Raw genomic sequence first — 72,089 nt, forward strand, 5'->3', positions numbered from 1 at the left:
GGTGTCTTTATGTATCACGTGCAACATCAAGGTTGCAGTGTCTAGGAAGCAATGTGAGCTGCCCTCCTGCTTACCTCTGGAGATGGACACAAACATCTTCTGCACATCCCTACATGGTCTCCCAGAAAACAGGGCAGAGTCTGCGCTGTCCCGTGCTTAAGGTCGCAACTCAACCACCAGACATTTAAACCAGCACCTCAGAAGCGGATAGGAAGGATATTACACATTGACCCCCAAAACAATGGATTTTGGCATCCCTCCCCAGTGGTGTCCAGCTCCTTGCTTCCCCAACATTCCTTCCATTAAATCAGCAGATTCACTTCTCCTTTCCAGCTCGGTGAGCCCATGCCTCTCTTCATTTATATCTGCCCAACGCAAAATCCCAACATACAGTGCACATGCAGCTCTTCCCAGTCGTCAACCCAAAGTTGGGTCGGGAGGGTCACTGTAAATTTGGTGTATGTGATCCATCGAGGCTGGGCAGGGAATAAGATACTTCTCCGACTTGGCCTGGCTGGTTGTAGAAACCATTGCAGGTTCCTCACTTCATGCCGTGTTTTCTTTTGGGCTGTTTGAATAATTGAGCTGTCTGAATAATAACAAAAGCAGGTTGCTCTCCCAGACACATTCTTTCTGCAGCCAGCAATGCTCTTTGGGGTCCCCTTATCTTCTTGTCCACAGAAGAGGGACACACCCTGAGCCATATTGCAGAAAAAAAGGTGAAAAATATGGTATTTGGTTGCAGCATGTGAGGGTTTGGGTGCTGTATAGCAGCAATAATGGGTAAAACTGGCTAAAAAGAGATTAATTTCTATACGTATCAGTGACTTTAAGACATTTTTGCACATATTGAGTTTTGTATTACATGATGTTTCGTTGCAGATGAGGACATCATACAGCAGAACTGCTTTTCACACAGCTTTTTTTTCAAAAATAGCTTAATTTAGTTCTTTCTTTGCATTGGTTTTATACCACTGCATCTTTGCCAGACCTGAATATGATTTAAGCCAGCAACAATCACAAACTCTCAGCTGGTTGGAGAGTTACAGCCCTTTTGAGGTCAAGGTTGTGCCTGTTTCCCCCAGCTGAGACCCTGGCCTCAGGTCATTACAAGGTGTAAGCCTGGGATGAGCGAGGTTGGAAAAAGGCTTGTTTTCTTCCACGAGGTCACTTCAATGCACAGCTCAGGTAGAGCAACAGTGGGCCCAGACCCGCAGCAACACCTGGATTGCTGCAGGAATATGGTCACTTTGAATCTGGATGGGGATGCACATAGACAGCCAACACCAGGAGCACCACGTTGTGAAGTGCAAGCTCACTCTTGCAATGCTGTATGAATAGCGTCAAGCTCTGGCTTCAGAGGGATGCAAGAGGACATGGGCCACATCACATTGCTGGAGAAAGAGAAGGACAGGAGGAGAACAGAGTCTACAGTGATGTCCTCCATCAGCACCAAACTGCTCTACCCATACCTGCCTGAAGATCTGTTCTGCTCTTATCGCTTCAGAGCTGGAGCAGACAGGGAATTTAAAGATAAGACAATGCCCATAAAGACACACAGAGGTACAGTGTGGTGGCTGGTCTCTGCCCAGCTCGTTAGCTCTACCATAAAACCCCTCACTGCTCTGCAGGTCCCAGATTTACAGACATCAATGCACATCTCCTGTTCAGGGCTTAACTTACTATTGAAATGAGTGAGAAATCAGGTGCCTAAACAAGAAGTTAGAGACAGAAATGCCTCTGTGGAGTTGGTCATGCAAGTCTGGCCAATAAATATCTGAAATGTCCCATCCCCTGTGGATAGTCTGCTCACAAGTAGGTTCTCCAAGCCCTCAGTAACGCTACTTTCTGCACCAGCAGGGTCTGGGTACCAGGGCAAGGAGCATGATCCATAAATCCTCTGCTTAATGAGATACAGAGAGATTACTTGGCCCCTCTTTATGGTTTGTGATTATTTAACCTACATTTTCAATCCTGTTGCAAAGTCCACACGGCACAGCAAGGTTTGCTGTAAATTTTATCTAGTGAGTGAAAAGCAAGCAGGGGGCATAGCTCGTTTTCTGTCCATAGCTGTGGGGTTTTTCGATGGTTTGCATTTTGCTCATGCTGCCTGCTCTGAAGTCAGAAGGGTGGACTGAGGCCCCGTCTGGCTTGTCTGGATGTCAAAAACTTGCAATAGGGTTTTACAATAGGGAATGTTTTTCTCTTGAATAAATATGACTGAAGCGACGACCTCAGCTCCCAGGGAGGACTGCTACTGTATTAGCAGTGTTATCTTTTGGAGCAGACACAAAGCTGAGGTCTTGTTCTTTGAGGTCGTACAGAGTCTGTGCCCGTTTTCTTTGCTGACTTTCAGTGCCCCAAACGTCCTTGGGAAACTCCAGCTCCTGTAGGTACAGGGGACATGAACATATAATCTAAAATAGCTGCTGCAGGTGAAGATGCTCCCACATTCAGCCTTTCCTTTCCGCCTTTCCTTCTGACCGTACAGATTCCTAATCCATGACAGTGTAATGCCAAACCTCTTTTATCCCACCCTAAGTGTGCAGGGATGCTCTTGCCCAGGTAGCATCTCTGCTCTATGAAGGGCATTTCACCAGAGACATTTGTCTCTTGCGGCTGTAGTTTTGCAATAGCTTAGGTCTGAAATCGCTCCACTAACTATAAGAGATTAATCCTGGATTTATCCTGGTGTCCTCACTGAGGCTACACCAAAACCAGAGAACCCAGGGGCACTTCAGAGAGCAGGGGTGCAGGAACGGGCTCAAGACTTGCTCTGTAATACTGAAGTGTGACCCCTGCACATCGCCATCTCTCTCCCACATTCTTGTCTCCGTGGTCAGGTGCATGGACCAGGCAGGAGCCCAGGCAGATGAGGGACCAGGAGCCCGGCTCACGTCTCTAACTTGGTCTGTTCAACAGGATCCCAAGAAATGTATTACTTTCCCTCATTACCCAACTTCCCAAACAACTTTGAAACACAAGTCTTGAAAAACCAAGGTTTCAAGCTTAAATTTTCCTTAAGCCACTTGCGTTCCCCCATCACCCTCCAGCTGCATTCCTGCGATTTACACAGAATCACAGAATCAACCAGGTTGGAAGACACCTCAGGGATCATCGAGTCCAACCGCTGCCCCTACACCACCCTGTCAACTAGACCACGGCACTAAGTGCCATGTCCAGTCTTTTCTTAAACACATCCAGAGATGGTGACTCCACCACCTCCCTGGGCAGCCCATTCCAATGTCTAATAACCCTTTCTGTAAAGAAATTCTTCCTGATGTCCAACCTGAACCTCCCCTGGCGAAGCTTGAGGCTGTGTCCTCTTGTCCTATCGCTAGTTGCCTGGGAGAAGAGGCCAACTCCCACTTCACTACAACCTCCCTTCAGGTAGTTGTAGACTGCAATAAGGTCACCTCGGAGCCTCCTCTTCTCCAGGCTAAACAACCCCAGCTCCCTTAGCTGTTCCTCGTAGGTCAGACCCTCCAGACCCTTCACCAGCTTGGATTTAATTATTCTCCTCTCTCCTTCCTTTTGTATCATGTGTGTTTTGCAGCAGGATAAGGCACTGGTAGCTTATCACCGGATGACGTTACCTTTCAACTTTCTCTGCTCAGACCTTAGGAAAGAGCTCCCTTCCTATGGCCAGCCGTGACCTTTCTTGTCCTGTGTGGGATATGGCTGCCAATCTGTCACTAGGACACAAACATGCCAGATGGTGTGACTGAGAGACATTCTGCTCCAAAGACCCTTTTTATTGCTATTATGATTATATTAGAAACTAGTGAAGTTTATGGGTTGGAGTCTGATAGATCAGACTCCCCAGATCAGTTGCTCCCCAACTTTAGCCTCCTCTTCTCTGATGGTTTTTTTTTCGTTGAAAAATCAGGGCTACACTTGCAGAAGGAGGAATAAACAAAAGAACTAATGAGCAAACCATTTGTCAGCTTGTAGGATGAGAAGTCTGAAAGTGTTTCCCTTAGAGTCAACCACAAAAGTCCCATAAACTCCAAAGGAGAAGGCTGTTTCTGAAGAAATGGAGATTCCTTGAATTTATATGGCGTCCTCATAAGTCTATGTCCCAACTCCCTGCTTTACAGGGATGCCCTTTCTTGTTCTAGTTCCACTTTTGATGCACCTGAGTCATCTACTTGCCATACCTGGAGGTGTGTTTCTTTACACCCTCACCACCACCTCTGTGGCCTTCTTCTCCCCATCTCCTCAATGAGTTTGCAACCAGTGCATTATCCCATGTGCCTCCTACGAAGGAGTCCTCACTTTGGGATGAGAAGGTAAGGGTTCCATCAGTATCACAATATTGCTGTTCCCTTAATAAGGAGTCAGAGTTCCAATATTGCCATGTGTGGCCTTTGCTATACCATAAACCAGTGTTAGAATCATAGAATCATAGAACCGTTTTGGTTGGAAAGGACTTTAAGATCATCAAGTCCAACCATTAACCCAGCACTGCCAAGGCCACCACTAAACCATGTCCCTAAGCACCACATCTACTTGTCTTTTAAATCTCTCCAGGGATGGTGACTGCACCACTTCCCTGGGCAGACTGTTGCACTGCTTGATAACCCTTTCCATTCATGCAGGTTCGTGATTACTTGGGGTAATTAAAGTTTTCTCTTTCCACTTTTTATTGCATGGATCATCATAGCATCAGGAGCCTCAGGGACACAGGGAACAAGAGCAGGGAGAGTAGAAGAGCAGCACTAACAGAACCTTGGCGATCAATTGGTAAACCTCTGACTTACACTTGGAAAGTCCTGGAGGACACTCTCCCACTGCACGTTGGCATTTCAAATACAAAAAAAGGAATTCCATGGAGTTCAGAGCAGTTGGAAAGACACTTTAGGTAATGTCAGAGACAGGGGCAGAACGTGAGATCTCCAGAAGTCCTCTGTCTCTCTTGGAAAAATACTTGTAAAGAGCCACTCTGGACCAACGTTTGCATTTTGTTGGTGATGAATCCCAGCCCAGTGGCCAAATCTCCTTCCCCACCACCACCGCTTTGACTTCCATAGCACTGCTCTTTCTTGCAGTCATTTAGTCAAGCCAGGTATTCCAGCAAAAACCGCTCATCAGAAATGCAACATAAAGTGGAAGTGACCCCTGACACTAGCTTAAAATTAGACTCGATGAGCCTACAACCAGGAAACTGTTCCCCCAGCCCCCTTTAAAATGTAACAAATGAAAAACATTTGGTTGCTATTACCGGTGATTATGATAAGCTATGTTAAAAAATGAAGTGGGGGAATTTATCTTTATTTCCTGGGATAGCATTGATGAAAAATATGCGGCTCCATCTTGATTTTCAATCACTCGAATGAACTCTGTCGTGCATTTATCTTTATTTGGCTTGATGCGTGTAACTGATCTGGGGAGGGAGAGAGGGCAGGGAGAGGGAGGGCAGGACTGGCAATTTAATCTGATGCAGATAAGTTTATTAGCTGCCCTCAGATCTGTTCCTGCCTGAACACAACGAACAAGGCTGCATGTCGGATATCTCATCGTACTCCTTTGGGGAGAAGGCACAGCCTCTGTCGCGGCGTAACCTTCAGCAAATGGTTTACATCAGTTTTCATTACGCTTAAGGCCTCTCTCTAATCATCTTCTGCCGGAGCCTGGGGGTTGGGTGGGTCCTTCTGTCCATCGGGACTTTTCTTCTGCAGAATGAAAGTAAAGATTTGGACAAGAAATGAGGTCAAAGCTATCATTCATCCCTGCCTCCCCCTTTCCTGTAGGTGAGATTCAAATAATATCTCTTAGATTTGTTGCACCTAAAGCAGGGTTAGGAGACCAGATTTTGTCAAGATGAGGTGGAAGAGGGTTTTTTTTTTTGTCAGGCAAAGTTTTTGCAAAGTTTTCTGTAGCACAAGCTGGCTGCTGAATTGCAGTGCCACGGCTCAATGCTGCACCAGGAAGCCAGGGAAGACCTGGCGGAGGTTCACCTATGGAAAATACAAAACAGCTTTCTGGGAATAGCACTAAAGCAGAGGTAGCAAGTTCACACTGCCAGATTGCCCGTGAAATCAGTAGCTTTTCTATTGACTTCCATGGGAATGGACTGCAAAGAGTTAATTACATATATATGCACATATATATATATTTCTGATTCAGAATTGCTGTTTTTAAGCACTCAGAGTTTTTCAGCTGGTGCAAACTGTGGAAAGTTGTTCTGTAATCCTGAGGGCTATATTGAGTTTCACCAGCTAAGAACCTGACCGAGAACTTCAGGGACTTTGTGGCTGAAAAACCCAGAACCATCAGAAGAATATTACGTCTCTGAGCAATTAGCACTCATTGAGCTGTCCTGAAAAACATCTCTTTCTAATAACTCTTGCTGTCTGTGTTGTAAAGAGCTGAGCTGAAATTAGGACGTTTCTCCTGGAGCAAAGCATGACCCAGTAGAACAGATCGGTTCAGCCTATTTTCCCCCCACTTCTGTTTCAGACACTTAACTGAAGTGCATTACAAATTATAAATCACCCAGACAGTTCTCTGCCTTCACCTGAGTATATCCTGCTGGTCACACTGCTCAAGAAATCCACTCAATTTTCTTTTGTGTTTTTTTTTCCTTTAAAAGAAAATAAAAAACCTCTCAAGCAGTACAGCTCAATTTAACAGATGTTTGCTCATTTACGACAAAGTCCTGGTTACAAGATGGGGTAACTCGTCTGGTTCTTGAACAAAAGCAACTATATTACCTCAATGCAAAACCCTGCCCAGTCTTGGGAAGAGGAAACATTAGAAATAACAACAGGTGAGACCTGACAGAAAAGACGTAATGGCTCGTTTTGCAGAATGTGTCCAAAACCAGTTATTGCCCTTCTCTCTCAGCAGAGAGGAAATTTCAGGAATGATTTCTCTGACTTGACGTCTTGGTCCGTATTTTTATAGGAGGCGTTTGTATTTCCACCATTGGATGTTTGCCCCATTTGTGCCGGTGCTGCTTAGGAGCTTTTCTTCTCTGGGGTGTGCTTCATCCCATGTCTTTGCAGAGTCCTGCTCCCATGCGAAGAGGAAGGAATAGCAGGATGACTTCCATGGACAGACCTCAAAGTACCACAGGAAGGAAGTTATCTCCATGAAGCAAGGAGGCACTGATGCAGGAAGAGATTAATTTGAAGTCACCCCAAGGCTGAGCACCTAAGCTGCACATCCTTTGGGGACAGACTTTTTAACAGGGCCTGTTGCAACAGGACAAGGGGTAATGGTTTTAAACTAAAAGAGGGTAGATTCAGACCAGATATAAGGAAGAAATTTTTAACAATGTGAGTAGTAAAACACTGGCACAGGTTGCCCAGAGAGGTGGTAGATGCCCCATCCCTGGAAAAATTCAAAGTGAGGCTGGATGGGGCTCTGAGCAACCTGATCCAGTGGAAGATATCCCTGCTCATTGCGGGGGTGCTGGACTGGATGACCTCTAAAGGTCCCTTCCAACACAAACCATTCTGTGATTCTATGATTCTATGATCCTTGTGTAGGAAGATGAACAGATCTCCCAACTGCAATGTGAAGTGCCTGGCTCTAAATCAGAAATTCCCTTTAGCCCAAATCACCTGCAACAGGGTCTAAACTCAACTAGCAAATGCAACATCAGCTAGTTTCCACGAGATTATGCTCGTGGAGTAGAGATGTTTTCAGCCCCTGCCACACTGATAGAGGAATTTTGATGGCAATGAATGTTCCTGCAGTGAGGACAAATGCACCTGGTGAAGATTAGGGGTGAGAGGCTGGGAAAACAGTGGCCCGTTTGGTATCAAGAGCACTGCTCTTGTTAGTGTTAAAGGTCCACCTTGAGCAGAAAGTGCTTGCAAGCAGTCAGGCTCCTCCGGGGAGGGATTTAACATGTTTAAGTTTACAGGCAGAGCCCAGAGACTCTCTGGAGCACGAGCCCCCAGGTAGGAGAAGCAGAGATTGAGGGGGAAAAAGGGGGAGCATTAGTGCACAGCAATCTTGCAGTGGCCTCTCCAGATAAGTTATTCTCATCTTTTGCAGTGGTAAACCCACAGCAAGTGGATTAACCTGCTACATGTGTGCTTTTGCTGGTGTTTAGTCTTTCTCCCTGCCTACACTTGAAGATACATGAGCACATTCGCCAACCTCCTCTAAAAATAAATAAAACCCATTAAACTCAGAGTATAGTTTTTCCCATTTCTCTTTAAGATGCTGGTAGATTCAGTGCCTTGGCTGCAGGCTCCAGAGATTTAATGCAGCCTGTTCTCTCGGCCCAGCTCTCTCTGCTAATTTCATTGCAATATTGTATGTTTAAGTTGTAGTTTGTTTGTTTGGTTTTCTTCCCTATGTATCAGGGTGTTTTTAAAAGGTTGCATGTGTCCCAAGTGCTTATCAGCAAAAATAACGTGTAGGAGACTTAATCACAGGGATGTGATCCATGCACACAAACTGAGACTTAGATCAAGATGTCACAAACTGAGGGCTTCACCTCCAGAGACACAGATTTGGCACTTGCTCTGCAGCCCAGTGGCCAGAGCTGAAACCCAGGTTCAGGTAGGACAATGCACAACATCCCTCTCTTCCCTACACCCAACCTCCCAGTGCTGGAGGGCTGGGAAAGTCCCTTTCTGTGCCCATCAGCCATGCTCGGGACCTTGCTTCAGGATGTGCAGGACTTGGCAGCCCCGTCTCCCAATGTGTGGGAGATAAGGGAGAGGAAATCTCCCCGTGCCTCCCCTTGACATGGCCCATCCACCTCAGTGCTGTCCTGTGTGGTGGAGAAGAGACAACCTGAGAGGTCCAGCCAGACACCAACCATCTGGCTGGATTTAAGGAGCCCACATGATGTCAAGTAGTGTGATCTCTGCAAAACAAGAGTGCTGCAGGGCTCATGCCCAGCTGAGGAGCCAGGCTGTTTATTTAAAATAAAGTGATTGTTGCTTTGACATCTCCCACTACAGGTCTGCAGCCTGTCCTGACCACAGCTCTCCCTCTTACCCTCCTAGAGATAAACCATTTCCAAAAGGGCTCCCACCCAACCTGGCCCCATTTCACAGCTCTCTTGTCCAGCTGTGTTGCACATTTTGGATCCAATTCTTGTTTCTACTCAGGCTCGGTACAGTTTCAGTGTAAATGAGGACCCCAAATCCCTTATTCTTCTGTGTGCTTTTTCTTCATGAAAGTGGATGACCAGAACCAGTGAGCAGCACCTTTGTGTCCTTTGTAGGTTTCAGTGGAGGTTGCAAAGCCATCAGAAGTGTCACCAGATGCAACAACTGGAAGTAGAGACCAGATAAATTCAGAAGGGTGATCAGGCTCATTTCCCTTTTCACAAGAAGCATAAAGAACCTTTGGGTGGCTTATCTAAAGATGTGCTGAGTCCTTCAGCAAGTGAAGTCTCTAAATCAAGATCGAACGCCTTTCTAAAGATAGATGTTAGCCAACAAACTAGTTGTAGGCTTGGTGCAGGAATTGCTGGTGAAATACTTCTGTCTGTACTAACAGGACACAGATTGCATGACTGCTGTGATCCTTTGTAGGCATGTGATTTTTGAATATGTAGATGTAGCTAAGGGAAAAGATCAAGCCATTATGCAAATATGAATTAGAAAAGGACTAAATTGCTTTCTTGTGGTATCTATGGTTGTGATCTTTTGGTAGAAATCACAAAACTCCCTGTTGTTTTGGGGAGATGTTTTAGAGGGAATTTGAGGATGAAGAAGAATATTTGATTGCACTTTTCTATCCCTTGCTTTCTCCAAATAATTGTTCTTTGTCATTCTTGGAGTATAATGAACTCCAGAGCAAGGATCTGCAAGCAGGCTACCAACAGGCATACACCAAAGGTCATTGCACTGCTGGTTGCTCTGAGGGAGTAGGATGCACACGAACATCTCCTCCAAGAGTCACTGGTCCACAAGAACTACACAGAGCCACAGACAGGTCTTCCTCCCAAAGCCAGGGGGAATGTTACCTGAGGGTCTTGCTGCAGCCCAGAAAATGCTGCATGGAAAGGATGTATTGGCCAGAGAGGACTTTGGTTTAGAAAACTATGGGAGGGTTTGAGGTTGGCTCTGAAATGGCAGTGGCAGCAAGTACATGCAGCAGATAGCTCAGTGTACTTGCAATTCCTAGAAAACGAGCAATTGAAAAATTTAAGCATGAGAATGGCAGTGACGACTGAGGAAACTTCTGGAATGAGACAACTCAAGGTTTTTGCTGCAGGCAGCAGAGGGTCGTTACCCAAATGCATACCCACCCTAGCACCTGCCGCGCCTGCTTTTGAGACCAGATGCTGAGAGGACAACAGACAGACACACAAACCCATCACATGCTGCAGAGATTAAGGGTGCAGATCAGCGTGATTTGTGATGCATGGGCAATGGCAACACAGGCGTTCCTACTCCTCACCCATCCTTCTAGGGCAATGGTTAGACTCGATGATCCCAGACGTCTCTTCCAACCTGATTGATTCTGTGATTCTGTGATTCATATTCAAAACCAAGCATTTTTCTGGGCATTGAAAGAGTTATGCTCCCCCCCTTCCCTTTAGCAATTAGCTGTTTGATGGGTCTGCTCTGTGTTTTGTGTGGCAGGCAGAGGATGGAGCCTGCTTATGAAAGCCCCACTAAAACAAGGATGTTTGATTAAGGGGCTAGAAAAGATGTTACATAGAAATGGAGCGGGATGAAAGTTGTCTGAGGTAACTAAAGCATGACCTCTTCATTTTCCCACCCATACACTTGAGATTTTGGGCAGTTAATTACTTTTGTCATTCTCCCATGTCATTGTGCCATGTCATTCTCCACCTATCTTTAAGACCTGAAGGTGTCCACAGTGGTTAGTCACCCCCTGAAAGAGCTCCTCTGCATGCAACAGCCACAAACAGCACAGCCAAACCCTTTCCCAACAATCTCAGCCTCATTTGAAGGATAGGAGAAGACCAAAGTGACAGCTAAGGGAGCTCTTGACACCTTTTCAAGCTTTTATCTGAATGACTTGACTTGGCTTCATGTGAAGGTGATGGAGGTGCCCAGCTCTCCTGAAGGACAAGCATCTACCTGCTATACTTAGGCCATTTGTGATTGGGAAAGGTTTTAATATTGAAGCACCTGTAAAATTGAACCATGAAGCATCATGGCAATATCTGAGCCAGCATGGAAAACAGAACATGTTCCGACCATGGCACAGCCCTCATTTTCTAAATAAAACCAATGAATGCACCACCTCCCTCAACCAGAAAACCCTCCAAAATCTTGGCATGACTTTCCAGGCAAGTCTGGTACTCAAGGCAGAGACAATCCTTCAGCATTGACTGAAGCACCGAGCTGCAGTAACAGGCAGCCACAACGATGACTTGTGTGGTGCTGCCAGCAGTGGGGCCAGGTGTCCGAGACCTCTCCAGAGGGACAGGGCTGTGTTTGTATGGTCACTGATCCCGGGAAGCACTGGGAAGCCTGGGGACAGTAGAGACTGGTTCACTTCTCGTTGGCTCACTGTGCAGAGGGGTGAATAGGAAATGTTTTTTGCCTGCTGCTTTGGTATTGCTCTCAAATGTGGCTCAAGCAGGGGGAAGTAGGGAGAAGGAAGGGAGAGGTGGATGAGCCTGAGATTTTCAGGTCTGAGGTTTCTACAACTTCTCCCTGCAGGCTTTTGCGGGTTGGGTTACTGGTGGGTTCCTCCGAGATAAATAAAAGGGAAAAGAGGGGGAACTGGGTGTGCTGAGCCTTGCAAGTCTCTGCTTTGTGATGCAGATGGGATGAGGAGAGGGTCTGTCGTACTCAGTCCCTTCCAGAGCAGCTCCTCCTTGAGCAGGACCCATATGGATGGATGCCTACACCTGGGACTCCCCAATACCAACACAAAGCAAGAGGCAGGTCCAGAGTCCCCACGAGAAGGTAAGAGAGACCTAGAGGGCAGACGAGAAACAGAGGCACCAAGAGAGACCTACGTGTGGCAAACTGGGGATAGGTCCACATTTCCTGTGTTTTCCAGCCATACCTTGAAGATGCAACCAACATTTTAGAGCACTTAGAGGACACTAATGACCCACCTTCAAGAACATGAGGGTTTGCACAGGAGAGCTCACTCCCTCCATGAGGGACCTCAGTTGAGGCCCCTCAGTCTCTGCCTCATTGCTGATTTACCCCAAATATGCCCCCAACAGACAAATTTCCCCAGCCCAACCCTAGGGGCTGTGTTGTGAAAGACAGCAAGAAGTCACCTAGGGCAGCAGAAACCAGTGTTTTTTCAGGTTCACAGACCAACGATGCACATCACACTGATACAGCCGCTCAGCGAGGAGGACTTAGCCGGACGGCTACCTCATGTGGGTAATTAACACATTACAGCCCTGACCCCACAACTGCCTTAGAAACTTACTCAACTGCAGTTAATTCTTTACCAGGTCCAGTCATTAATGCGGTTATTTGCCTTTCCTGGAGTATGCGAACTGAACTGACTGACCTTGTATGGGATACGGGGATTTTAATAGGGAAATCTGCTTGATATTAGCACATTTTTCAAGCCCTGTGCGGGCCTTGACAAGATTATTTTTAACAGATGACACACGGCTATTTAAAAAGAAGACGAATGGTTTTTTGGCTGCACAAACCAGAGCAGAAATGTCTCATTTGGGTTAGTGGGTGGAACAAAAGAAAAAGAAAGGCTGCTTGGGAAAGGGAAACTGGAAAGTTAACCAACATGCTGTCATTTAGACACTTCTGTCACCCATGTGCGAGTCCTAATCCTACCATCAGGGGAGCCACATGGAGGTCTGAGTTTGGCTAATTCCCTTGCAATGAGCTAGGTGGACTTCCCTCTGGGGGGTCTGGGAGTCCATGGTACCTGGGCTGAGAAACCATCTCTTGGTAAAGATGTTACACATCAACTTCTGGGAGAAAAAGCAAGACACTTTAAATGAAAATTGCAAATCAAACCACTAAAAATAAAGGTGCACTTGTGCAGAACTTATTCAGATGAAACACCCCACCGCCTCTGAGACACGTTGTGGAGTATCATGCAGAAACATCCAAGTGTCAGCATTATCTTGGCACTGTTTGTGCCAAACCTGGGTCAGATTCTGGCACCTGATGCTCCCCAGCTCTCAGGCCTTGCATCACACAACATAGACCTGAGCTCTCTGCAACCATGGCCCAGGCAAGACCTGACTCACAAAGGAAAAAAAAAAAGGCTCATGCCTAAATGAGAATTAACAGTACCATGAAAACATAATGCTTTCTGCACAGTTTGCAATTTGCCTAGATAGCAGCAGCAGCTGGCCTAGGTGCATAGCAGCTGTGAACTGTAGACACCAGAGAATCAGACCATGTGAACTAAAAAAAAAAGGTAAAAATAAAAAGACATTGGCAAAGCCACTTAATGTTCACAAGCTGAGGGACAGGTTTTGTGAAAGCTTCACACCAAGAAATCAGCCCGAGGCATAGGAAATGTCAAGTTGAATTGCTGAAGTGTGGCAAAGTCACATGTGACTTAAAAGAGGTTTGTAATGGAACGGCAGAACAAACTACATGCTGTGTGTTATGCTCCATTGCCAAGGAACAGTCTGAGAGATCTCTGAAGTAGGGCTCAAGTGCTCCAGGGCTACGGGGAGCTGTAACATAAAGAAGGGCAGCGGTCTGGCTCCTCATCTTGCAGCATTGCATGTGTGATAGATGGGGCAGCGCTAAGAGGGAAAAGATGATGGATTTTCCCAGCCTACCCAGTAAATCCGCTCTTGCACTTACCAGCATCGTTTTAGAGACGTGAAAATTCCTCGAAGCCCCAAAGCTGAGCCAGCGCTCCTGCGAGGGAAGGCTCTTCCTGATTTCCTTTCATTGCCCCTATCTTGGCCCACCTTCCTTCCAGATGAGATTTAAAACCAGAAACACAAAGCTCTGTGAAGCTACCAACGTGATCAGACACCTGGAGTGCAAGACCAAGGAGAGCTTGAGGGAGCTGGGCTTATTTAAGGGGGGATCTAAAAAACAGCCTCCAACTACTTAAGGAATAGTTATAAAGATGGCCAAAGTCAAACCATTTTCTATAGTGGCAAATACAACAGGCAATATATTGTGCTGCTTTCATGCTTGTGTGGATAAGAGACTTCCAGAAGTCCCTTTCTACTGGTACTTCTTGGACTGTGTGAATAATATTGGTCTGATTTTGTTTTGAAAGTTAAGTGAACTTTTATTGAACACAAGTGAGAATTACTCTGTCAAATTGGAAGTGGTTTCTCAGCAGACCTTATTTCTCTATATTTTCCCTACTATTTATTTCTCTGATTGATTTGAGGTACTTTCACTGCTAATTGCCAGCATCTAGTCCTACAGAGGTAATTACAACTGATTAATAGTAAAGTCAGTGCTATCATCTGAGCATGCATCTAGCCAAGAGAGAAGGTAGGCAGTGCTGTATCCTTGAGAACCAAAGGCAAGGAGGTCACAGCCTGGCAGGGTGTTTTCAGGGGGAGGAGATCTGGGACCCAAATGGTAACCTATAGGCATTCAGATTCAGGAGGACTCAAGTGATGAAAAGGCTTCCTAAGGCCTATGGGCTACATTCCTGGTGGTAGAGAGGCAATGAGATGGTCTGAGATGTCCCCTGTTCTAGCCCCCAATGGCAGCACATCAGGCCAGTGCTTTTGGCTGTGTGACTTTCACCCAACAGAAACATGACCACCACAAGACAAGGACCAGTCAAAAATGCCTCTAGTTGGGCATTAACAATCTGGGACTAACACAGAAAGACACTGAGGTGCTGGAGCAAGTCCAAAGAAGGCCAACGAAGCTGGTGAAGGGTCTGGAGCACAAGTCTGATGAGGAGCGGCTGAGGGAACTGGGGGTGTTTAGTCTGGAGAAAAGGAGGCTCAGGGGAGACCTTATTGCTCTCTACAACTACCTGAAAGGAGGGTGTAGCGAGGTGGGGGTCGGTCTCTTCTCCCACACAGAAAATGATAGAATGAGAGGAAATGGCCTCAAGTTGTGCCAGGGGAGGTTTAGATTGGAGATCAGGGACAATGTCTTCACTGAAAGGGTTGTCAAGGATTGGAACAGGCTGCCCAGGGCAGTGGTGGAGTCACCATCCCTGGAGAGATTTAAAAGCCGTGTAGATGTGGTGCTGAGGGACATGGGTTAGTGGTGGACTTGGCAGTGCTGGGTTAATGGTTGGGCTTGCTGATCTTAAAGGTCTTTTCCAACCAAAGCCATTCTATGATTCTATGATTAACAAGACTTCACCAGTAGAATGTGGTGAAGAGATGGACTCTGAAGCCCTGAGATACCACATTACAGAGCCATAGAGGTATCATGTGCGATTTCTCCTCCTAGCTGGCTCCTACACAACATCCCAGGTGAAGCTCTCACCACAGCTTGAAAATGGTGCTTTGCAAATGTCTGGCATGGGACCTCATGCTGCAACAGCAGATAAAAGAGCTGAATTTCTTTTTGTTATTATCCCTGCAAGCCAGCCACAATAAATTATTCCAATGGAGTGTTTCGGTTTTCATGTAGCTTCCCCGCAGCTGTTCGGCTTGGCTGATGGGCCCAACCCCTCCTGTGATGTTTTGTCAGATTTCCACCCAGATGGCAAACCTCTTCTCTTAGGAAACCTGTGAAAACAAAAAATGAGGTCGCCTTTTATTCTCCACTTCTTTTGTGCTTCTTAATGTGCAAAAAGGCCATGCCCGGGGCAAAGACCTGTTGCGAAACTTCTTCTGGGCAGGAGGCAAAAAAATGAGATGGAAATTGCAGGCTGAATAAAATAGAAGTGGAACAATATTCCAAAATTTCCTGAAAATGTTATCAAACTCTTCCCAGTTCAAGCCTGGCATTTATACCTTTGACCTGCAAAAGTCACAGGCAAGACAATTTTGGATACTATATTGAGGCGCAGAAGAATTACTTATACTCCATTGCACCCCTGCCAATCACGCACAAATGATGAATCATGAAGCAACAGGCTCATAAATTCTGAGACTGGCTTAGAAATCATGAGAATGAATGTGCTCTGGATTCTTTTCCATTGACTCCTTGGTTTTGGCACATTTAGGCACACGCAGGACATACATTCTAGCTTTTTCAACATTCATGAGGGCTAAAATAAACTCAGATATTCAGCTCCTGCAACTGGGTCTTTAAGAAAAACAATAAACATCACGACCCGCACAATAAAGTCATGGAGTTGGCAACTGTCTGGACTTCATTTTCAAAAGTCATTGTTCTGCTCTCATTAACTAAAGCTATCGAGTGTGACACATGGTTTCATTGGAAGGGAAAGAGGGGAAGGGAAGCTAAATATAAGGTTCCTTTTCCCCACAATAAACATCCCCTTGCTGTGTTCCCAGACGGACTGTTTTGCTAGTGACTCCTTCTTCTGCCTTTGTTTGAGGTGTTGGAGGTCTCTGGGCCAGTGTTGTCTGGAAGATGGTAGATCAGTTGTCATAGCTTATGTTCCTACTCAGGTGTGATGTGTGATACTGGATTGCAGCATCCAAGTTGCTCTTAATCAGCCAGATCTCTTGATACTTTGCACCTCTCTGCGGCAGGATGTTGTCCTTGGTTTGGAAGAAGAATGGATACCACTGGGCTCTAGGCTGAATTGCATCATCTGGGTTAAATAAAACAGTACTCCAAAAAAGAACAAGTCATGTTCCCATGGTAGAGCACAGTGAGATTTACATCAGATGACGAGATGGCTCTACAACACCAAAGGCCCAGAGCCACTCAATATTAACTCGCCTTCACTTCCATGAGTGCATTTGACTTCAGTGGAAATCAAGAGCTGAAATACCTTCCTGGAGGTGGGCCAAAATGGCTATTTTATCATGATCCCCTCCTGCTTGTCCCTGTAGAACTATAGGATTGCCGGGGGGTGGAGGGAGAGACGACGCATTTTCTTGTCACTGATGAAAAAGGAAATTATTTTAACTGGGCACAGAGAAAAAGAAAACTCTTTTCTCCCTGCGGTAACAATAAAATCTCTCAGGCATTTCCTCATTGACACTACAGCATCAAGCAAGCATCGGTGGGGCTCCGTGGGTTCATAACCCAACAGCATTTGGCGTCATGCAGGTTCTGTGGATCTTTTCCAGGTTTTTGCTACCACAGAGTCAGATCCCTGACCCAGCTGCAAGGATGGTGATTAAGGAAACTATTTCCTAAAAGAGAACATATATTTTACACCTTTCTTGCTGTAACTTAGCAGATCAACTAATCCCCGCACCCAGTTCTTGTGCATTGCTGATCATACATGCCTTTTACCAGCTGGTACATAAGTAGCTGATCAATGTACATTCTCGTTACTTGAACTAATGTTTCTTTGTGCAATGAGGGTCCCTAATATGTTGCATGTGGTTTCCATTTGGGGGTTTTTGGGATCTTTTCCAGGAAGTTTCAGGTCATTACCTCAAACCTTCCTCAGCTGAAAAAGGATTGAGGTAATAACCCACAATATCCTGGAGGAGGGGGGAAAAAAAAAGAAAGAAAAAGAGAGAAAGAAAAATTTCTATAATGCATTGAAGACAAGAGAACGAAAATTGCATGCAGGATAGATAGAAGGAATGTGGCCTTTGGCCCTCCAGCAAAGGTGTCATAAAATGTGCTGTATTGAAGCAATATGTCAAAACGCAAGATCTTGGGCAGGGAAAGCAAACTGCACAAAACTGAAACCACTGGGACCACCGCAAAGTGGTGGGCCTGATCCCCAGCCCCTGATCAGCTTTCACCTCGCAGAGCTGAACGTTAATTAGTTAAGAGGTTTCACTGGAATAACGGCTGGCTTTTTAGGATGAAAGAGAAACAGAAAGTGCCATGTGCTACGAAATCCCTTAAAAAGTTTCCGGCGTGATGGGGGTGGCTCAAAAATTTCATAAGGAAACACTACTGAAGGAAGGTCAGTTTTAAGTTTAAGTGTAACTTACCCGACTTCATTCTCCATCCCAGCCGACACTATACCTCACTCTGCTATTCACTCCTTTTTCCTCTCCCCATCCGAAAATTTTCTCGGCTACAGAAATCACCGTTTACGTCCACTTTGTGTTTTCTGACTGGGAGCCAGCTATCTACTGACCAAGCTAATCGACCCCAGGCTTCAGCCAAAACTGTTCAGCACCTACAGCCCTTTTCAAGGAGGGGAAGGGACTGCCTTGTAGGGCCTTAGGAAAAGGGGGTTGTGTTTACAGCCGCAGCACAGGCAAATGACCTTAAAAGTGGGTTTTTTCCAAAGCACGGAGCATGCCTGCTCCTCCTGCCTTCTCTTCAGGTTAGGGATGCTCAGCAGTTTTAATGACCAACAGTGGGTGCTTCAGATGTCCTATGAAGCTTTAATTAAAAAAAAAAATCTGCAAAGCTCTTTCAGGTGAGATCTGAAATGATCTATTGAAATAACAGAGAATGAAGCCTCACCGAATGGAAAACTCTTGGTGGCACTCTGGGTGAGAAAGGCCACACCAAAGCAGCTTTGGAAGTGGCTGAAACTACTGACTCTGCCAAATGATGGATGGAACTATTCTTTTTTGTTGCCTTGTTTTCTCATTTCTAGCCTGATGTGGTGAAAATGGTTTCCTTTACTTCAAAGGATGGGGCCAGCTGACTGGATGTTGAGGGACATGACAGGAGGTGCTAAGTCTTCTCAATCCATCCACAGTTGGCATATTCCGAGTGTTCATTAAAGCAGCAGAACAACATCATGACAACAGTTAGAGTCTCTGATTTCCAAAACCTCAAGGTGACTCTAGGTATCGACATCAGAAGACTGTCTGGGGACCTTATTTTCAGGAGTTGAATAACCCATCTTAGAAACAGGTTGGTCATTGCCTGTCCCTTCCCATCCCACACACTAAATCAGTCAAAATTCAGTATGAAACCCTTTGCCTCTGTTTTTGTGAAGCAAAACATCACATACAGCCAAGCACCATTATCTCGTCTGTGGCTCTGAAGTGGTGGGAAGCGGCGCACTGAACTTCAAAGCACTAGGGATCTCCACAATGCTAAACGTTTGCAAAGATGCCTCTCCCTTCTCCACTCCTTGTCCACACCATCTTTACAGCTAATATATTTTCTTAACATCCACAAATAACTAATATAAGATTCCTGTACATCAAGGACCAACAGCTTAGAGCTTTCTAAGACTTGAGACAAAAGACAATGTTTTGTATCCAAGGACAGCTTGCATTTTCCTTCCACTTCTCATTCCTCCTGTGTTTCAAGGTGCTGGTGTCATCACCTGCCAGTACTGTCCAGTACAGCCATCCAAAAAATCATGAGCCCGCCCTAGGAAGTAATGAAATCAACACAAGATTCAGGAGGTGTTTCTGGGACAAGACACATTTTGCTTTTCCACTTTCTTCTGGTTTCTACAGAGCATCAGCCAACTGCAGGCTGTGATTTTGTACTTCTGGCATTTTGACTGCTTGGACACCCGTTTCTGTTTGAGCGATGAGTGATTCCCACAACTAGTTGCATTGATGACACCTCCAGAAGATACTTTTATTGACAGAAAATCTTTTAAATCACTCCTTGCTTCTCATTTAAGGCTCCTTTCCCCAGAAATGAAGGTCTGTATTCTCTTTAAATGCAAGATGGAATTTCAAGACATCTCTCCACTTGCTCATCCTGGGCTTCAGAAACGGTACAGAACAGCACTAAATTCACACGTAAAAAATTCTGAAAACAGCTAACACTATTTCCCAGATTGAGTACTGTGCTTTGTAGATTTGAAAAAAGAATATTTTGAGGATGTGGGATATTCTGTATTTTGGAGCAAAAGGAGAAGGTTTTTCTGTTGTGTGCTGCACTCTTTTAGAAAAAAAAAAAAAAAGCTTCTATCTCTGATTCTGGATCCTTTCAGCAATCGTAATCAAATCCACACGTTTTAGACTAATATCCGAAACAAGAAACACGCCAAAAAGCCTGCAGACAGACCAGTTTTAGATTAATAAACAGTTTTAGATCATAGTGTAACTCCAGGAGGGACTATTAGCTCATCTGACCTGTATATTACAGGCTATTTAATGTTACCCAGTTACCTGTATATTAAGCCCAATAATTTGTGTTCGACTGCAGCTCGTCCTGAGTAAAGAAACCCATCTGTTTTCAAAGACGCAAGAGATATCTTCCACTTCCTTTGAGTCTTTTCCCAGCACTAACAGCACTTGCTTCCACACGTCCATGCTTTATACTCTGAATTTGTCATGCCTCATCTATGAGACATCTGCTCACATTAGCTTTGCTCTTTCTCCATTGCATAAGAGCCCCTGGCAACTTGCATTCTCCTCTACATGGTAACCAAGTCACACTTCAATTTGTCTCTTGATGGCTGAGCAGACTGAATATTTAAGTCTCTCACTGTAAGATATTTCCCTTTTCTCTTGCTTTTTCAGAATCACAAGCCTAAATTCTCTGCTAACTTCAACCTACTCTAGAAGTTAGACATCTACACCACATGAGTTGTCCAGGCCCTTTTTGGACAACAGGTTCATCTCCAAATGGGATGACTTTTGTCCGATATGGGTGTCTTTCTTTAGTTGTGCAGGACAAAACATTTACCTGCTATGTGACTGAAGTCTGTTGTGATAAACCCCACTTGTGAGGCCTGGAGAAGTGCCCTGCAGGCCTGAAAAAAAAACACGTCATGAAGAAAAAGCTTTGTAGTGAGGGATTTAAACTGTTGATCTGCTCAGCTATCTAGCACTAACTCTGGCGATGATCCTACAAATTTAGTGTTCAAGAAAGAAAAACCTGCAAGGCTCAAACAAGTACTCTCCCCATCCTTTGGGGAGAAGATGTGCTCGCCAGCACCCTTCCAGTTTCTTAGGTAGAAAGGAGCAAAGCTGTATCTTTCTCTTCCCTTCTGAGTCACATGCCACAACAGTACTTCAAAAGTTGTTATCCGAATAATGTCCAAAAGAAGGATATAGTTTCTCCTGTCTTCCAGTCCTTCACCCCTCCTCTTTCTCCTCTGCACGTATTCCAATCTGCTTGACAGATGACAGATTTGAAAGAAAGTACCACAAAGACTCACACTACTTCTGCTGAAACCCCAGGCAATCTTCAGACAACCAAAACCAGTCCTGAACCCGATATAACTGGTACTGCAAGCTCCAGAAGTGCCTCAGTGTGGCCTAGTTGACCTTTCCTCACGAACAAGGCAGTTTTGAGATGAGGTGGTGTTTGAGGACAAGTGTGAGCATAAAGGGGTGACTGCATAACGGGATGACTTCTTGACCAGGAAGGTCTTTGTGAAGAGAAGCATTGGAACACCACAGCTTCCCAATGAACTTCTCCAGGCATGAGAAGCCCAAACACCATGTGCTGAGAGATACCTAGAGGTTTTGGTGCATCAACAAGATGTTGCCTGCTGACATCTAATAACCTGTATAAAAGCAAGGAGGAGACATGGGGCTTTCCAAACTCATGATCCTGAAAAACCTGCCTTCTGGATTATCCCCAGTACATGACTCTCAAGAAGTATCATTCTTCAATCTTTCTTTCTCAAGCTCAGGCCTTTGTAAGGAGACCCCTGAAGCCAACTCAGAATCCCCCCACACTGAGAGGACCTATCCATCTGCCTTCACTCATCTTAAAATATTCTTAAACAGTGTGTTTTCCTTAGTGGTCTGTGTAACACAGTATTATTTCCTGCTTCATGTGTTTCTGGTCTTTCCCTGGTGTATCTCTTTATTTGTTTATTGAATTATCCTTTGAACTTGCTTCTGCTTCTTTTCAGAGACCTCCAAATTATTCTTTCTATGCTAATCTTCACCTTCCTTTCAGGCCCCATATTGGCCTGTGCTGCCCTTTAATCCTACTGAGGCTTAACAACGATGAATTTAAATTGCAAACTCTTCCAACTATTTCTAGTTTTCTGCAGTAAAATTCTCCATGCATTCTAAGATCACAATCACGATTCCTCTGGGCGTTTTACGTTCCCTCCGAGTCAGCTGAGCAGAGGTCAAGAACATTTAGCATTGCCTCTTCCAACATTTCATTCCTCCCATGCCTTGCAAATCCAGCAGTGTTGTGATTCTTCTTTGTCTGAGATGCTCTGCCTTCAGATCTTTCCTTTTGCTCTTATGTACAGCTTTACACCAGACCTTGGCTATTACCCAAGTGGCACCATGCACAACTGCTTCTACTTCTGCACACCCTTGCTAGCAATCAGCACCCTCTCTTTCTCTCTCCTGAGCTTCAATTGATTTAAGTCATTCAAATTTCAGTCTCCTCTTATACTTCCTGTCATCTGAATGCCATTTTCTTTTATGGTTACAGTCTCAAAGGAGACTAGAAATAGGCCATAAACCATCGTTTTTGGCACTTCGGTAGTTCCTTCGGTCCAAATACTTGGCAAACAAGCTTCAGCATGAATGTCCTGTCCACTTACCTAAGGTAGAGTTTACTGCAACATGAGCTAACTGCCTACTGTGGATATCTCAACCCTATGTGCTACGACAGCAGCTGGCAGAAGCTATCATCAAACTGCTGCATTGACCAGAGGTCCCTGTTAGGACCTATCTACAAGGATGTTTTGCAGACTTGGGCTAATCTGAGGCCTGTTGAACTCAGAGTCTTCCAGTCACTTGCAATAAGAGTTCCAGAGACATACAGCACAATAACAGATCCAGGGTGCGACGCACAGGTATAGGTGCCTTTTCACCCACTGGCCCCTAAGTTTCATTTACACAAGAGCGAGAATATTTAGCAGATAACGTCTCATTCAACGTGCTACTTTGCTCTTGAAGGTCACCTGTTTTAAGTCTTGATTCAACCATGAACTTTACAATGTCAGCTTAGGGTAAGAGCTGCTCAATCTGGTAACCCGACAGAGGTGAGACTGCTGCAACTCCATGTCTCCATGTTTCCCATGTCCAGCACACGCACAGATACACAGTACATATGTATATATACATATATGCATAAACATGTCTGGCTACACAGATCAACATGGATGGAAAACACAGCACTTGCACCAACAGAAATGGTGTCAATAGCCTCGTCTTCTCTGACTAAACAGGGTGAAAGTCCATTGGTGGGAAATATACACATATAGATGCATATATACTGGCCTTAGTCACTCAGTCTGCTCCGTAGCTGTCCCAGTCTCGCAGTTGACTCATGCACAGACATGTATATGGTGGTTGGCCCAGACCCATGGCCTTACCAACAGCTGGCCACCAGACCTGAGGGTCTGCACCATAGCTAGCTTGGATTCCCAGTTCCCTCCAGTAACCAACCTGCAGACACCTTGGTCTCTCCAGTATCTGTCCCAGCATTATAGCCACTCCAATACTTGGCTCCCAAGCCTCTCCTCTCTTTCTCCACCTTTGGTCTTTCCCTTAAATGTTATGTAAAAGACTCGCACAAACCCAAAGTGCTTTTTCCTCAACATCTCACAAATCCCATATACTGTAGGCAGCAACCTCCCTCAGCCTGCGAGGAGACCCTGCCTCTTCTCTTTTGAGGGTTTCACATCAGGACCATGAGTTTCACAGCAGGAACATGGGCTGATCCTCTTCCTTTGATAATCCTGGGAGTAGCAAAGAGAGTCAGGGTTGCTCTGATGGGGGTTCTGGTGTTCCTCCACCTGTGGTGGTTCATCTGCTCCTCTGAGCTTACAAAGACGAGCTTTTAATTGCACAGCCTAACAGGGATGAATGTGACAGGCATGTTGGTCACTGGTGGACCATGCAGAAGTTCATGGGGGTGTACAGACAGCAGGAAAAACCTACCTGTGTGGGACAGTTTAACACAACTAGGACTGCACGGTCGTCCTTGGAAGCAAAGCTCTGGGTACAATTCGTAGCCAACACTATCCTCACCCTGCTGTCAGTGGTGCCAGTCTCCATTGCATGTCTGGCAATCACATTCATGCAAATGAGATTTCTGCACATAAAATAAACTGAGCCAGAGATCCTCACTGTTGACAAAAACCCCAAACAAACAAGCAGCAAATCAAGGGAAAGAATTGTCTGGAACATCTGAAATGCAGGATCTTAGTCTTCTCTTGAAACTAAAATTTCCAGCCTTGGAAAAATCCAACAGAAACAGAAAAATTCCTCTGACCTTTGCAAAAATATGTTCCCTTTTGCCAGTAAAAGCCATTCCCTTGCAGCACCATTTGGATAATTTGCCTCTACATCTTGTTCATCTGTCACCTCATAGGCTTCAGATTTTTTTGTGTTTTCATCACTGGTCTGTATATAAGAAAACGAGTGGGGGGAGAAAAAGGAGGCACAGATTTTGGCAGGAATCCCTGCCTGGAATGAATATAAAACTTTGTTTTATTTAAGTGATCTGGTTGTGTGTGTGAGAGGGAGAGAGAGGGGAGAGAGAGAGAGAGAAGGGAAACAAATAAAGATAGTTTTTTTAAAAGTGAGTGTGAAAGAAATTCCCCAGAGAGAAAAATAAAGGATTTTTTTATTACTAATAACACATGTTCTGGCATGTGCTTTGCACATTGTTAACCCACCTTGAAACTGGTGAGTTTAGTTGTTGTTGGTTTAAACGTGGGTTGGTTTTTTTTTTGAAATCTTTCTTCTGGCTTTTGAATTGTTGCAATAAGGGAAAAAAATCATTAAAAAAACCCCCAACACACACACAGCAAAACCCCATCTTCCTTCTTGCTGTTTATTTGGAAACCCTGAAGGATGAGGGGGTGATTTCATTTCTTCTCCTCATTAAATCTCCCGGATGGACTAGGGTGGCTTTACACTGGCTGGTGCATGTACATTTGGGCTACACTAACAGGATGGATGGTTTCAGCAGCTGTCACCTTGGTGGTTGCCGTTTGCTTGACCTGGGTGGATCTGATCTCAAAAAGCAAAGCAGAATGGAATTTTATGAAAGAGGGGAATAAAAATGCAAAGGAAATAAAAAGGAAAGGTCAAATGCGTTCTGGTGTTAACTATGCTCCCCACTCATGTCTACCAACAGATAGTACATAACGTGCCAATTCGATACAGAAATGTACATAAACCTACACTTTGAGCACGCCCTGGACCAAGGAAGAACCAGAGCACGTGGCTAAATGTTTTCCTCAACATGGCCCGAATGCTTGTGAATTTTGAGCCAGGTGTTGTGGGATGTGATCACATAGTCCCTGTATGGGAGTGTGGTCAGCCGAAGGCCCTCACATGCAGTTCAAATGGATCTCCAATATTAAAAAAAGAAAGAAATTAAAACTCCTCCTCCCTCCTCGTGGCAGGATTTTCAGTATTATGGCTCTGAAAAGTGGTTCTCTGTGCAGATTGACAGCTAAATGGTAAAAAAAATGTTTCTCGTATTAGGGTTCCCCACTTTTTTAAAGTGCAGTCTTTGAATAGGACATTACCAGTCCCTTCCCACAAGAAACATAAGTCAGGTCTTCACCCAAAGCACCTCTGCACCTCCCAGAGCTCAGTCAGGTTGTAAATCTGGCATTCACTCCCATCTTCCTTCCTCCATGGCAATATTCTGACGCATTGGGAGCATGGCATCTGTGCTTCTCACTGCTGGTGACCCCAGGTTTCAAAGCCAGCTCCCAGCCCACTCTGCCATCTGCTGACCATCTCCTTGTTGGACATACAGGTGCCCCTATACAATCTAAAAGGTCCCAGAGTGGGACCTGCTTGCACCCATCCTGTGAGCAGCTCCTGCCCCCTTTTTGCGAGCACTGGACACACGAAGTCTCACCCAGAATGATGTGGTCACTTCTATCCCACCCCATGCTCTCTGGAGCTGCTTGGCAGCAGGGTGAGTTGTGTGCCAGGCTGGGGACAGGGTCCCAGTTTGGACAAGCCAAGGATGTTCTCACAGCCTTTACTCTTTCACCCCAATGCTTACAAAAAGCCAGTCCAGGTGAGCCATGCAGCTGGTGGACTCCAGGAGCCTCATATTCATTGCTCAGAGCCGGAAGGTTCAGATAAATATGCAGGAGGTTTCAGTGCTTCTCTGACCTGTACCAATTCCCCCCAAGCCTTTTTGAGCTTTACGCTATACTGCTTCACATCCGTCAGCCCCACTTTTCCCAGGCCCACGGGGATTTCCCTGAGCAGGAGCTGCCAAACCAAGACGGTGTCTCTGTGATGATGACAAACATCTGGGAGAGCACTAAGGGAAGAGGCTGCCAAATTCTCCCTCTTGTGACTTGAGCGAGACTTGGCCTTCTCCCTACCATAACCCAGAGCTTTCTCTGGGCGGTGAAAGTAACAGCAGACATTCAGACAGGACCCTGTCCTCCCTTCCCCCAAAGGTACCCAAACGCTCAACACTGCCGTCTGATTGAGGTTGAAATCACAGAAAAGCTGAGCCCAGAGGTATCCAACTCTTGTATAGACCACCACAGACCTAGGCTACATGAAGAACGGTGACACTGATGCTCTGCCTAGGGGGTCCCCATCCAGAGATACTGTATCCCCCAGCTGCGGCCAAGAAGACCGTGTCCCATCATGTGTCCCAACCCACAGCCTGAGACATTGCTGTCTCACATGCTGGACATGGAGCCAGACATGAATTTTAGGATGTAGGAACACAAGGCAGAAGGGAACTTCTCCCCAGGAAGAAAAGGGAGAGGCAGATGGCCATCAGCCTTTCAACTCGGCTCCCCATGTCACACAAGACCAAAGAGGACATGGTGCAGCCTCTCTCCTGCTTTACATAACCAGGTTTTTTAACATGGGAAGAGCACAGTGAAGAGCACAGCACTCCTTTGTGCCAAGGGGAAGTCGTGGGGGCTGATTCGCTGTTGAGACAGACTGAACCAGAAGCAGTGGCTATTTTCACATTGACGGTCTTCATTCTTGCATGATTGTAAGACAGTTCTGCTCAGGGGACACCTCTGGCAGTTAAGACTTCTGTTGCACATACCGGTGGATGCATTTTTGTGGGCATCACCTTTCACCTTCCCACCAAATGCCATCCCATAAAGGTACCAAGAGCTACAAGCAGACAGAAGAAGATTTTAGCCTAACCCACCACCACACAGCTCAGTCCTTGAACTGAAGAAGGGACTTTGGCTAATTGTGTTGCTCCTCAGCCATTCATCTGCAAGGGGATTTCTCACTAATCCCTAACCTGGTGGTTTATTCTGGGGCCTGAATGATCACTTGTGGCATTTTGCCCACTGAGCTGTTTGCAAATGACTTTCTGGAGAGGCAAAAGTCAGAGAAAAAAATCATTCTTCTCCATTTCTCAGCAGGAAAAGCCAGACATGATCAACAGAGAAACCTCTGCAGCATTTTGTCAGCCTGGTCGGGGCTCAGCAGCCCCAGTGGATGCAGCATAGCTACTGTCTTGCTGTGCCTTCATTTTCTTCCTCCAGTCAAAGGCAGATGAAACACAGAGCTTCTCAAGCTGACAGACAGCAAAAGTGCTGCTTCTTCCACTCTTGGAAAAGTCTCTTATTAAAGCAGAAGCCACAGGTTAGCCTTAGAAATTGTTAAACACTTCCAAAACCCTAATAGGTCCAGACCCAAGAGTTTGGTGTGGCTCTTTAAGAGGCATGGCACAGTCATTTCACTTTTGACCCAGCTTTAGACTTGATCTGCCTCAAAACTTTGTTGCTTTGAGGTCTGAACATCACTGTTTCCTGCCCAACCAAGAGGAAATCATCATGTGTTTGAGGGAACTTCTCTACTTTGATGGATTCCTCATCATAGCATGAGGCAAATTGTACAAACAGGACACAGATCATGCGGTCAGCTGTCTAAGATAACGGTCATCCATGACTCAGGATTAGTCCCTCCATACTAAACTACACCCTGAGTTTACCACAGCAAACCAAGTTACATGTCGTCTTTGTGAAGTGTCCATGTGGCTTTTCACCTGTCCCAGCTGCAAAATGAAGTGTGGTAACTCAAGTCATGTGTTTTAAGCCACAAATGGGTGCTGCAGTAGAGCAACACCTTCTGCATTGCCACCAAGAGATCTCTTTCTTACTATGACTTGCATCACTCAAGAGAGGACTTCTTCTCTTTGCAGTCAGGAGCTTTAACTCATCACTGCCTGAATTAGAAGTTTCCCTTTTGGTCCATAAATCTAAGCCAAAAATGTGACTTGTCCCTTTCTTAAGATCTCACGTGCAGCTCCTCGCTGTGATCCCATGGGAGAGACAAGCATAATCTTCTTTTACTGAGGCAGAAAAGGTAAAGAAAACTAAACAAATTCTTGGAAGTGCTCTCAGGTACTCGGTTCCTATTATTTCATTACAGAGATGCCAAAACAAATGAAACTTGCTGGTTACTCAGTTCCTTTGAAGTTCAAGCCACGCCATTGTGGGGGCCTACATCTTAAGCTGCCAGCTTTGAACACTTTTGCTTCATTGACACATCCGTGGCCAAACAGGAAACTGTCAGAGCTAGCAGGAGTTCCTGACTCCCAGCACGATGTTGTACAGATCAGAGCATCCTGCATCTCTTCTCCAGCCAAAGCAGCACAGTCCCACCTCCCTCCCAGCTGTCCGCCCTTTGCAAGGCAACAGGAATCGCTTGTAAATCTGAGCCTTGCATCTGGCCTCACCCACCTGGTTGACCCCCGTCAGACTGGAGCACTGACTCCCACACACTCTTACGGCTGGAAAGACAACTCTTCTAACCATCTCCAGTGAAGACGCTGGTGAAAGCGAAACTGAATACAAAGCAGATGCTGATCATAACCGAATTCCCCCAGACGATATTATCTCATCTCACAGCCAGTAGCTTTGATTTGTTGGTGATTCTCTGGTGTTCTTCTCCTTTCCTTCCTTTTCCCTGTAGATCCATAACCATGTCTTGTCCCTGTTTTCTCTTAGATGGAAGCCAGTTACCTGACTTCAGACACAAAATACGTATTTCCATCCTCACCTTTCCCCTTTCCTGCCTCTTGCCTGTAGTGATCCTCCAGCAGTTTGGCTACTGCATTTTCTGATCTCCTTACACCTCTGTGGCAACAGTGACACTCCTATCACTAACACAACCACCATGAAAAAGATGGACAAGGGTCTGAAGGACAGTAGTGCAGAACTTTAGAAACCCATCTAGAAAATACAGGGGAAATCTGAGGTGTTATATCAGTGACTTAATTTCTTTAAGGTGAATTTGGCAAGTTTTTAAGGCTACTTACCTGTACACTTGAATTCTGGCTTTCTTCCTCTCTTCATGTCTCCCAGGTATAGATATCACCTCATAAACATCTCACACAAACGCAAGTTTTATTTTCATACAGCAAAACACCAGGAAGACACGTGTGACCTCACACCTCGATTTCTGCAGGGATATTCATGCAATCAAGTTTTCATGCAGACTGAAGCAGATATAAGGATAGCACTTAATGAAGTGCGTCACATACATCATCTCAAATGTAACCCACCTGACCATCTTTTTATGCTGCCCAGCTAAGTTCCTGGGCTCTGGTCCCTTGGCAGTAGCTGCTGAGATGCTAGGAGTTTCCTAGCTGAGGTTTGGCAGCTGGCAACCCATCACCTGGCTCTACAGTGTCCCCAGTCATCTCAAATCTTGTGCTTTGCCTGTATTCTTTCAAGCCAGATCTGATTCAAAAAGTTGAGGTACCATTGTGGGTCAGGGCAATCCCAAGCACAAATCCAGGCTGGGCAGAGAATGGATTGAGAGCAGCCCTGAGGAGAAGGACTTGGGGGTGATGGGTGACAAGAAGCTCACCATGAGCCAGCAACGTGCACTTGCAGCCCAGAAAGCCAACGGTGTCCTGGGCTGCATCCCCAGCAGCGTGGCCAGCAGGTCGAGGGAGGGGATTCTGCCCCTTTACTCTGCTCTTGTGAGACCCCCCCCTGCAGTGCTGCGTCCAGCTCTGGGGCCCCCAACAGAAGAAGGACATGGAGCTGTTGGAGCAAGTCCAGAGGAGGCCACGAAGATGCTCAGAGGGCTGGAGCCCCTCTGCTCTGGAGACAGGCTGAGAGAGTTGGGGCTGTTCAGTCTGGAGAAGAGAAGGCTCCGGGGAGACCTTCTAGCACCTTCCAGTACCTGAAGGGGCTACAGAAAAGCTGGAGAGGGACTTTTTACAAGGGCATGGAGTGACAGGATGAGGGGGAATGGTTTTAAACTGAAAGAGGGGAGATTTAGATGAGATCTTAGGAAGAAATTCTTTCCTGTGAGGGTGGTGAGACCCTGGCCCAGGTTGCCCAGAGAAGCTGTGGCTGCCCCCTCCCTGGCAGTGTTTAAGGCCAGATTGAATGAGGCTTTAAGCAACCTGGTCTAGTGGAAGGTGTCCCTGCCCATGACAGGGGGGTTGGAATTAGATGATTTTTACTTCAGTTTAGTTTAGAACCCAAAACATTCTATGATTCTATGATTCAATGATTCTCTGTTCCAAACCTGAGATTGTCCTGATATAAAGAGGGAGGGAAATCTCTTTGCTTTCCCCTACCAGTCTTTGGGATTTGGGACAACTTTGGGAGCTCTGGAGTTCTTCTGGCTAAAGTCCATGTACTCTTTCATGGAGCACCCTACCCATGCAACTCAGAGATGGGGGAGGGGTATGGCATGGTAAAAAAGAGGAGGTTCACTAGGATCAGTCGTGCACTCCAAAGAAGTAGCCTTCTGGACCAGTTCAAGATGCGGATGGGACAGGGCTGTATTATGTGCAGAGCAAAGGATGTCTCAGTGCCCATGGGCATTGCGTTTTACCAACTTGCTTATGCAGGGTGATGATAGAGACCAAGGTTAAAGGCTTGGGCTGAAAATCATTTTGTCAGGAAGTTGTTAGTCAATAATAATTTGGAGGGACTAGGAGGACATGTTGCCAGCCAGAGATTCATGCAGGGAAACTGATGCCCAAGATGCTCCTGTGTGGGGCAAAGGGTACATCACCTTCTGTCAGTACTGACAGCTGATTAATTTATTGAATGTTGAAGTCGTCCCACTTGACTTTGAACTTTTCTTTGTCTTATCTGCAAATCCAGTGTCTGCCAAAGGGGTATTTTTGTCTAACAGGGTTGCTGCAATGGACGTCATGTCTTACAGGTGATGGCCAGAGGCGTTGATTGAAGAAGCACAGCCAAGGGGTTGGTGCCAGGATGTTATCTGCTGCTGACACTGCCCAGCCAAGAATTGTGCTCAAAACTTCACTTTGATCTACCAGACTTCTGCACTTTCCAGAATTACTGATGACTTGCCATTTTTGCAATTGATTTGCTGATGATTTCCTCTTGCTCCAAACAGGAACAAATAGGAGGAACCAAGTTCATCCTGGATATGTGTGGCCCATCACTTACTTCCACCAGAGGCAAACTTGTCCCTCAGGAATTAAAATGTGCAGAGGATGCTAGCTGGTGAAAACATAAAAGCTCCCTGGAGAACTCCTCCATGTCCAAATTTCTTTTTTTGCCTTGTTTTTGTTATTAAAGGTGCAGTCTCACCACACACTTGGTCTCCCATAGCTGAGCCTTTCCTCCAGAGCCACATTAAGCTGAACTTGGAGAATCCAACACAGGAGAGGTGTGTGGGGGGAGGTTTCCCATCAAAATATCCCCTGTCAAATGCACTTCACGTGTAACTTTGCTGACACAAATCAGGGCTGGAGGAATGACATTGAAGTCAACCCTTTTGTTTGGAAGGAGAAATCCAATAAATTCTCTAGCAGCTGGGCTTGGTCATCAAGGACGATTTTTTTCTATCTATCTTTGCTTGGAATATCAGCCACTCTTCCAGCCCCATTCAAGTCCAATAGCAGTTTCTTCCTTTTACACCTTCTACTCTTCCTTTCATGTTTGTTTTTTTTTTTTTTTGAGGAAAAGACTAGCAAAGAAACAAACAAACAAAAATCCTTTGGCGTGTAATTGATGGACCCAAATTATTTAATTTGGTCTGGAAGCCTACTGAAAAAAAAAGGTCAAAAAGATAACAACTACATTGGTGTTGACCCTTATAAATAGCTTAGTTGGAACAAGGGCAAAGCTAGGTTGGCAGACACAGGCTCCTTGATGTTAGCTGAGGGTCTGTTGAACTGATGTCATGTCATTTTTCTTTTAAACAATATGTGAACAGATGACACAAATACCAGAAGGGCCAAAGGATGGCAGGGGATTAACTGCAAGCAACTGGCCAGGACCACTGATTTATACTCAGCAGCCTTAGCTGTGCCCTGCAGTACAGAAATGTGAGCCGTGAGCACTTGCAGACTATTCAAAGGGACAAAACAACCCCCCCGCCCCGCACAGAATCCCTCATTCTTTAATTGCACCATGACAAGAGAAGTGACATAAGCCCATTATTCGATTTTAAGATCCTGTTCCCAGCTATACCAGATGCATTTGTTCTGAGTCGATTGACTGTTCCTGCACTCAGCTTTGCCAGCTCTTCTTTGCACCTGGAGTGCTCTTTCTTTAGCAGTTTTGAGACTGCAGTTTAGCCAAGTTTTGAAACTTTTCAAAGGGCCAATCTCGCAACAAAAATGTTTTTTAAAATAGATACCTTCTAGACTGTCAAATATAGCACAGAAAAAATAATAAATGTTTAGAGGGGAATATTTCCTGTGTCACTTTGCAATGCTTGCTTCGCATTTTTGAACTCACAAGGGGAACGCAGGCTGATCACCAGCAGTTTTATGTTGGCCGGCTTCCAGTCCCCTTCATTTTCATTTATATTCAGTTTCCACTTTGTTATTTACAGTTTCTTGTAGTCTGGCTTACTGAGGCCACAAACATAAGCTCTGAAATTGCAAACAGTGAAGAAAAAAACACTGATATACATAAAAAAACCCAATAGCGATATTATATATGCCTGTTTTTCCCAGGGCTATAGTGACTTTAGAAACACCTCAGCCTCTCAGTGAACACATTATGCCAGCACTGCCCTGGAGAGCAGCAGTCTTGTGCTCCTCCTGCCATGGATGCTTTTCCCCATCCTCTCCGCACCGGTTCCCTGGGGCCACCACAACCATTTGTGTCATTGCAGGGATCGATATTCCTGCAAAATAGCTCAGGAAGAGAAGTTTTCATTTAAATTCAGTTTGGTTGCTTGACCTGGTGCAACACCCAGAATTTCTTGTTCTGGGGCAGGAGGTGGCGAGGTGCCTTTTCCCCATGGCGGTGACAGCTTGTGACAGCTCATCATATTCATTGAAATGTGGCCTTAAAACCTTCCAGGATATGAAGGACTCTATTATCCTTGTTCTGCAGGACAACACAGAGAAAGGATCAGGTGATGGTTACACCATGCAGACCTTTAAACACAAGTTCACAGGGCAGCCCCCAAAGTAAGATGAATCAAAACTTCTTACATGGGATTCATCCTGCTCGACTGGGTTGTTTGAGGTAGGTAGGCAGCTGCTCGAGGTTTCTTCTGCAGTTGCTGGGAAGAGAGACCCTTCTAGAGGGCTTTGGTTGGGACGACTGACCAAGAGCTCACATACTCCATGCAAAGGAGAAATGATTTTTCGAGGTCCCTTCCAATCCCTAACATTCTGCGATTCTGTGAATCTGTGAATCTGTGGACGCCCCCTCCCTGGCAGTGTTTAAGACCAGGCTGGGTGAGGCTTTGAGCAACCTGGTCTAGTGGAAAGGTGTCCCTGTCTGTAGCAGGGGGGTTGGAACTAGATGATCTTTAAGGTCCCTTCCAACCCAAACCATTCTGTGATTCTGTGATTTTGCAAATCCGATTTACTCCCAGATACAGTGTAATTATCCTAAAAAACGGTTGCACCTGCCCTGGTCCCAAAAAGTGTCTTCTCCCCGCAAACCAGTTCTGCTTATGGGTTTGCTAGATGAAGGGAAAAACGTATGATGGAAATCTAGCAGAAGGATGCCATAATCATGTAAATACGTGCATATACATACATAGAGAAGCCACATCAATAAGAAATACTGTAACAAGTCTCTGTAGCCAGCAAGCCTGTGATGATTCATAGCCATCACTTCCCTCCCTTGCCCCACTGCCCCCACAATTTGCTAAAGCCCCAGTGGTCATTATTCACTGCAAACTCCACAGCTGGATAAACTCAGTGATCAGACAGGTCTTTCCTATTTCTAATGGGAATCCTGCCTGAACTCTGGCCTGCCTGGGTAGCCCTGGGAGAAATTAGCTGATTAAAAAACTCCAAGCGGAGCTGCAAATGGGAAGAGTTTTATTCTTCTAAAATGTAATTGGCAATGCATCGTGTTAGTGAGTTATCACAAGACGCCGCGTGACCAGAATATTTCATTAAAGCATCTCCTTCCTCCGATTCATTGTCTGTCCCAGGTTTTATATACCCTGAGCTGGGGAAGTGGTGTTTCTCCAGACAGTGTCCCTGGGAAGGTCAGGCTGGGTTAACACAAAGTACTTTCTGGTTTTCAGCTCTGGGACAGTATTTCCCTTCCCTTTGCCTCTGAGTACAGTGAGTTTGCTTGTATGTGTGCTGCCCCCTCTCTGCTCAGTCTTTTTTCCTTTCAGTGCAAAGAATGCACTTAACTCCTAAAATATTAGAGCTAAGATCTGGCATGCTTTGCCAGCAAGCGCCTTCACTGTCACCCTGGGGGAATTCATCGCGGTGAAATCCATCTTACTTGGCTTTCCAGCCCCGCGCCTGCAGACATCTCCATCTGAGCTGCATACCCCACAGTCCCCAGACGTTAGAGTCAAGAGAGGAAAACAGGCACTTCTGAGGTGCAATTCATCTCAGCCTCATGTAGACATTTCTATTAGGTCAGAACCATGCTCTGTTTCTCTTCGCTGACTGTAAAGGGAGCCTGGGGTGACTAGCTTGCATGGAGGCCTCTTTCATGTAGATGCCTATGTTAGGTGAGATTAATTTTGTCCTGTAAGTCAGTTTGCATAGAAGTCAGGCACCCAGCTTTATGTCAGAGCTTTGATTTTGGAGCATTACCTGCAAATGTTTTTTTCTTTGTCCTTCTCTTGCAGCAGCTGCAGAAGGGCTCTGATAGAGGTTAATAACCTGATGTAATTTTGATAAACTTTGACAACATCAGACCCTGTTGACATCTGCTTTGGCAACTCATCCCTCATATTTTGCCCCATCCCTGGAAACATTCAAGGTCAGGCTGGAGAGGGCTCTGAGCTACCTGATCTAGTTGAAGATGTCCCTGCTCATTGCAGGGGGATTGGACTAGATGACCTTTAAAGGTCCCTTCCAACCCAGACTACTCCATCCTGTGATTCTACGACTCACGGCAAGTGTGGGAGACCTGTTGGGTCAAGGAAAAGTCGTGTTGCAGATGACTCCTGCAGAAAGCTGCCACATGTCTGAAGCAAATCAGGCCACGCACAGACAGTGGGAATACTCTGTTTCACCTGTACGCACGCTGGGGATTTGGTGTCCTCTGCTGATCATGACATATCATCAGCTCGGTAATGCCAAGGTGTAAGTGTTGGCAATCTGGACCACAAAGCTCTGTGTCTTTTAACATAGCTCTAGTGACCTGCAAAAACCAAATGGAAGAACAATGAGACGACACAGGCAGAGTGAAATCCATAGACACGCAGCGCTAAACCAAAACATCACCATGCTGCTAACACAGATGTCAAAACAAAGTATGAGCTCTGGAATTCATCTTTTGCCAGCTCAGTGCAAACAATTTGGCTCACAGAAATTAAGTGAGGAAGTCTAGCTTCAAACACGTCCAGAGAATGAGTGGGAATGTGGATGACATCCAGCTCTTTTGAACTTGGTTGATATTCAGAAAATGAGGGACTGACAGTCACTGGTTCGCTATGGAGGACAGTGGTACGTGTCTCCCAGTGCTGCTCATCCAGCAGGTCTGACTGGTGCAGTAAAACATCTCATCTTCTCTTGGTGGTGAAATAGCAAACAAAGGAAGAATCATGAAAGGGTGTTCAATGTGAGCATATATGTCATTCTGATCTAGGTCCCTGACACAAGCGCGCCTTCATGAGCTATGGTGCAGGTCATGTAGAGCTGGTGGGGTGCACCAGCACCTCTGCTCAGGAGCCCTTAGCTTACACAGTATCATGCAAGGGGGCACGTTTAGACCCAGCTGGTGCTTCTAGCTTCCTAGAAGCCACATGGCTTTGGGAAGATATAGCTGAATGCAAGCTGATATTTCCAGTGGGACTTACTCTTTAAGGTTTGGTTCCACTTTAACTGGGCTCTTAACTGGGCTAGTTTCTGGCTGACAGTTAATGTAACATCTATCCAGCCCAGAGGCTATACAGATACAGTTTGCGTCTGCGTGCCAAAACCCAAATGCCAGTTGGTGCATCTGTGTTTCCTCTGAGCCAGACACTTGTCCATTAGATGCCTGGCCTGAAGTTGAACTCAGGAGGAGCATTTGCAATAACTCCTGAGGTTTTTAGTTTCAGGCCTGATCAAGGACAGCAACGAAACCCACCTATTCCTAGGCAGCCCCCTCAAAATTGAACATGCCTAACTTTGTGCATCATAAAGACTGGGAAACGTTCTCAAGGTGAGATTTTACCAACTAGAGAGCGTGCAGACATTTAGCACACTCAGCACAGATGTCCAGCTAACAAAAAAGACCCCATTGAAACAAACCTGCTGCGCACCACCACTGGCACTGCACAGAGACAAAACAGGTGCTCCAGGATTGTGTTTTCACCTGATAACTGCATTTAGGTGTTGCACACTCAGGGTTAACCACAGAATATTTCCTAGAGTGATGTTGAGTATCCAGAAAGATGACAGTCCGAAGGATGGTGGCTGAGGACAACATCAGCTAAAGCCATATCCCAGAACCAGTCTGCATTCAAGTGATCCTGCCAAAATCACTCATGGCAACTCAGATAACAGTTGACCTCACTTTCCTGTAGCAGAAAGTCCTTTGCTGCCAGTGAAACAGTGGGACAGACCTTTCATCAATTCAGATCCACTGGCTGCAGTTCAGTCAGTCTGTTCTAGGACACCAGAGTAAAAAAACCTTCTGGATAGAGAAGATTTGTTGGCTATTACCTCTCTCTTCCCGCTACTTTTGACTCTTCAGTCTTCCTGTCCTTTTTTTTTCATGCCATTCTTCTGGGTTTTCCCCCTTGTCAGAGATCATAAGTATCCCCCAGTACAATCATTGCAACTTCAGTTCAGGAATAGCTCCTAGAGGATTTGCAAAGAGAGATGATACTAGGAGGAAGGCCCCGGCTGCTGCGATTGAACATAGCTGTGCCATTGCATTTCTGTACTTTCCTGATTGCTTTCACAGGGATCCACCGAGGCTTATCTGGAGGAGGGAAAGAATTTGATTAGGAGACCAGCAGGATTTGGAGATGATGTGGCAGCAGCCTAGTTGGTAATGTGCAGTAGATACCCTGCCATATGGTCAAGAAAATTGACAGGCACTGCAGACTACAGAGCAGATTATTTTGTCTCTCTTCTGGCCACCTTCTGCATGGTGAATACAAAACACAATCCCTGTTCTAACACTCATGGACACAGAGAGATGGGTTCACCCCACCCAACTTCAACTACTCACTGTGGAAATGGTTACTTGGGGCTATTGCTAGAGATGGTGGAGAGAAGAGGATACTCTCTCATTGGATCTCATTGGATCACTCTGGTCATTGGATCAGTTCTTAAAACCTACTCTGGAATGAACTGCTATGGAGAGCAGTCAGCACTTTTAATCCATGAATTGTCTGGCCTATTTTAGGCTTCTGATTCAGGAGAAGATGAATTTCATCAAAGAATGGCTTGCTTGTCTCAACTGTCTACAAGAAAACCAGCCCAACCTGCATTTAGTCATCTTAGTCATCCCCTCTTAAGCACAGAGGCCCAGGAGTGTGCAACTCCAGTTTATCGAGGAGAAAACTGATGGACAATTTGTGGTTCTTTCCAAATACAAGCTTTTTCTGTCAAGGAATGAAAGATAAACTGGGGGGGGTGGCGGGGGGGTGTCTAGTTAGATGAAACTGCCCAGGGGATCTTGTTGGGTCTTTCTTCTTGGGAATAATTTTTTAATCTTGTTTCCAGAAGTCTAAGGTGTTTGCCTCAGCTGGTGGGTAGACACAGCTCTGGAGAAGCTCGCTGGGATTTTAGTCCATTGGTTAGCCAATGATTTGGTTGAACTACAGAGTGATCATGTTGGCTTTTCTGCCTGGGACTTCAGCAGCTGTGTCAGTAAGATAAAAGCAACTCATTAAGGCAGAAATTGTTTAGAACTTGGTCCCCTCTTGGTATAAGGACAGCTACAAGGATGTCCAAGCAACTACTGACAAGTAAACCCCGTTCTCTGGGGAAGTCAGGGTTGTGGGAAAAAGCTTGAAATGATGCTAGCACAGTCCTGTGGTTAAAGAGGCAATCTGGCTTCTGCATCAGGCTTCTTGTGTGACCTTTGGAGAAGTCAGTCTTACTGTTTCTTAGTTCCCTCTTTGCAAAGTGGAGGGAACCCCATCTGTGTAGGCAATTGCAGGTTCTTCAGGACAAGGACTCTCTTCTTACCTGAGTAAGTTCAGGCACCACAGAGCCTTGATCTCAGCTCATGTTTCTGAACAAAAGTGGCATGCAAAAATCAAGAACTTACATACCCGAGCAGCACAACACTTGAGAAATACCCCAGTCTGAAGTTACAGCAACCAACTCTTGCTTCAGATGTTAAAACACAATTGCACACTGCTGTCAGACCTCAGCGCAAGACACAAGTAAAGCAGAGGAAAGGAAAACCTGTGCTGCAAATCCTTACTGTTTGTTTTTTAAATTTCTTTATTCCTTCACCATTGGCTTGTAAACCATCAAGACACGTAGTAAAAGATACATTTCCTTTCCTCTAGGCTTTTGGATGCTGCCATCGGGGTTGCACGGTGAGTCAGTAATAATGAGAACAGCATATTTCCCTTGTCACCGTGGTGTTTTCACACTGGATGTAACAGCAGTAAGATGAGTTTAAGTCCATAACCATTAGCTGGATACTAATTGACACTACAGAAGAAATCAGTATTGCAACAAGGTGCTGCATGTCCTCATGCTGAAAGTGTACAGACTCCACTGGAACAACCACCCTCAGAGAATTTCGCTCAAGAGAAGCAGTTGCACATGTAGATTCAGGACTAGATCTACACGAATGGAGCAATCCTTTTTCACTGCACTGTTGAGATGGTTCAGCCATTGAAGACAATACTAGTCATTCTAACCATGAAGAAAACCCCTTTTTTTACCATATAAGCACTGTGGCAGATTCTGTACCAACTCAGTGCCTAGTCCACACCCTTACAATCAAAGAAACACAAGGGACATAGGATTTCATCTGCTTGGTTGTTTGCCCTAAACTCAGATCCATGCCTTGTATTCCATCAGATGTTTTTCAAACCTGGTATTACAAGTTCTGTCCAAGAGTTTCCATCTTCTCCAGGCAAGTCAGTTATTATCCTCACAGCAACAGGTACCTGGATCAGCTCTAGTGAGTGAATTCCTGTGTGTTTGCAAACTGAGCCCTCAAGACGTGCAAAGACGCTACGAACAATGTGAAATCTCCGATGATTGTTACTGGGATATGACAGGCACTTTTGGACAAACCTGCAGCTGCATGGCATGATAGCTATGTGCTATGTGTCAGCTGCAGAGGAAAGGAGAAGTCTCATTATGACTAGATAACTGTGCCTAGATGGATGTGTCCTCCTCTGTTCACCTCTCATCTGCTTTTCCTCCCTTTGGTGACCAGCTTGTAATCTTTCTGAGGTGAGGATTACCTTTAGCAGGAGCCTGTGCAAGGCTCAGCCTATTTGTAGTCATATCCCTGCTTAGGACTATTCAGTGCTACTGTGACATAAATAATACACTCTATTAACAAACAGATAAGAAGTTCCTTAGGTCTTAGTTCGCTTGGACTATATCCCAGTTCAGGAATTATCTCACAGGTGAGCTCCCCTTCCAATCACATATGGTCCCACCAGCAACTCACACAGTTACTTACACATGAAAATAATATTAGGAAAACATTTACTGTAAGCTTTAGCTTAATTTAGTAGAATTTAGCAGCTGGAAATAACAAGGAGGAGCCAGCACCTTGCAAAGAGCCAGCACTGCACAGACCACCAGCAAGTGCTCCACAGACCTCAGTTTGGAAAGTGATGAGACAGATGGAAGTCATTATTTTGTTTTGAACAAAATACCATCTGGGGCCAACATTTGCTGTCTGTTACTTCTGAGTAAATCCAGAGAAACTCCATCGTGTTCCTTAATAATCAGTCCTGGGACCAATCTTATTAAATATTTTCCTTAATGAACTTGGCAGAAAAAAGTAGGCGCCTGGTCATGAGATCTGCTGATGACACAAACTTGAGCAGCTGCACTGCTATTGCAGAGGAGGATAAGAATATGATACGGGAAGAGCCGGATGACCTTGAAGGAAGGCTGAGTGAGAGAAATGGGTGAATTTTTACAGTTACAAAGAGTAAGAGACTGCTCTTAGAGACTAAGGTGGAAGCTCATTGCTTGGAGGTAACAGTAAAGGAAAAATGACCTGAATTAGTCTATCATCTGAGCACAGTGGCCTTAAAAGAACAACTGCAGTTGTAATGTATCTCAGGCAAGACGTTTCCAGTAAAGACACGGAAGTCTTAATATCATTGCACAGAGAGTGGCTGAGACATCATCTATACTGCTGTAAAGTTGTGGTCACTCAAATTCAAGCAAGATGAATTCAAAGTTGAAGAGTTTCAAAGGGACCAGAAAGTGCATGTCATGAAAAGCAGCTAAGGAGCTTGGTTTGTTCAGCTGCGGTAAACAAGCAGATTAATAAAATAAACATTCCCGAGGTGGTTCTCTGACACTGAAGTCCACCAGGAAGGAATAAACCATGTCCAGGGTGGTTATAACCATTCTGCTGGCTGGGCAGTCCATAGAATCACAGAATCACAGAATCACAGAATCAGCCAGGTTGGAAGAGACCTCTGGGATCATCGAGTCCAACCGTTGCCCTGACACCACCCTGTCAACTAGACCATGGCACTAAGTGATCCATGCTGACTCCAGGAACATCCTGAGCATTGCTTGAGAGCATCCCAGTTGGCACAAGCTGAAACTTTGACATTGATGTTCCAGCAACTCAGCTGGCATGATGGAGTGTTATCATAGAATCATATCACAGAATGGTTTGGGTTGGAAGGGACCTTAAAGATCATCTAGTTCCAACCCCCTTGCCATGGGCAGGGACACCTTCCACTAGACACTTCCAGGGAGGGGGCTTTGGGCAACCTGGTCTAGTGGAAAGGTGTCCCTGCTCATGGCAGGGGAGTTGGAACTAGATGATCTTTACATTCAATATCTTTACAGTCCCAGTAACTCTCTGATCCATGCCAGAGACTTCCTGGACTTCTCCCTTTTGTCACTGTTTTACTTGGACGAGAAGTTTTTAAGAAGAAGAATATGTTTTGGAGTTAATTATTATAATTTTGATTTCTGATTCTTTTACTATGTGAGGGTTAATAACGAGCAGTTTCACTAAAATCAATGGTGTAGCACCAGTGTAAATGAGAAAGTTACACGCAGGTACAAGACAATGTGTTTTGGAAAAAATGATCCACTGTTTGTGCTCACAGAAACAGTGAAGAACAAGATAATTGCTGTTGTAAATCAGTGTAGCTGCAAAGAGTACATCAATTTCCATTGGCTGGGGACCTCTTCCTCAGTCTCAGACACCGTATTGCTTAGGTGTTGATGCATAGTCCTCTTTTAGGAGGCAAATGTGGGCAAGTGGCTGCATGTGCTGCCTGGATGTCTTGGACGTCTGCTCCAGAATTTAGTCCCTGTTTACTTGGAAAACTTCTACGGAGGGATTCATTTCCCCTAGCACAGATATTTATAATTGAGATGTGTAAGTCTCACTTGTGGTATTTGGTACCAAAGGACAGAAGTAAGCAGCTCCAGAAGGCAACTGTCTTGATGGTGTAGCCTAGACACACACACAACTACTGCCTACACATATATTTATATATGGCTGCAGGGGTAAACAGACATAGTGCACGCACACAGATGTACGCGTATCCTTTGATCATCCTGCTTGCTTTTCTCAGAGCTATTCAGCCTCAGCTGCACTTGGTTTAGCTGCAGTCAAGCTCTGATGACACGCACGTTCAATCCTTGCCTTACAAGACTGGGGGAAGAAAGAACATTAATGGACACACTGATTTCCAAGCCGTACAGCACAATGGTCCTTCTTGTTTTCCAGTGACATTTCCTCCTCCTTTCAGCCTTGCAACGTCTTGCCTTTCAGACCTATCCCTTAGCTTGATCCAGCAGACTGACTTTTTTTCACAAGGGTTCCCAGTTTATAGTCAGGGGAAGGGGGCGAGAAAAGAGACGATGATGATGATTAGCACATGCACCATGTGCCCCAGCGCAGGAAACAAAAGGGTTGGTGTGTTCAATGGTGCAACTTCTTGATGCAACATGTGCTTCACTTGTCTCTTTCTGCAGTACAGTTTCTTCTACTCACTCCTCTGTGCTTTGATGATTTTGTTGGGTTTTCTTGCTTTCCTGCCAACATTGCTTCAGAGGTAGGGTTTCCAGCTCTACTCCTCCTGGGCAGTCCCGCCGCATGAACTGCTCAATGTCGTCAGTGTCTGGGTTATGAAGGCATTTTGCTTTGAGGTAATACAGCCATATGGGCTGCCTGAGACAAGCAGCTTCATTTCCAGCTCTGGAGCTGATCCACAGCATGACTTCTGTGGGGCCAAGGGTACTAGAGCTAAAGTTAGCTCTTTGCTGTCTTACATGCCAAGGTTTCTAGTTCCTCCAGGCTTCAAGAATTGCATAGATGAGACTCTGGAAATGCCTTCATGATGAGGTAAGGTGGGATAAGTCTTAGATTTGCAGAAGCATGGAAGGGAAGTTGAAAAGCCTATAAAGGTAATTCCCAAGATCTGTCTTGGGCCAGTGTTTCTGGACCCTCAGATTTCCTACAATACCATGAGAATCTTGTACTTTGTGGATTCAGGTTTTCCAGACAATCTGCTACCATGAGACTTCCCAACCTGCTCTCCCCATCCCTTTGACTTTGAGAAGCCAACAAGCCCTAAAGCTGTGAAAGCAATAGTCTCTGACCATGGGGTAATTTGCATGGCTGTGAAAGCTTCAAGAGCCCCTGGTAGCTGAGAGCCTTTCTGAAACTCTTACGGACAGGACAGACATAGTGGTGTCTGGGTATTTTTCTTCAGGGCTACTTTGCATGACAAAGACAAGGCTCAATGTGTTCAAGCTTCCCGTTAGCATAAACTATTTCTCATGGTGTGCCAACATAGCCTATCTGGAAACAAGCTTTGTGTCCCTCATTTCCTGGGTCACCCTTCTTTTTATCTCGTGTTCACCACATGGAAACCCAAGTGAGAATTTGTGACTATCAGTTGGACAACATGGAAAGACCTGATACTTCCAACCCACCTTGAGAAAGCTGCCTTCATATTTGGCTACCCCAGCAGTGGAACAAGAAGACCAGTGCCAAGCGAATACATCATTCCCACAATATATGGCTGCTGACAAGCCCATAAGGCTGAGTCGAACATTTCAAAGTCCTCAGTCTGGACCAAGACACTGTGCTGAGGTTGTGCAGTGCTGGCTAGACGTCTGGGGATGCAGTAACCAGGGATCAGACATGAGCCATCATCCAGTGCTCTCCAAAAGGTCACAGAGATAAATATTTACCTCCTTTATCCCTAGAAACATTATTTCTGCACCACATTTTAGATGGTGAGTCCTTATTTCAGGAGCTTGTTAGAAGCAGGTAGGCTGTTCTGCATTCTTGCAGTCCCAGAGGTCAGATTAACAGGAATGACCACGCTGGGGCAAGACTAAGTCATCTGGATAGCATGCAGAAAGCTTGTTAACGCCTACCTAGCACATTGTCTGCAGCTCTTTTTGCACTCTCCAATCTCCAGTGCAAAAACAAATAAACAAAACCACACCCTGTATCATTAAAACCTCAACAATGTCAGTAGTAGCATCTCAGGATCTGACTGGAAAAGCTTTTCTTCTCCTATGGGATTCACCCCTCTCTTGTAGTTACCCAACTTGTAGTCCAGCAGTTCTTCAGAAGGAGGTTCAGGTTTTCTGGTGCAAAGGCCCGTATCCAACACAAATATACTGAGTGCAAGAGGCAAGCAGACGAGTGCTAGAGGGGTATGGTCTTCTCACATGTTACTTGGACAGTTCAGACACATTTCCCAGGGACATTCCTCTCTCTGCAAGGGAATGTGCTTGTTAAGCCACGGAGAGAAAAAGGGATCTCAGAAATGAAACAGGTTTTTCACCAGCACTTAGAGAGAGGGATGGAGGCCACTAATACAGCCCTCAGTCCAGGTGACATGTCTCCTAGTCATCAGACTTGTCTGGAGACCAAACCGTCAGCCTCTGAACCACTCTGACCTGGGGCCCAGCCCAGGAGCAACTGCGGGCAGAGCCACCTTGTCATCCCTCTGCTCAAGACCTCTTCAGCAACTGATCCCAGAAAAAATCCTTGCTAGGTCTGGGACTGTTCTACCTTCCTGTAGTTGTGCACAGCCCCACAACACAGTGCTGGCCTTAAGCATAAAGAGTTCAAGCAACAGCTTGGAGGTTCACATCTCTAAAGTCCAGGGAACCCTTCTATTCATCAAACTACTACATATCAGCCATTCTGCAGTGATTAATCCACCATTTCCCACAAAATTTGAGCTAAGAGCATGCACAAATGTCTATGCTGGAGCCAACAGCACATGCTAGGATTTGGGAAAGTGGTGGTGTGCATTGGGGAAGGGAACAAGATAGGGAAGTACCAGCCCTGAATGTAGAAGACAGTAATAGGCATAAGGCAGGGACAAAAGACAGTTGGAGATAAAGGGTCAGACAGGTTACTGAAAAGAGCTTTTAGGAGGGAAAAAGTGTAAAATAAAATAAAATAAAATAAAATAAAATAAAATAAAAAAAAATAAAATAAGAGAACCTGCTTCTAAATGTAGGCTGGAGAGTGTCTCAACCGAAAGATGCTTCCTAGCAACATCCTATTTCCACAGCTCATGTGCTGCAGGATTTATGGGTCCACACTGAACAATCCAATAGCTGCAGCTGTTTGGCTCCATGAAATAAGCTAGGGACAGTTTTCCAACCCCAAATGTAACTGGCACAACATGTCTCATGTCCATACAGCTGAACTTTCTTACCTTTCATCTCAGGTAGCTTGGTGCTGGGTCCCAATTTGCTGGGCCAGTCTCCTGAGCCTGAAACTTCTCACTGGCTTGAGAGTCATGACCAGGCTCTCTTCAATCTTCTTGCAAATCCACTAATTAACTAGATTGCCCTGGAGCTTGAAACCCCCTTCTCCCACATGGACATGGCCCTTCTGGACTGCAACTGAACTCTTCAGGGATGCATAAGGGATACAGTACACAAGATATCTGTCAAGATAGTTTTTGCAAAGGGTCCCTGAAAGCACCATTACCCTGGTTGCCTCCCCGCTGACCTGCAACACTTCACTCACTACAAGAGGACAAACAGACAGCAGCTCCTGTAAGCCAGGAAGACAGAGTCACTCACCAGCCTTTGCACTGTGCATTGAACATCTGGTTGTTGATAGGAGAATGAATAAGCTAGAGGGCTGATGTGAACCAGATTGTTTGCACTCCGTCCAAAAATTCCTCTGCAAGCTTCCAGTGTTGACTTTTGGCTTATCTTTCACACATAGCCTCTCTGGGCACTTTCTGGTAAACCAAGAGAAGTACGAATTTGCACCAGCTAAGAAGCAGGATTAGTCATGGTCATCATGCTATGCATTCATCTGAGCAGACAGGTTTGGGCTTGCTTGAGGACACACTCCTCCGTGTCATCAGAGCAAGGAGAGGCACTCTCCCAAGCTCCGAAGCGCGTTGAGCAAGAAGGAGCAGGAAGAAAGGGGCTGTGAAAAGGACCCTACTTCCTACAGGGGATAGGGAAGGAGCCCAGAGTGGGTGGGAGAGAGAAGGAGACAGAGGCTAGCTCAAGAGCCGTGTATGAGGCCCCAGCACATTCCTGATGTTGTGCCTTGTTCACTGTGGCCAAGGGCTGGGTTTCAGCATTTGCATCTGTCCTGTCCAAAGTTTTGCTAGACCCTGAGGATTACGGCAGAGCAAAGTCTGGCCAGTAGGTTGCTATTGAATCCTGATCCCTCTCTGAAGGTGAGGCAGGGTTTTTTTTTTTGAAACCTTCTTCCTCAAAAACAAGTGACTAAAAAAAGTCCTGGCGCAGCAGGAGGGAACCCCAGGTCTGACACCCAGTCTCCGTCCCATTCACGAAGAAGGTTGGCCACAAATTCTGCACCAGCCCCAATGCAAGGCAACCCCTTTTTCCCCTCTGTGATGTTTTTAACACATTCAAATGATGAATTTGAGAATAGATACATTATTTTTAAAAAAACACCTTAAAATTTACTTAAGCCTTGGCTGGGTGAAGTTCAGCATTCACAAATACCTCTAATTAGGAAAGATGGGGGGTCTCTTTCATTTAGCCAACCATCCTTGGTGTGACCTACAAATCTCAGAACCTCTGGAATGACGACTGAGCAAATGAACTTCAAAAAATGAGTGCTCAGACTCCTCTTAACTAAGGCATAAAGAGAAGAAATTCCAGGAAAAAAATCATTATGAACTGCTGAGTTTATCAACAGCACTAGCTGATCATCTGCAGAGAGCAAGAGGCAGAGCCCGTCTATAGCATTAATGCCATCACAGTCTGATCTTGGTGCCCAACACTGACACTCTTCCTTTCTCTGCTCTGCCATCTACACAGCTATAATTTGTTCCCTGAATATTAATGGTTGCTTATAATGACTTCTCAAGATGAAACCTTGGCCCAGAATCTATATTATGTCTTACTCTGGCCCAAATAAACCAATAAAGGCTTTATTCATAGCACAGAGAACATCTTCCCTTTAGCATGGCATAGTCAAGAAAGTGAGGAGACACTGTAAGAAATCATGAGCTTCCTTTGCAGCAAGGACAATTCAGGTTAGATGTTAAGAAAAACTTGCTAGCACAGAGCAGTACTCTGGAATCAGCTGTCTGAGGTCTCTGTAGTGTCCAACACTGCAAGTCGTTAAGCACCATCTCTTTAACTAGACATTCGAGGTAAGCCTCTGCTAGGAATGGCACAGTTATAGTTGATCTTTTCTTGGTCCAGAAAGACAAGCCAAGTAATGCTTCAAGATGCCTTTCAGTTTTATTTCTCTGTAGTTTCACACATTGCTTTTGGGGCTAGCACAAAGCTTTGATTCCTTCCATAAAAGAGTGCATGATCATACGCTGCTCTTTTGAGAAGTCTAGCTGAACTTGGGAGAATGGGAACTATCTATCTTGTTTTCTGAAGAGCATCTCTAGGCCACCCTCAAGGCCAGATGCATCCACTGTACAGATGGTCACGGTGTGCAAGAGCAACCCTTGTGCATGCAGAAGCCTCAGCGAAGGGCTCAAGAGCCGTAGTGCTCATGAGCTTAGTGTGCCAGTATCGTGCATGACCACAACAGCCATTTTCTGCCTTCCAATGCTGAGGAAATAGTATGGTCTACAACTTCAGATCTCAGTACAGGGAAAGAATTGAGGTCCCAGCATCATGTCTCACAGAATCCCTTTGGAATTGCTAATGGAGGAGCCAGGAGGAAAGAAAAATCATAATTCAATGTATGAAAGAAGACTACAGAGACTAAGGGACCTCTTGAGTCGTCTGATCAAATTGTTGCTGTCACAGGTACGCTGCCATATGTTCCCATTCGCACCTTTAATGCTGCTAGAAGGCTTTTCCAGAATTGCATTCCTCTGATGCTTCAAAGCCATCTGCTAATTTTTCCACTTCAAAAGTAGCCATGGCCCAACTTACATCTGTTTATATTTGTGCCAACAGAGACCTGAAACTTAAATACCTCCTCTCCCTCCTGCATCTTTATCGTGCACAGCATAGAAAGCTCACCTCTCCCATCCACCCTCTTTTAGGACTTTAGTCTCCATACTATTTGAGAAACTCAGGTTTGGTGTCTAAAACTAAAATTAAAAAAAAAAAAAGGTATGACTGCAGGTCATTGTTGACAAAAACTGGCAGTAGCTCTTAACATAATGTCATATAAAACTAGCTCATTTTCTTATTAGTATAATTATAAAAGTTCCGTTTCCTTCCTTCCTGTTCACACCCCCTCTCTACGCTGAAAGCAAAGACTTCTGTAATTATTACTGCCAAGCCCAAACAACTCAAAACAAATCAAATCTGGCATGCAAAGTGCCTTCATTTACCATGTCTTTCAATGGCTTATTAAATATTTCACACACAAACACTCACACACACCCTCACACAGATGCTCACACAGGAATGCCTTTTTTAACATTGCTTTATGAGTCTCCCTCAATGCCAAAGAATGAGTAAAGGAAGTTGGAAAATTCTTTTGGACCATGAGGTTGAAGAGACACCATCCAAGAAATGTCAATGTTGAAAGACAGAAAGATCTGTCAAGTCCAACAAAGGTGGTTCCTGGAGTCTAATAACTTAAATTCATACTGCATTATATATCCTGAAGTGCTTTAAGGCTCTGACTGTGGTTGCTGATTTTCTTTCGTAATTCAGCTGAGGAAGAGGGCAGTAGCCAAGCCATGTCAGTAGCACGGCAGTTTTCAGGAAGGAATGCAAGTACAGAGTGAAATTTAGGAAAAAAGTAACCCAGACTTGAGGAGGTAAATTGGGTAGCATTAATCACACCCGTGTTTGGATGTCTGCAGTGTAGATGTCTCCATCCCAGCTGGATACCCTGAGCTCTCATTTTAGTCAAAGGAAAGAAATGGCCACGTGTAGCACAGGGATCATTTAATTTATTTTGAATATCTACTTGAGCTAAGATGTATCATACCCTACAATTGCCTGCTTCCTCCTGTTGACTGCAAAGAGTCCAAACAAATAATTACTTCCAAAGTAAACATATAGGGTGGGAATTATATAATGTCTTTTATGTTTACAAAGTGCATGTTTTCCTCTGAGACAGAAATCTAGGTTTCCACTCAAGTCAATGGTGCAAAATCTGGTCAATAGAGCCAATGGAGTTTTAGGGGGCAACCCAGCCAAACAGATAGAGATTTTATACATATTATTTATTTACTTAATTAACTTAATTTATTATTGATCTTTACTCTCAGTACTTAATAGATAGCCATTTATTGTCACAAAAGCTTGAATGTTCAATTGAGGGATGAATATCTACATTGAAAACACTTGCAGTTATTTGAGATTAATCCCATTCCTAAAGTCAGGTGAGATGGATCCCCACAATGAAATGGCATTTTTCCCTTGGGGCACGCCGACATTTCCTACATCCCATACTATGTTTTAATTATCAAGCTTGGTCCATACACTGATTTTACCTCCTAACTCAGAAGAGGTAAAACTGGCACCTCCAACAGTACAAACCCCCAGAGCATCATGCTGGGTTGCCTTTGCTGTACTGCAGCTGATGAGAAATAGTTCTAAGTTCTCACAGAACTTTCCTTGGAGATTTGATGTACTAAGACTGATGTCAGAAATTCTGGCCCCAGCAGAGTAAGGGATGTTTAGAAAGTTCATAGGCTTTGGCAACAGACCTGATGGTCAGACAATGGCTTCAAATGATGGCAAAACATCTTTACAGTATTAATTAGCATGGTCTCAGCTGAGACATGGTAACTGCCTGTCTTGGGGGTGAATTATGAAGCGAAAAGCTTCATTTTGGACTGCTGTGACTCAGGCCACTTCTGCTTTACCTAGGGAAAGGCAGGCAGCACGCATAGCCATGACTGAAGGCTTTTGGCCATTCAGAGCTTGACTCAGGCAAGGCTTTATGACAGCAACACTCCTGCTTCCAGCTCCATCACCTCCACCATCACTGACTGGGCAGGCACATGCTCCTGAGCTACTTGAAAAAACTGTGGTCAGACAGCTGGCTCGAGCTGAGTGCGTCCTTGCCACTCTTAGACACTCTGTGAAGGCCCATCTGAAAGTCCATTTGATGAGGAGCACGGCATGGAGCATGAATATCTCCAAGGCACAAATGCCAGAGATTTGAATGTAACACTGGATGTATTTCAGCACAAAGTCATAAGCCACAGGACATTCCTTCTTAAGCCATGGCTGTACTATTTCATATTCATACCTTTCTTACAGAAAGCCAGAGAAAAGGTTGCGCTAATCTGAAACCTCAGGCACAATTCATGGGGCTGATGGATTAGGCCTGACAACCTAGCAGGTTTGATTGGGTCATGGAAATATCCGCTGAAAGCCACATGAGCACATCTGATTTGGCAATAATAATTTTAAAAAAAAAAAAAAAAAACCCAAACATTTGCTGCATATAAACAGAAAAAGGTGCTTTGTTTTATACCCTGAGCGGGGTGTTGCAGTTTATAGCAGATAGACAGAAAACATATGTGAATCATCATGTAGATTATATTTATATTGCCTAATGCTTGGGTTTGTTTGGTTGGCATTAACAACAACTCGTGGCTTCCTTTCCTATAATGCTGGTTTACTTTTAATAAAATCTTGCATTCACATCATCTCAGCCAAGCATTCTCTTGGGGCGGAGTCAAGGGCGAAGAAGGAAACCTCTGTGAAATTCATTTCAAATGTTCTCCCTCCCTTGCGCAAGGTTTTTTTTCCCCCCCTGTTAAAAATAAATAAGTAAATGCAAGATACCCACTGATTGCTTTTGACAAAGAAAAGGCAGGCAGGAGGCTGAGGCATGCTTGACTTGTTTCTCCAGATCTGTCACCCTGAGATGTGCTTGGCGTGCCGTAGTACTCATACTGAGAGCCGACAATGAGTGCCAGCATGTAAATTTTGGATCCAAAGATCTTCTGAGATCACTAGAAAGAGCAGGGTTGTCCTTCTTTGTGGTGATAATGTTTGGAACGGTGGGTGGGACAATAACTGGGAGAGAATAGGGAAAAGGACATGGAAGAGAGGGGGCTTTGAGGACCTTGAGGGCACTGGACCCAAGTTTGTAGGCATTTAGGGCACATCCAGAAGGGTGGTTCTTCTCACTTCCCAGTCAAAGCTAAACTTCTGGTGATAGCAGAGGTTCTTCAGCTGCAAACACAGGGCTAGCAAGGTGGCTACATGCTCGTCTTGCTAGAAGAGGAGCCAGGTGGGGGAAAGGGCAGGGATCTCCTATATCACAGACTTCTCATATGCTGCAGGAATCATCTAGAAGGCATCAACCACAGAAGAGTGTAGTGGGGCAGAGATGGCTGAATATCAGGGCATGAAACAGTCATCACTCATGGGCTTGCTGCAGTCTGATAATATTGGATGTGATGCCTCAGGAGTTACCTGCAGATCCTCCCTTTGTGTTCCCGGCATTGGGTTTGACTGCAGAAAGCAAAAACATGTAGGGAACTGTACTGTTACAAGGTTTTCACAAGAGACTGCTGGAACCAGTGTGTTCAGGCTCTGATTATACAGAGCTGAGCAGCTAGGTCCTAGGATCTTAGTCAGACTTCATGGTACATCATGGAGCATTTTTGGAGGGCCATCTTGAGCCCATTCTCAAAATCAGACTCACTTTTACAAAATTCAGTTCTTGACTCTGAATAACTCCTGAACAGCTCAAAACATGCTGGACTTCCAGCCTGGGAAGTTGAAGTGCTCACAGAGAGTGAATGGAAAGCCCATAGCAACCTTTCAAAGTGTCTTAGCGCTGCCCTGAAAGGCCAAATCTTGAAGCTGGGAAAACCTTCCACCTCCAGGTATTTCCATGGTACCACAAAAGATAGGGATGGAGGAAAAGCAAGTTTTGCCCAGTCCGTCCTGCTGCACCAAGACAAGATCATCTCTCCCTCGTGCCACACTGCTGGTTAGCCAATACCAATGGCCTGGGAATTGCAGCCTTTATCTGAGGGCGATGAAGTCAGATCGTTCAGTTGTGATGGAGTGAGATGGAGGTGTAGGAAAATTAAGAGATTTTTCCCAGAGGCATTCATTTAGCCAAGGGTAGGGATGGCAACTCCTGGCATTCACTGTCTCCTTACACCCATTCCTCTCTCTCATCAGGCACCAGCGTGTTTTTCCTAATTTGCTACCAAGGGTTTCATTTGTGCTGACAGGAACAGCGAAATGGGTTTGTCTCCTACAGCAAGACCTGGTCCATCACCCTCTTTCTCAGAGCCGTGGGAAGCAAAAGCAATTGCCTTTAATCTCCCAAGCTCAATCAATCCCCATTGCTTCTCCTCCATTACACAGATGTCAAACCAGATGTGGCAGGAGCAGAAAATGGGCTTTGCATTACGTCCAGCTGTTAGGCAAATCATGGAGTAGAAAGACCACATTTGGGATCTTTTTCCTTTTCAGTGCTGTCAGTCAGATGGAACAGCAGGTCCCTAAAATAGTTATGAATAACCATTAGTAGGAGAAGACTTTGAAAATGTTCCTTGTTTATACATTCGCTGGAGGGTCTAAATCCTGGTAGAGCTTAGAAAAATCCACCGTTTTCACTGAGCTTTCAACTCTGCTTGGGCAAGAGCTCCGCAGCACAGGATAATAAATAAATGTCATGCCACATGTATACACATTTTCTTCCAAGGCTGTTTTCAATTTCTCCTTTCAGGCATGTTTTGCCCTGATGGTTCCCTTTGCTGGCTGTATAAGAACCAGCTTCAGCACGTCTCTGAAAGCTTTCCAAACAGAAAGCTCATTCATGTCCTCAGCTCTGAGATGAGTAACAGTCTGCAGCCATGTACCTTAGGAACCATAAAGCAGAGTGGACTGGATTGGAAAAGCTCGTGTCTCCCTTTCCACTGTGTTTCTTTTCATGGAAATAATATTCTGGAGGAATACAGGGTTTGAAAGCGATGCCAGCAGAAGGGCCCTGGAGAGTGAAGTTCTCACATCTCTGAATTCAGCAGCCTCAGACTGATCTTGTTATTTTTGCTACACAGACACTTCACTGCCCACATCACGAGCGGAGTCCACAGTGTATTTGGGACCATGACATGGATTTCACCTGGAGAGCTGGGCTCTCTCAAAAAGAGGGTATTATAGTAACCTAACAAGTGCTGGAACTGCTCACTTCACTCACCTTGTCCTCATTGCTAGGACAGCTCTCAGAAACATCGCATGACCTTTGCAGGCTTCCCATGCAGGCTGCTGCTGGCAGATGTGTCCTTCAGCTGGTGTTGGCCTCTGATCCACGGCAACAAGCAGCTTAACAAAAAGCTCAGGTCTGTGTGATACCCGTGCCCTCAGCACCCGCTGAAGCAGAAACTGAGTCCACTCAACACGTTTCCTAAACCACCTAAAAGTCCTAAACCCACCAATTCAAAGCCCTCGAAAACACTTTTCTGCCATGGTCCATGTCAGACAGAAGTGGCACTCAGAGAAGACATAAGGCAAAACACTCAGGGACATCGAGCATACAGAATCACAGAAAACAGAGTGGTTGGAGTTGGAAGGGACCTCTGGAGATCATCTAGTCCAACCCCCTGCCAAAGCAGGGTCACACAGAGCGTGTTGCACAGGGTTGTGTGCAGGCAGGTTTTGAATTTCTCCAGAGAAGGAGATTCCCCACCCTCCCTGGACAGCCTGTGCCAGGGCTCTGGCACCCTCACAGCAAAGAAGTTTTTCCTCATATTCAGATGGAACTTCCCATGTTTCAGTTTGTGCCCATTGCCCCTTGTCCTGTCACTGGGCACCACTGAGAAGAGTCTGCCCCTAAGGTATTTGTAAGCATTGATAAGATCCCCGCTCAATCTTGTCTTTTCCAGGCTAAACAGCCCCAGCTCCCTCAGCCTCTCCTCTTAAGGGAGATGCTCCAGTCCTCTGACCATCTCCGTACCCCTCCGCTGGACTCTCTCCAGTAGTTCCTTGTCTTTCTTGAACTGGGGGGCCCAGAACTACACACAGTTACTCCAGGTGTGGCCTCCCAGGGCAGTGTAGAGGGGGAGGAGAACCTCCCACGACCTGCTGCCCACACTCCTCCTAATGCACCCCAGGATACCACTGGCCTTCTGGGCCCCAAGGGCACATTGTTGGCTCATGGGGAACTTCTTGTCCACCCAGGTCCTTCTCTGAAGCATCAATACCCTCGATGCTGATGGCTTTTGGACATATTTTTCCTGCAGCACAAGCAGAGACAGCCTTGCTGCCACCTTGCTGATAACTCATGCTGCCAAGCATGGTGGCCACCCCAAAGTGGCAGGCTTGTTATTTCCTATGCATGTTAGGGGAGTGATCAGAGGGAAGCTTATTTATTGTAATTCAGTTTTGTCTTCCAATCTTGGCTGGGCTTTCCCTTAGAACAATAAACTGTTGTCTCCTTCCCCCTTTTTTAAAATGATATCATAGCAATAAAGCACTCTGGAGTGAATTTTATCAGACCATTAATACACAGCATGGATGGGTGAAGGCAGAGGCCACGCTGCAGCACCCCCATCCCTCAAGGCACATATTAATGGGGCCCATAAAACACACCCTGTTGCGTCTTCTGGCTTAATTGTCAAATGGTTTCCAGATTTAAAGCCCCTAAAGAGAATCTCTTAGAGGTTCTATGTTCATTAGGTAATATCAAAAGCAACAGTAAACATAGGAAATGGGAGCTGCCATTTCAAACTCACTGAGACATAGATCAGTGAGGCGTTTGCTAATGTTTTCTTTCATATTGGCCCAACCCAATTAAAAAAAGAAAAAGAAAAAAAAAGTTACCTGATAGATAGAAACTGAATATAGCAAAAATCCAGTTTCTTTCCCCAACTGGTGACCCTATGCTCCAATGGCCCTGCCTAGCTCTTCCCCACTTGTTGAATTATAAGTATGTGTCAGAAATCAGAAAGAAAGATAGACCTTGGGGATTAGAAAGTACTGGCCACAATTTGTAAGAATGAAGAGCAATTTTGGGTACCTCAAAGTTTTGGGGTGCCCATCCTGAGGTAACTTGAAGATGTTTTAAACTCCACGTTATTAACTCCATCCCTTTGCCATGTCTCAGGCAGGGCACTCAAAGATCCTACACATCATGGCTCCATTTCACCTTGTTTGTGTCTCCTTTTTTTTTTTTTTTAATACAAACCATAGCAGGGTGGTACAGTAACTTTCTTCAGATGTCTCTTTTTTTCATCATTGCCTACTTCAGAGCTTCTTGTAGCTATTATCATGGCATCTGGTACTGATCACAGACAAAGACACAACAACAAACTTGCTGGAGCACGGCTCTGGTGTGGGGTGGTCTGGAATTAGAGACCCCCTGCCCACAGTGTCCTTTGGTAGCAAATAGTCCTGCACCCCGGACAATGACCATCCAACATCATTCCTGAAAACACCCTGTCTTTCTTCTAAGTCCTAGCTTGGAAAGTTTCACCAGCAAGGGAAGAAAGGAAAAAAGAAAACACTCTTTTCTACTTCAACAGATAACTGGGAACCACCTCTACCAGATTGTGTATGTGTCCTTCAGAGGAACCACGAATCCTCCATTTGCGGGACCCACCACCAGTAAAATGACTGATAACTACCATTTTTCCACATTTCATTTTCACTCTTCTTTTCCCCTCAGATTTTACACATCAGGCACCCCTACATAAGCAATATAATCAGTTTCAGGGGTTCCTCACTCTGGGGAAAGAGCAACCAGGGGAAAAAATAATCTATGCATTAACAGTGTATACAGTCTCTCTACATTTGTAACTGACCTGTGGAGGTCCATGGTCACAAATAGGTACTTCAAGACTATCTGTATCAATCTCAAGTAGATAACTAAAATAGTCTACCACCAGTCTGCTAATATACGTGTATGAAAACAGCCAGACAACTTGCACTCTGCAATTCCCTCTTTGTTTCCACGGACAATGAAGGGAGTTTGTTGTGAGTAGTTCAGATTGCAAACTATCCTCTATGCATTGAAACTTAGATGGTATTAACATTACCCTTAGTCCCTGCCCAAGCTCTTCCTGAGATCCACTGCAATTCCAAAAGAAGGCTGGTTAACAAGAAAACCTGTTGTGCATAAGAGTCCCATTTGTACAACAAAGCTGATAACACTTTCTTTGTCCCCTTCCCTGCCTGTCATGTCTATCAGTACTAGAGATTCTCCTTTTTTCAGGGCATAGCTCCTTGCACACCATGGCCTTCACTCTGGTTCAGGTTACCAGCTTCTCTTCTAAGATCATTCCTTTGCAAAAGCAATGGTGGTGGAAGATATGCCTTAGAATTCATATTGACACCTTGGCCTGCCTTCATCCACTTTCAAACCACAAAGGTGATTTGAGCTAACAGTGACTGAAAACAGAGTGTAGTGTCACAGAATCACAGAATCACAGAATCAATCAGGTTGGAAGAGCCCTCTGGGATCATCGAGTCCAACCATTGCCCTGACACCACCATGGCAAGTAGACCAGGGCACTAAGTGCCATGTCCAGTCTTTTCTTAAACACCTCCAGAGATGGTGACTCCACCACTTCCCTGGGCAGCCCCTTCCAGTGTCTTTAAGTTCAAGCCACTGTTCAGTAAGAAGCATTTGGGAACATCCTTAACTGTTCCTATTAAACATCAAAAAAGGACGTGGTTTCATAAAGCTGGAAAGAAGTGGAACAGTTTGGGCCATAACCTCATCTTCATAAGGGGGTGCTGATGGCACAGCACTACGCAATTGGCTTTATTGAAACATCATGCTAGTAATGTCAAACCATCAAGATGCTTCTTTTGGAGAATGTTGCAAAGAACATGTTAGTGATGAAGAAACTTCTGCAGAAGATTTTTGCTGAATACCTTTGCTGCCCACCTGTGCTGTAAGACATTCATGTCTTCAGTCCTGAGAGAGTGATATATTTCTTGAGCATGAAATATTGTGCAGATTAGAGGGAAAGCCAAGTCATAGCATCATAAAAAAAGAGGGTTGAAAGGATGAGGAGAGGTCATCAAGGCGTTTTCTTTGCCTCAAAGCAGGATCAGCTGTTCCTAAGTCATTCCTGACAGATGTTTGTCTAATCTGTTTTTAAAGACCTCAATTGCATCAAGAATTACAGGCTCCCCAGGCAATCTACACTACTGCTTAACTGGCTTTACTGTTAGCAACTTGCCTCTCAAGTTTAACAGAGCTCTCCCAGGGCTCTGTTTAAGACCATGACTTCATGCCTTGTTCCCTGAGGATACAGAGAAGAGCTTACTCCCTTCTTCTTTACAGCCCCTTTTATATAGTCAAAGCCTGCTGAGGGGAACCCTGGATAATCCTCTCTTACTGCGTATTTGATGTCCACGCTGTTGACCAACCTCAGCTGTGCGAGGAGCTCCCATGCATTCCTGTGGGGGGTTACACACACTTACGGGACAGCTAAATTCAGTCCTTCCGCTGTCTCACTCCTGGCTAGTAATGGTGGCACAAGAGCTGTTAGGTCTCTGCTCAGCAGCATGAGGGTGGCGGGGAAGTCTTGCTGCCTGAGGGCTTGTGACAGTGGGGCACTGTGAAAAGCTTGTGCAAGTAGACATATACAGGTGGTTCCCTTGGGGTGGTGATGCTTGCCCTCAGCTCTGTGTTGTCAGCCTATGACAGTGATAACATCACCTATACCCTTGGAATCATAGAATCATAGAATCATAGAATCGTTTTCGTTGGAAAGGATCTTTAAGATCATCAAACCCAATTGTTAACCCAGCACTGCCAAGGCCACCACTAAACCATGTCCCTAAGCACCACATCTACATGGCTTTTAAATCCCTCCAGGGATGGGGACTCCACCACTGCCCTGGGCAGCCTGTTTCAATGCTTGACAACCCTTTCAGGGAAGACATTTTCCATGATATCCAACCTAAACCTCCCCTGGCACAACTTGAGGCCATTCCCTCTTGTCCTATCGCTTGTTCCTTGGGAGAAGAGACCGACCAACCCTCACCTCGCTACAACCTTCTTTCAGGTAGAGAGCAATAAGGTCTCCCCTGAGCCTCCTTTTCTCCAGACTAAACACCCCCAGGTCCCTCAGCCGCTCCTCATCACACTTATGCTGCAGACCCGTCACCACCTTCGTTGCCCTTCTCTGGACTCGCTCCAGCACCTCAAGGTCTTTCTTGTAGTGAGGGGCCCAAAACTGAACAGAGGATTCGAGGTGCAGCCTCGCCAGTGCTGAGTCCAGGGGGACGATCCCTGCCCTAGTCCTGCTGGCCACACTAGTGCTGATACAAGCCAGGATGCTGGTGGCCTTCTTGGCCACTTGGGCACACTGCTGGCTCATGTTCAGCCGGCCATCAACCAACACTCCCAGGTCCTTTTCCCCCAGGCAGCTTTCCAGCCACTCTTCCCCCAGCCTGTAGCGTTGCATGGGGTTGTTGTGGCCCAAGTGTAGGACCCAGCACGGAGCCGTGTTGAACCTTCCCAGAGACTGTGTTGGCCCCACTGGGTTTCATGATTCCTGATCCTTGAAACTTTATTCTCACTTCTGAACTGATACTCCGTGAAGACTGTCTTTGCCAGCTGCAACCACCATGATCTTAAAGGTGTTTTCCAGCATAAATGATTCTATGATTCTATGTGAAGTGAAGATCAAGCTTTAATGTGGCCTATGTGCTTCCTGCCCAATGCTGCTGCCCATCAGCCCATATGGTTGCTCTGGATCTAAGCAACATCCACTGGGGACCTGAGTGGCCCAATGGGTTTAGCTTCACCCATGCGAGATATATTTAGCTTGCAAAAATATGAACTGTCCTCCAGGTAGGCTACCAAACCTGCTCAAAGTCTGCTCCTCAAGGAAGTTCATATGTTAGGCTGAGGTGATCTAAAGACCTGAAAGCTTGCAGCATGGCTGGCAGGCACATCCAGCAAGAGTAGATGCTCCCACAGTTTCCTCTTTCTCTTCCCTCAGCACTCAGGTTGGAGTGGCCATAATTTGACCCTCACAATGCAGCATCCTGTATCTGTCATTTCATCCCTTGTCCTATCTCTCTGAGCACTTACAAATTCCCTAGACAAAATTCCAGCTTTTTTTGCCTGTAGCTACGTCTCCTTCTATGATGAAAGACTGAGCTAGTAAAACCTCAAGGAATCCCATTACATTTCACGCTGGAAAAAAAAAAAAGCCTTGCTAGCAGGTCCCGAAGACAGATAGTAATATATGAGATGGGTTGAGGCCAACAGCTGCTCCCATTGCTCCTCTCTGCAAGGGTAGTCAGAAGGAGACATTTCCGACAAATTATAAATGACTTGCTGTAGCTGTCATCTTTCAGAGCAGCCATGGAGTATTGTCTCACAGTGAATATAACCCCTTTTCTCCCCTGCTCCTCTCCTATCAAGAGTTTGGTAGCCTTTCAGTAACAGTCCACATTGCCAGGCAGGAGGCTTCCCTCCAGCTCCCAGACTGCTTCTTCACTTCAAAGGCCAGCAGGGAGTGGGAAGCACAGCAGAGGCCACATTCCTGGAATTTATTTGCCTTGCAGCCCAGTTGCCTCACTGTTTTCCCTGTTAGAGGTACTGGCAGCACCCTCCAAGAACGCATCTTGCACTTGGGCATGCAAAGTGGCTCCAGAACAGAAAACAAGAGCATGTTGTACCCAGGAAAGGTCACCATCATCTCCTACGTAGTGTAGGCTTTAGCTTGTATCTCTCTTTAGCAGGAGCTAAAAGCCTGTCCCTTGGTCATGTCTGCATTGCAACTCATTGCTGTGTCTGGGACAATCTAAGGATGAAGGTTAGTGTTCCTGCAAAGTGCTGGGAATGGGAAATTCATGAGGTATGAGAAGAGAAACCACAAGACCCAGATGCAAACGTGGGACAAAACAACACCTCTCAGATAATCCAGTTTCTGAGGTTTCTTCAGTCAAATTCAGTTTGATTGCAACTGAACAATATGCAATGAAGTTACCAAAGAATTCCACCTCTCATGCAAGGGCAAAGGCTGTGCATGCACTTGTCTGTAAGGCACCTGTGCTGCTTCTTGAGCTCATAGCTGAGAGAGGTAGTGCTTTTTAATTACCTGCTTTTACAGTTCAGCTGGTGCAACTGGGATTCATTTAACAGTTCCAGCACTAACTTGTCAGGAAGAATGGAGGTGCCATGGGTGATTTTCTCAAAACACGCTGAAATGAGCAGGGAAGTGAAATCATTACATCATTCTATCACAAGCACTTTCCCACTGCCATTGGCTTTCTTGTGTTTCCTTCTGGTTTGTAGCGGATGAAGGTTTTGTTCCTGCTCTTACTGAAACTCAAGACATTCCCATGGTGCCCACTCCATCAGTGATGCTCTGTGCTGAGTTGACACACCACCCTGTGCACTGAGACACAGCACATGAGCTGCCTTGTGCTATAAGCAGCAGGACCTCAACCCAGCAGAGACAGTGGTCAATATGCTAGTGAGTGTTGTCCAAGAGTCCAGTCACTATGGACCTTAAAGAGGACATAATTCATTAAGGGGCTTCTGGAGTCAACACCGATTTCTGTACCAGCTCATGAAGAGTGTTGGAGAACATTTCTGTGCATGTAAACATGTTCACCTGTGGTTTGGGATCTAACAGAGGCCAAGAACTGTTCCCCACAAGCAGCTGGGATGAAGCTACCTAGATTTGCAGGCTACTCAAATTTAACTGCATGGATGTAAGCTCTTCCATGCCAGATGGCCTCCAAGTCACAGGACAACATTGGACAGATTTTATTTATTTGCACAGACACAGATATCGGGTTAAGTCCTTGCTATTTCAGGCACCATGTCATACAACATTTCTCAGAAATACACTGAGCTCAAGAGCCCAAGGTTTCCGTGAAAAGAGTGGTCAACTGGTAAGACCTCTGTAAACTTCTTAGCATTCCTTTGAGTCCTTTGCTAGAAAGAAATTTAGTGTGAGTTATTTCAAGAAGCAAAACCATAAGGAAGAATTATAGAAGGAAGAGATCACAAAGACCTTAGATGCAGAGTTTCTCACTTTTGGCTCTTACATTTAGCTTAATATCAGCATACAAGTTTATGCTATTTAACTTTGTTTTGAGCACAGTATAGTAAAAATGGTGTCTGCCTTCTTATTTGTATTAATGTAGCTTTCTAGTAGCCTTTAGGTGATTAAAAATACCCCTCAAACATGAAACACTGCTCTTCTGACACTGAACATCTCTCCATTTTGAACTAGGGTTGGCAGTTTCCCTCTGGGAGAGCACAAACCACATCAATGGCTGGGATCTTCAGACTTACCCCTACCTTTTCAAAGGACATTTGTTCAAACCCCATGAAACAGTGATCATGATGAAAATGTCCCAGTCATGACTGAAGGTCACATGCACATCATAAAGTGACAGCCCTTACCCTGAAAAGGTCCTACAAAGCAGCATTGAAGTTGGTGGAGAATATATATGAAAGAGAATAACCGCCTAACACCATCATGAGTTGTCTTACCTATCAGTTCAGGGCAACTCTTCTGAAGACGTCTGCCATGGGAGGTGGTGTGTGTGTGTTCATGTGTGGATGAGCATGCTGATTGTGTTATTGCCACGTGCTCCGAGGTGGGATTCACGTCTCCAAAGTGCACGTGGACACATGAGCCTCACCAGGCTTTGGCTGCATCTTCTGCTCTCACTCAGCCTCTTTCTCTCCACTCATCCCCCTGCCAAAACCTGGGTGCTTGATGGTTGCCAAACACATTGTAGAAACATCTGCCTGCCAGAAAGGTGCCTGCGTGGGGTCTGCTGCTGCTTCTTCTCCATGGGAGCTGACAGCCTTTGGGCCTTGGAAGGGGTGCCCAGCTCCTTGCTGCCCTTCCCCTGTGCACTCCCTCCTCCGCAACCCCAAACTCTGCACTGCCCTCTGTGACCATAGCACTTTCCCTCTGCTTTCAGACTCCTGCATGACCTCAGACACTTCTCCACTTCTCCATATCCCCCAAAGAGCATTTCTTTAGCTCCTCTAACTGCTTCCCACCTCCCTTGCTCATTTTCACGGATCAACAGCAAAAGCCTCCACGCACAGCAGTGAGAGAATGTGTTGAGCTGCAATAACACGACGGATTATGGAAACCCATTAATACAAAGATATAATTTTAGGACAATGAGTCCCAGAAGGAGGCACTGGGATGATGGCACTGGAGACCTAGACTACTCAAATCTTGAAGCTTTTCTTCAAGAAATCCAGTTTCTCTGAATCTCATTTTCCCATTGTAATATTTCCTTTCCCCACTGTTGTCTGTCATATCTGTCTAGATAACAAGCTTGCTAGGTCTCAGCCTACATATCTAATACTTAACACAGTGACATCCTCACCTTGTTTATACCTTAGAGAGTCAGAGTATTCGGGTACCATAGCATGGAGGTAAATGAGCAAAGCTGCAAATACTCCTTTTCTCCTACAAAAATGAAGGTGATCAGCAGCTGTCAGGAAGAAATACCCTTTTTTTGCAGAGGACAAGAGCTAGTCCTGAACCGGAGGAGCGAAGCTGCTATTCCTGAGCATGATTCACCTACTGCACGCCCATCCGGGGACTGATTCTGCTGGGCATCGCTCCTGCACACTGGCACAATAACACCCTCCCCTGAAGTGTTTTTTCCTTACTGGTTCCAAGCCAAAAAGAGAAGAAACACTGTTCTTGCAACGGTTTTCAAGGAGCAGGAGGGAGGGAAGATGTGTAACACATGTGTTTTGCAGTAGGACATCTTACCTCAGACCAATTCATCATTGTCCATCCACCCTGCTGGGCCCTGGCGGCAGGTCACCGGCGGAGGCCCCTGATCCACCTCCTTTCCAGAACTGATCAAAGGATGAAATTGGGAACGGTGTAAGCTTTCCTGGATGGGATTACAGACCAGACAGAGCATGCAACACTCTGTTACAGAGCTCCTTTTCATCCCTTTGGAGTGGGTTCATTTTAACTGCCCTCCCGCCGTGCCCAGCACCCAGTGCTCATGGGAGGTGCAGCAGGGATGACTTTGGAGGAGGACAGAGTGCAACTTCCAGCCCAAAAGCCTGCAGCACACTGGTGGTGCGTAGGGCTCGCCCTCTGCGGCAGCTGTCCTTACAGGGGAACAAGAGTACATCAAACAAAATGTTCAGGGTTTAAACTCTAAATAATTTTTACAAGTGAGGTGAGACCAAACAGCACCCAGAAAAATTTACGGCAGACAAATTCCACTGAGACTGATTAACAGAAGCACACACGACCTCTGTCTCATGGCAACTCATTCATGTTGGGTGGTCCTGGGTGTCAGGCAAGAGGATACCAGGCACTGGTCCTCTATGGCTGCCCTTATGCAGTAACTGGGTGGGAAGGTGTGGCTCCCTGGGCTGGGTTTATGGCTCCTGAGTCTGCAAGTGGGATTTCCTTGGCAGAAAAGAAACACCTTTCGTAGGTCCATCTTCTCCTGAAAGGTGAAGATTGTGTGCCTGGAGCTTTAGAATCATAGAATCATAGAATGGTTTGGGTTGGAAGGGACCTTAAAGATCATCTAGTTCCTACTCCTCTGCCACAGGCTGGGACACCTTCCACTAGACCAGGTAGCTCAAAGCCTCATCCAATCTGGCCTTAGAATCCCTTTATAAGATTCCTGGGTGTGGAGCAGGCTGCAGTAAGGCTTGGGCTGATGGCTAGTGCCAGAAACACAGAAAAACCACACATCAGCCAGTACACAACTTCCAGGAAGGAAAATGGACTTTCCTTCCAAGGAGGAAAACTTCTAAAGAAGGAAAGAAAACCCCACCAATACCTGGTAAGGTTAGCACAGGTCTGTGGGATGTTGCAGGGGGAATAGGGACAGCCTGCGAGGATATGCGTGGAGTGGCAGCCTGTGTCCTCACCAGCTCTTGGCAGGAGCTGTGGGTATGCCGTGTTTCTCGAGGAGCTCCTGCTGTACCCCTGCAGAGGCACAACTGTCCTGTGGTTGCTGTTGGCTATGCCTGTTTCCCTGGTGCCAGTGGTGGGGAGTGTCTCAGGACCAGAAAAAACCTCCTAAACTCAATCTGCTGCTATCTTAGGAAGCACATGCTAAGTTTCACAATGCAGGCTCTCTGATGAATTTTGGCCTCCCCACTAGAAAATACTGCGACCCCGTTACCCCCTCTGCCCTCTTCTTCTCTAAAACAACCCTGGGACTTTTCTTCCTGTGAATATACAAAACTTTTCAGCTTCTTTTCCTGCCTCACTGGCTTAGGTGAAAGACTCATCATGTCAGCTGTGCTCTGGAGTTGTCACGGCTTCTTGTAAGCACTCCATATATTATGAGGAGTGACTCCCACAAAGGCTTAAGATGCATGACAGCATTTTCCAGCCCTGCCTTGTTGCTTCCAATTACCCTGACACAGAGCTGATGCAGAATAGAAGATCCATGTCTCCCATCCGGAGACTCGCCGGAAACTTTCCCCCTCTATGCCCTCGTCCATCGTCCTCCTCACGGATGAGTTACATCTTTGGTGAGCAGTCAGAAACTCACACGTAAGGAAGAAATATGCATGTACTAAAGCAGAACATGTCATATTGTTTAGATGTTAAGGGCAGGCAACAGCGTAGGACGTGGCATGAATCACAGCTGCAGCTTGCCTGGAGGATGGGGGTACCCCTCTAGTGGCAGCTGGTGCTGATTATCCGGAGACGTTCTCCTCGGTTTTTTTTAATTCCTCCTGTTATAATAGGATCCAGTAATTCATCCTCAGCGTGGGCTGCATGTCTGTTCTATCTGGAATATCCCAGGGATGGGTTAGTAATCCATCACAGGGAGATAGTGAGTTTTCCTCCTCTTTGTTTTCCCCCAGGTGACTTCAGGGCAGCCAATATACTTCTACCACCTGAGGAGCACAGAGACTGGCCTGGTGTGTTCAATCTCTGAGCACAGGCATTGTCAAAACTAGTGTTTCTAATTAAATAAAATGGAAAGATAAGCAGATTGACAAGCAGGCAAAAAAATGAAAGGGGTAGAGGTCTCACAAATGCCTTGCAGTGAAAAAAAACATTTCATACAATGGCAACTCACACAATGATATAAATCACAGATCAACCGTCTGCCTTAAGCTGTGACTCAAATAACTGTGTATCTTCCCACTGTCAACTTTCACCCTGAAGGACATTAAAAAGCTTTGCAAAACCATGCACAGATCACCAAGAAGGTACCTCCTCCTCCCAGATGAAACATGGGGCTACCTAGCACCAAACAACGCATCCGCCCAGGTGTCCGGAGCAAGGAGCAAAATGTTTCACGCACCATTTGAAATTATGGTCTGGGGATGTAACGAGCAGGGTCAAGCCAGAGGATTGCATTTTACTGGGTAGCAAAGTGAGTAATGCAGTGGTTCTGAATGCTGACTGAATACACTTCGTGTCAAATTTAAAGTGCCTGGCAAAGATATTTGTAAGTACCAAGGCATCTTCATGTATTGCAGCTACTGGAAAGTACTATGGGTACTACCAGATACCAAGTTAGATGGATCCTTAAACCAACCCAATATAAATACCCTTAAAAGATCACTCCTTATAAGGCCTTCAAGACAAATACTCCAAATCATCAGTCATATCTAAAATCCTGGCTTTTATTTATTTATCATGAGAAAAGATGTTAAAATGAAAGATGTAGCAGCATCTCACCTTAACCAGCTCAGTCTGTCATAAGAACACAAGCATAGCCACGTTGGCTTGGGTCAAAGGTCCGTCTAACTTGGTAGGTAGCAGTGGCCAAAGCAAAGAACAAGGCAAGCCTACAGTTGCACCCCCAGCTCCTAACAATCCCATTTTATTCAAGATCACAGAATCACAGAATCAGCCAGGTTGGAAGAGACCTCTAGGATCATCGAGTCCAACCATTGCCCTAACACCACCTTGTCAACTAGACCATGCCACTAAGTGCCATGTCCAGTCTTTTCTTAAACACCTCCAGAGATAGTGACTCCACCACCTCCCTGGGCAGCCCCTTCCAATGTCTAATAACCCTTTCTAAAAAGAAATTCTTCCTAATGTCCAACCTGAACCTCCCCTGGCGAAGCTTGAGGCTGTGTCCTCTTGTCCTATCGCTAGTTGCCTGGGAGAAGAGGCCAGCTCCCACTCCACTACAACCTCCCTTCAGGTAGTTGTAGACTGCAATAAGGTCACCTCTGAGCCTCCTCTTCTCCAGGCTAAACAACTCCAGCTCCCTCAGCCGTTCCTCGTAGGTCAGACCCTCCAGACCCTTCACCAGCTTGGTCGCCCTCCTATGGACTCTCTCCAACACCTCAACATCTCTCTTGAAGTGCGGGGCCCAGAACTGGACACAGTATTCAAGGTGCGGCCTCATCAGTGCTGAGTACAGATGCCGAGAGATATTTTCTGATACCCCAACTTATAGTTTGGGGGCTATAACCTGATAACATACCAGCTACAAACCTCAGAGGAAGCAGGCAGGTCTCACCTGGGGCTGTTGCATGCACCCCATTTCTCTCCACCCACCTCCTCGGCTCATTCATCTTTGCAGCCCTGCTCCCAGGTGTTGACAAAGCTGGCGTGTCCAGCCACAGTAGCTTTTCACCGGTGGCTGCTAATACCTCAGCAACCCATGCCATGTGGTTACAAAAGATTGCAGAGCTCTGAAGTTCATAAAAATTCCGAGATTATTAGTTTAATAATAAGTCTAGTCTTTCCATGTCAGTACATTATAGACCCCCGGCTAGGCATTTTGAATTCAGGACTATGAGAGAATGTTGTAAAGTCTCCAGCCCACAAGCCTGTTTTTTCCTTCGAGAAAGAGGAAAGTTAATAAGACAACCTAGAGAATGGGAATAAGTCCAGGAGACAAAGCAAAAGAATGAGAGGGAGAGAAAAAAAAAAAGGGGGAAAAAAGTGGAAAAAAGCCAGAGGGAAAAAGATGGAGGCTGATAAATGGCTCTGTAGAAAGGCATATCGAAACTTTGTTTACAATCTCATGGTACCAAAGCGTGCAGTATTAATAGCCTTCGACACCTTGTAAACTCAGCAAAACTAATTTTGCAGAAAAGAAATACTTTCCCAGAAGTCTCCTCTTTCTTGCTTAACACGCATTTTCTAGGGCTGACATGTCCTCTTTCATCACAACAGCAGAAAGGAAGCTGGAAGGTTTGCCAGGACGCTTGGGGTAATGCCCCGTCTAGTCTTGCAAAGGCAAAACACAAAAACAACTCCATCAGATCTTTAATGACCCCAACTGCCCCATAACACTCTGCTGGGACTGGAGGTGAACTCATAAACTCCACTTGTGAGGTAGTCAGTCTTTATTGTCCCAATCTGATGGATAAAGAAGCTGAGCGGGGTAGTCCAGGGTCACACAGAAAGCTAACATCAAAGCTGGGACAGAAGCAGGGGCTGCATCCTGTGGTCCTGACAGAGCCCATGCCAAAGCACGGACTGAACTGCAGCGTGCTACTTTACCACCATATTCATGCAGCTTAGCAGGCATGGCCACACTGGTGTACCCAGACTGAAGTGCCCTTCCTACTTCATCAACTCTACCAAATGTGTGGTATTAGACCATATCCATGGTCCAAAGACCATGGACCTTCCAAAGACCTTATGGCCAACTCACTGCTGGGCATCAGCCACATGATGCCCAAGGGCTCTTGTGAGTAAATGATGGTGGCTGGACACAGTGAGTCACCCCTGTTCCCCATATGAGAAGGATACAAGGGGTAGCATGCAGCAAACTTGTTCCCTGGTGCACTCCAAAGCTCAGCTAAAAGCCCTACCTGACCAATGGCTTGCCTAAAAGCAGTCTGGGCTTGAGAGAAGGCACAGCCTTGCCAAGGACCACTGCCAAGTGGAGCCATACTCCGAAGTCTGTGTTCACACACTCCCCTCACCTCATGCCAAAGCATGGCAGACCCGTACAGTTTAGCACAACCATGAGAAAGGACCATCTTTGGGTCACCCCCACCCACATATGATGTTCCCCTGAAGGACAGAGACAACGTTCCCAGCACCAGTGACTGTGGGGTACAGACTTCAAAGGTGCCATCCTCAGTGATCCTGAGGATGGATGTGCACAAGACTGAAACAAGAAGGTGTTTTGGATGAATAGATGATGATGGGCTTATGCAGGAGCACCAGTAACAGAGGCAGGGAAAGGCATAGGAATAGTTTTTACTAAAAGCTTTTAGTTGTAAAATGACCTTTTCCCCAAAAATGAAGCCTTTCATATTTCCCCTTGTTAACATTCTCCGTGATAATTTTTTCATGGATAATTTGTCTGATTGTTCTTGAAATTTTCCATTTGTCCTGCTCCAATGAACATTTCCCTATATGTTATGAAACACCATGAGAAAGGGAACAAGAAAAGCTACCCCAGATTAGTGGGAATGGTAACCATCTGCGCTGTGGGAAACTGAAAACAATGGTCCTATGTGGAGCTGGTAAGGCAGGATTACCCTCTTCCCTGCCCTCTCCAGGCTTCGGGTGATCACCTACTCTAGGGCTAGTACTTGTCTGTCTTTGATTTTGGGAATATATTCTTCCATGGAGTTGAGAAATCACAAAGCTTCAATAGAAGAGGCAATTTTTCATCACAAAAAGATTGAGTTTGAGGGAATGTTTTGGGCACAGTAGAATTTTCTGATGAAAAGCATTTATGGGGGAACCACATAGCAGGTCCTAACAGCATAGATGCAGCATCTTTGTGTGCCTCCTTCTTCCGAAAAGGGGACATAGGCACTCAGTTCAAGAAGGAGCTGCCATCGAGGTGCCTCCTTTCAAGGGACAAGGGACTGACTCCAGCAAGCTGTCAGGAGATCCAGTTTATGGGCCATTGTCTGTCTCCAGTTACATGTCGTTCCCACCTCCTACTGCTGGTAACACGAGCTAGAGCCCCCCAAAGAGAGAGAGATTAGCTGACAGCCATAAAAATCAGTCTCAGAGCATGACCTTGCCTTGCCACCTCCATCATGCATGCCCACCCTCTGGGCTCCATCACCTGGCTGTGAATCTCACATGCTGGTTGATGTCTCAGAAGATGCCACTATTTTTTCCCCCTTGTCTCCAGTGAAGTTTGGCTGGTAACTTTCTGACCCTTTTGGTAGCATGGCGAGTGTCAAGACCAAAATCATCTCCCACCTTCTCCAATGAAAACGAAACAAGGCAAAGCCACCTATTCCCTTCTCCCAGGCTCTTGGAAGGTCACTGCAGTCCTGCAGAGTTTAACTCTCCCCTTTCCACCACCCCTGCAACAGCAAAACAGGCTTCACTCTGTAATAAGCTTGACTCAGCAGGCAGGAGATGGCCAATTCCTGGGTTGAAAGGTTCTTGCACAAACTGGATCAGTTGAGTCCTTTTCCAACTGGGAGGATCACGGCTAGGGCTTAGTAGTTCACTGATGAAAAACAAAACAAGCAAGCAAGAAGCTCTACAGGACTCTCCCCTCCAACTGGAACCTTAATCCAGATACTCGTCTGGTTTCAGCAGTGCTGTAGAGTTGGACCAGACTTGGCAGCAGGAAGTGTGCATTCGATGGAAAGCAATATTCATGGCCCACATGCTGACTCAGCAAGAGCATTCAGTTCTGCCAGCTCTTGGGATACTGGCTTGATTAGCAAGTACATTGCGCTCGTTGTATATTCATTAAGTAATGTTTTCACGTGCTTGCTGTTACTCTCAGGACAGTGAAGTCTCTAGTGACAGAGAGGAGCAGCGTAAGACACATAGGAAAGTGTTCATCCAGTGCATTTGCAGCAGCACAGTGTAGTCAGCCTCAATACTCAACTTTGTTATGCCAGCATAGGATGGGACTGAACACCTAGAAGAGGTTAGCTGGAGAGAAGGACGTGGAAGAGAAATACTGGTCATGGAAGAGATGTTGGGGTGGAAGTTAGATAACCTTTGGCTTGCAAAATCCAGAGAGAGTAGAGGAGGTTTGAGGCCCTTCTAAGCCACTTCTCCTTTTCAAAATGAGTCCCAGTGTTTACTCTGTGTTGCAAAACCATGGGACATGCAAGAAAATAAAAAAAATTATAAAAATATGAAACCACCTAATCTGTTCCCGGTAATAATGTAAACATGAACCTACAACAGGACATACACATTTCCACTGCTCAGCTCCAAGACAGATGATATTTGTTTATATTTTGGGGGGACTATATGGGAAACAGAGATTTCCAGCCTTCTGAGAACTGACCTGATGAAACTGGGAAGGTGTCCAAAAGCATCTGCTGTGTCAACGGAGGGTGAAGGAGGAAGCTTGGGGAGATTTTGGCATGCAGAGCTGGTTGAGCAAGACTTCCACAGTGCTGCTGGGATATATAGTTCAAGGGCAGCACGATAGGCTTGTGGCATCTCCCACCTGCCTAAGACCTGGCATCCAGCTTGGCAGTGGTAGAGCTGACACTCTCACGGAGGATTTGGGATGAAAACGCACAGGGTTTAACATTTAATGAGATGGTTGTTAAATGTAACTGGAATATGAACTGATGAGAAACACCTTGATGTCCAACCAACAACAGAGACTCAACCATGGCTGTTCTTACAGTCAAGGGCAAGCGTTTTCGAGAAACAATCTGTGCATGGTCCTGAATTTCAGCATGGGCTCAGACTCGGAATTGGTGATGTTCTGCTCTCCAGACTGGAAACACAGGTCCCACCTTGCCCCAGATGAACTGACCCAGCCTCTGTTGTCTCTTCGGTTGAGAAGGAGGAGTGCACAGCAGATATTTGTTATGTGCTCCAGACCTGCAGCCTTCTGAGCTGCTCCTAAAAGCTGGCAGAGAGGAGATTCAGCCGTTGAAAAGCTTCATCAGAGTCTCCCTTCAGATATCCAGGAACCTCCAGCTGCCTTTAGACTGACACCCTTTGCCATGGAATAGGCAAATGTCACTGACTGTAAAAAAACACTCTCCCTTTTCTTTGCTGTCAGGCCCACCAAACCAGGTTTGGAGCTGAGACAGCTAAATTAGGAACATGGCACCCACTGTGACACCTATATCCTTTGCATCAACATCCTATGAAACCCGTGGTATTCATAATTCTGAGCAAGGAGACAGTATAACTTCAGGTCTAGCCCCATTTCACAGAATCACAGAACGGTTGGGGTTGGAAGGGACCTCTGGAGATTATCTAGTCCAGCCTTCAATATCCCATTTTATATGGGATGAAGTCAAGTCTTCAGTCCTGCCCAAAGGCTGTTGCATTCAATAACCTTGCAGTCCATTAGATTGTGCAGGGCCTTTAACCAAAAGTGTATCTTTTCTTGTCCTTTACCTTGTTTTCCACTTACATAAAATATATTAAAATGAGTTTCTGATCTTCTGTCAGCAAACCTCTGCAGTGATGCCATCTTTTGATGAGCATCAATGGCTCAGAATCAGGAGAAATCCCATTGGGTATCACTGTCTCATCGCAGCTAGTTAGGGATGTAATCCACCAATAAACCTGCATCTCAAGATCTACTATTTATATCTGTTCACAAAGTTAAAAATATCATCCCAAAGCCTATCTCCTCTTTCAATGACTACCTGAGCACCTCAAAATGTGCTGGGTTTCATCCTTTTATGTGGATCCGGGCAACAGAGTCCCCAGAGCCTCTTCACCACCAAGGCGCTGCCCCAGAGCCCCAGAAACATGCAACCTCAAGGGACTGTGAAACTTTGGAGCGTCAAGCCATTGCTACATGTCTCCCACAGCTCCTGCTTTGAAAGGCTAAGAGCAGCCTGGTCGCAGAGGACCTGGCAACATGGGAGTCCTTGTAGACACCTGTGGACTGCAGGGACTTCTGGGCAGAGGAGAGGAGCTTTAGGAACTGGGGCTCCTCTGGTCTCAGCTCCACAGCAGTCGATTTGCCCAAGATGTGGGATCCTGGAAGCTGAGGACTCTCCTCCCAACCCACCAGGTTTAAAAACAAGCAGGATGAGCTAGAAAGATGCCAACTTTCCATCAGGCCATTGATGAAATCCAACTGTCTCCATGGATCATCTAGATTTCAGCTGTGGGATCTATGGAGGTATTGTCATGGCGGGAGGTATGGATAAAACTGAGGCAAAAGAAACAAACTAACAATCCCCTGTAAACAGGGAGAAAAAAAATCTGAGGATTTAAAGGGAAATAATTAGTGCTGGACCCAACCCAGGTCATTTATCTAAAATCCCACATACCTTGGGGGCCTTCATCTGAAACATGTCTAGCCTTTTTTTTTTTTCTGTTGTTTTAACCAGACTGAAGCCTACAAGACAAAGATTTGAGACACTAATAACTGTGGCTGATTTCTGCCTGGATTTGTTTCAGCCCTCTGTCTCTTAATGCTAACCAGCAAAACGAAAAATAATTAATAACACTCAATATTCTCCACACTAAGCGTGAATTGCCATTGTTTCCTTTGCATTCCTCACACTGATTCTGCAGGGCCCTAACCCAACAAAGCAATCAAATACATGTGTAA

Source organism: Nyctibius grandis, chromosome 2 (assembly GCF_013368605.1).
Source record: "Nyctibius grandis isolate bNycGra1 chromosome 2, bNycGra1.pri, whole genome shotgun sequence".
In the NCBI taxonomy this organism is placed as follows: Eukaryota; Metazoa; Chordata; class Aves; order Nyctibiiformes; family Nyctibiidae; genus Nyctibius; species Nyctibius grandis.